Source organism: Mustela nivalis, assembly GCF_964662115.1.
Source record: "Mustela nivalis genome assembly, chromosome: 6".
NCBI classification, from domain to species: Eukaryota; Metazoa; Chordata; class Mammalia; order Carnivora; family Mustelidae; genus Mustela; species Mustela nivalis.
This window is the reverse complement of record NC_139025.1, coordinates 70226458-70298546: the sequence shown is the minus strand read 5'-3', so window position 1 is coordinate 70298546 and position 72089 is coordinate 70226458. Positions and strand designations below refer to the sequence as shown.

The 72089-nt window shown below is 38.2% G+C and overlaps 1 pseudogene across 1 annotated transcript; it reads left to right on the top strand.

Annotated features, from left to right (window-relative positions):
* The first annotated feature begins 37994 nt into the window (after positions 1–37994).
* LOC309866593 (small ribosomal subunit protein eS21 pseudogene) lies at positions 37995–43638 on the top strand (annotated as a pseudogene). Its single transcript has 2 exons — positions 37995–38001; positions 43343–43638. The product of its transcript is annotated as a small ribosomal subunit protein eS21 pseudogene (transcript).
* Positions 43639–72089: the final 28451 nt, after the last annotated feature.

The window sequence follows — 72089 nt, the reverse complement described above, 5'->3', positions numbered from 1 at the left end:
TTTAAAATCTAGTACAAATTTCTCAATAACCATAGAATCACTGGCCTAAAAACAACCATGTATGGGGGAACCTGAAGGGTTCAGTTGGTTAAGTATCTAACTTTGGCTCAGGTCATGACCTCAGTGTCCTGGAATGGAGCCCCAGATTGGGTTCTGCACTCAACAGAGAGTTGTCTTCTCTCCTTCCCTCTCCCTTTGCCCCTCTCCTCTGCTCATGTGCTCTCACTCTCTCTCAAATAAATAAATAAAATCTTAAAAAAAAGAATCATTTATGGTAATTCGGTAAAGCAAGTAAGGACAAAGTTAAGAGAATGTGGCAAGGGGACAATATAGTTATGCAGTACCATTATACTTTCATGTCATTACTTCAACCTCAATACTGCCTGGTAATTGATTGAAATCCTTCAGCATTGAAATTATTCTAGATTATTCATTTCTTGCTTCTTTTGATTCAATATTAAGGCTTCCTAAATGCCATCAACTTTCCAGTAATAGGAAATATTTGCTGTCATGAAAGCAAAAATTATTCACCTTCCTTTGGGTTAAATTTTTAACAAAATGAACATTTAAAAAAAAATCCCACACTGTAACTACAGAAATCCAATTATGTTGGGCTTTGTTTTGGTGAATATAGTGTGAGAGAAGTATTATCATTTAGGTCTTTGCATGATACGGGTATAATCTAACACTAAAAAATAAGCATTGGTGTTTATTGTGATTATTGTTTACTTCAAGGTTTTCTGACCTTGAAATAGCAGAGAATACTATTGACTTGGAAACATTACCGCTTACAATTCACCACTCTGAGAACTAGAAGGATTTACAAGGATAGGATGACAGGCATGTCATGTATTTGCATCATGTTTGAAATATTAGTAGCATATCACACTAAATGGTTGGCATATTCATTTTGCAATATTCATCTCCATTCTTCTGTCAAGCATGGAAATACAAGCAATATGATTTTCAGATATAGGTGGTAAAAGAGCTTTCCTTTCTAACCCCTCTGCTCAGTGACCATGAAGCCATGCCTCCTGAATCCATGCCTCTAAAACTTGCAGTGATTCAGTGTTATGTCTCAACATACTTTTTGCTTCTCCATTTATTGAAACCAGTGGTCACGTTCAAGGATGAACACAAGCATAAGTCCAATCTTTGGTCCCCTGTGTGGTTAACATTTGAAGGGTTCATACTTGAGCTTGTTTATTATTTCTTAAATTTCTTTACAACTAAACATTAGTTAAGAATATATTATATTTTTATAAACTAGCACCTAAATTCTTTAGGTTAGCTAATTTGGGTAATATGACTTAAGAGGGATCCAAAAAAACAAGGTATGGGTCAGGTAAATTCTTGATTTGGGGGAAAGGGAACATTCTGGAACATAAAATACAGTTCTGCAGTATCAATAACAGCAATCAAAAAAGAAGATGATGTGTTTTCCTTGTCCTAGATTAAGGAAAACAAAGAAATGGTATTACTCTTCCTCAGTGCTATGTGCAAAGTTGGCAGTCATCTGCATGGTGTCATGCAGGTAACAGCATGGTCTGTTACCTTCATGGTGTCATGCAGGTAACAGCATGGTCTGTTACCTTCAGACCCAAGACTACTAAAAAGTGGACTAAGAATTTCATTCAGCACCAGTCAAACTGACATGTCAAAATTAAGCACAACAAGCAGAAGCTCAGAGGCATTGACAAGAATGTGTAGAAGATTCAAGAGCCAGATCTTTATGCCCAGCATTAGTTATAGGAGCAACAAGAAAACAAAGCCCATGCTTCCCAGTGGCTTCTGGAAGTTCCTAGCCCACAGCATTAAGAAGGTTGAAGTTCTGCTGTTGAGCAACAAATCATATTGTGCAGAATTTGCTCCCAATTTCTCCCCTAAGAATCATAAAGCCAGTATAGCTGGCTTTATGATTGTGAGCAGTATAGCTGACCACCAGAGTTACCAGTCCCAATGACAGGCTATACAACAAAGAAAATTAGTAGACAGTCTATGTGCCCACCATATTTGTATTAACAAAACCATAAAACTACCATTTGACATAAGAAAGAAAGAAAGAAAGAAAGAAAGAAAGAAAGAAAGAAAGAAAGAAAAAGAAAGAAGAAATGGTACTAAAAATGGGTGAAGAAATCATGAAAAAAATTTTTCTTCTTTTACAATTTTGCAATTCTTTTCCAAGGACCACTCAATCAATGTCATTGCAAGAAGTCTTCAGGTTATTGTTTTTCTTTTGTTTTCATTTTTTATTTTTATTTTTTTTAAAGATTATTTATTTATTTATTTGACAGAGAGAGATCACAAGTAGGCAGAGAGGCAGGCAGAGAGAGGAGAGGAGGAAGCAGGCTCCCTGCTGAGCAGAGAGCCCGATGCGGGACTCGATCCCAGGACCCTGAGATCATGACCTGAGCCAAAGGCAGCGGCTTAACCCACTGAGCCACCCAGGCACCCCTGTTTTCATTTTTTAAACTTTAAAGTCAATTAATTAAGGTATAGCATATTCTTAGTTTCAGATGTAGAGTTGTGATTCATCAGTTGCATATAATACTCAGTGTTCATCACATCAAGCGCCCTCCTTCACCCAGATACTCCAACCTCCCACCCACCTCCACTCCAGTAACTCTTTGTTTCCTATAGTTTAGAGTCTCTAATGGTTTGTCTCCTCTCTGATTTCACCTGATTTTATTTTACTCTCCTTTCCACTATGATCCTCTGTCTTATTTCTTAAATTTAACACATAAGTGAAATCATATGATAATTGTCTTTCTTTGATTTACTTATTTTGCTTAGGATAATACCTCTAGTACCATCCATGTCATTCCAAGTGGTAAGATTTCATTTTTTTGCTGGCTGAGTAATATTCCATTATACACACACATACACACACACACACACATACCACTCTTTTTTATCCATTCATCTGTCAAAGGACATCTAGGCTTTTTCCATAGTTTGACTATTGTGGATATTATTGCTATAAATATCTGGGTACAGTTACCCTTCCAGATCACTACATTTGTATCTATGTACAATGGGTAAATACCTAGTAGTGCAATTGCTGGGTCATAGGGTAGTTCTATTTTCAACTTTTTGAGGAACCGCGATACTGTTTTCCAAATTGGCTGCACCAGCTTGCATTCCCACCAACAGTGTAAGAGGGTTCCCCATTCTCTGCATCCTAACCAACATTTGTTGTTTCCTTACTTGTTAATTTTAGCCATTCTGACTGGTATGAGGTGGTATCTCATTGTGGCTTTGATTTGTATTGATTTTCAAATGATTCTCAAAATCCTGAGTTCTTAAAATTAAATGGAAGAGTATTATATTCCTTCAGAATCATGGTACTCTGGGGAAGTGCCTTTTTTTTTTTTTTTAGAGAGGGAAAGAGAGGTGAGGAGAAGGAGAAGGGCAGAGGGAGAGAGAGAAAGAGAATCTACACTGGACATGGAGCATGACTTGGCGATTGATCTTAAGACCCTGAGATCATAATCTGAGTCAAAAATCAAGAGTCAGGAGAGGAGTCAAGATGGCAAAGAAGTAGCAGGCTGAGATGACATCAAGTAGCAGGAGATCAGCTAGATAGCTTATTAATCCATTGTGAACACCTACAAATCCAACAAAAGATCGAAGAGAAGAAGAGCAACAATTCTAGAAACAGAAAATCAACCACTTTCTGAAAGGTAGGACAGTGAAGAAGTGAATCAAAAGCGGCAGAGCTCACAGGTATTAGATCGGGGAAGCTGGCTACAGAGACAGAGCTGAGGAGTGAACTCTTAGCTCGGGATTACCTTGAACCGGTCACAGGCTGGGTGAGATCGGAGCGCAGCTGGAGGCCAGGGAGACAGGAGTGATTGAGCACTTTTCTCTGGGGGTGTGCTGAGGAGTGGGGCCCCGAACTCTTGGCTCCTCCAGGCCGGAGACCAGGAGGCCGCCATTTTCACTCCCATCATCCAGAACTCTACCGAAAGTGTTCAGGGAACAAAACCTCCTGAAAGCGAACCTGAGCAGATTACTTAACCCAGCCCCTGGTAAGGGCGATGCAATTCCACCTGGGGCAAAGACACTTGAGAATCACTGCAACAGGCCCCTCCCCCAGAAGATCAACAAGAAATCCAGCCAAGACCAAGTTCACTTACCAAAGAGAAGAGTGGAATTCCACAGGAGGAGAAAGCAAAGCATGGAATTCATGTTTCTCCCGATGATTCTTTAGTCTTGCAGTTAATTTAATTTTTAAAAAATTTTTTTTCTTCTTCTAAATTTTTTTTAACTTTTACCCTTTCATCTTTTAATGATTTTTAAACTAGTTTATCTTAACAAAACTTTCATTAAAAAATTAATAAAAATCTTTTTTGAACTCTCATTATGATAGTCATATTTTATCCTTCATTGTATCTAACTTTATTTTTTGTATACACATAGGGGTTTTTCTTCTAAAATATTTGGGATACAACTTCTTCTAATAGATCAAACTATACCCTAAATCTAGCTCCGGGCTTGTTCTAGTCTCCAGCCTGAGTAAAATCTCTCCACTTTCTTTTTCTTTATTCTCCTAACCAACTTACTTTATCAACTCCATTTTTAGAAATTAAAAAAATTCTTTCTTTTTCACCTTTATAGGCACATTCCATCCCTTCATTGTGTTACCCTTATATATGTTTTTCATTCCTTAAAATCTTGGGAGCTAGTTTCTTCTAAGAGACCAAAATACTCCCCAAATTAAGTGGGTGACCCTATTCTAGTCAGGGTCACCCACTTAATAATATATATATATTTTTTTCATATATATATATATATATATAAAATATATATATATATATTTTATATTTTTTCTTTATTTGTTTTTTTTTTTTTTTCTGAACCTCTTTTTATCCCCTTTCTCCCTACCATGATTTGGGGTCTCTTCTGATTTGGTTAAAGCGCATTTTCCTGGGGTCTTTGCCACCCTATTAGTATTTTAATTGCTCCATCATATATTCTTATCTGGACAAAATGACAAGGTGGAAAAACTCACCACAAAAAAAAGAACAAGAGGCAATACCAAAGGCTAGTGACCTAATCAATATAGACATTCTAGAGTTCAGAATGACGATTCTCAAGGTTCTAGCCAGGCTCCAAAAAGGCATGGAAAATATTAGAGAAACCCTCTCTGGAGAGATAAAAGGCCTTTCTGGAGAAATAAAAGAACTAAAATTAACCAAATTGAAATAAAAAAAGCTATTAATGGGGTGCAATAAAAATGGAGGCTCTTACTGCTAGGATAAATGAGGCAGAAGAAAGAATTAGTGATATAGAAGACCAAATGATAGAGAATAAAGAAGCTGAGCAAAAGAGAGACAAACAAATACTGGACCACGATGGGAGAATTCGAGAGATAAGTGACACCATAAGATGAAACAACATTAGAGTAATTGGGATTCCAGAAGTAGAAGAAAGAGAGAGGGGAGCAGAGGGTATATATGAGAATTACTGTAGAGAATTTCCCTAATATGGCAAAGGGAACAAGCATCAAAATCCAGGAGGTGCAGAGAACTCCCCTCAAAATCAATAAGAATAAGTCCACACCCCGTCACATAATAGTAAAATTTACAAGTCTTAGCAACAAAGAGAAAATCCTGGAAGCAGCCCAGGAAAAGAAGTCTGTAACATACAAGGGTAAAAATATTATATTGGCAGTGGACTTATCCACAGAGACCTGGCAGGCCAGAAAGAACTGGCATGATATATTCAGAGCACTAAACGAGAAAAACATGCAGCCAAGAATACTATATCCAGCTAGGCTATCATTGCAAATACAAGGAGAGATTAAAAGCTTCCAGGACAAACAAAAACTGAAAGAATTTGCAAACACCAAACCAGCTCTACAGGAAATATTGAAAGGGGTCCTCTAAGAAAAGAGAGACCCTAAATGTAGTAGATCAGAAAGGAACAGAGACAATATACAGTAACAGTCACCTTACAGGCAATACAATGGCACTAAACTCATATCTCTCAATTGTTACTCTCAAATGTTAATGGGCTAAATGCCCCAATCAAAAGACACAGGGTATCAGAATGGATAAAAAAACAAAACCCATCAATATGTTGCCTACAAGAAACTCATTTTAGACCTGAAGACACCTCCAGATTTAAAGTGAGGGGGTGGAAACAATGTACCATACTAATGGACATCAGAAGAAAGCTGGGGTGGCAATCCTTATATAAGATCAATTAAATTTTAAGCCAAAGACTATAATAAGAGATGAGGACTCTATCATACTCAAAGGATCTGTCCAACAAGAAGATATAACAGTTTTAAATATCTATGCCCCTAATATGGAAGCAGCCAACTATATAAACCAATTAATAACAAAATCAAAGAAACACATTGACAATAATACAATAATAGTAGGGGACTTTAACACTCCCCTCACTGAAATGGACAGATAATCCAAGCAAAAGATCAACAAGGAAATAAAGGTCATAAATGACACACTGGACCAGATGGACATCACAGATATATTCAGAATACACATTCCATCCCAAAGCAACAGAATACACATTCTTCTTTAGTGCACATGGAACATTCTCCAGAATAGATCACATCCTGGGTCATAAATCAGGTCTCAACCAGTATCAAAAGATTGGGATCATTCCCTGCATATTTTCAGACCACAGTGCTCTGAAGTTAGAACTCAATCACAAGAGGAAATTTAGAAAGAACCCAAATACATGGAGACTAAACAGCATCCTTCTAAAGAATGAATGGGTCAACCAGGAAATTAAAGAAGAATTGAAAAAATTCATGGAAACAAATGATAATGAAAACACAATGGTTCAAAATCTGTGGGACACAATAAAGGCAGTCCTGAGAGGAAAATATATAGCAGTACAAGCCTTTCTCAAGAAATAGGAAAGATGTCAAATATACAACCTAACCCTACACCTACAGGAGCCAGAGAAAGAACAACAAAGAAAGCCGAAACCCAGCAGGAGGAGAGAAATAATAAAGATCAGAGCAGAAATCAATGAAATAGAAACCAAAAGAACAATAGAGAAAATAAAAAAAACTAGGAGCTGGGTCTTTGAAAAAATTAATAAGATTGATAAACCCCTGGCCAGACTTATCTAAAAGAAAAGAGAAATTACCCAAATAAATAAAATCATGAAAGAAAGAGGAGAGATCACAACCAACACCAAAGAAATGCAAACAATTATAAGAACATATTATGAACAACTCTATTCCAACAAATTTGACAATCTGGAAGAAATGGATGCATTCCTAGAGACATATAAACTACCACAACTGAACCAGGGAGAAATAGAAAACCTGAACAGACCTATAACCAGTAAGGAAATTAAAAGTAGTCATCAAAAATCTCCAAACAAACAAAAGCCAGGGCCAGAAGGCTTCTCAGGGGAATTCTACCAAACATTTAAAGAAGAATTAATACCTATTCTCCTGAAACTGTTCCAAAAAATAGAAATGGAAGGAAAACTTCCATACTCATTTTATGAGGCCAGCATTACTTTGATCCAAAAACCAGACAAGGATTCCATCAAAAAAGAGAATTACAGACCAATATCCTTGATGAACACAGATGAGAAAATTCTCACCAAAATACTTGTCAATAGAATCCAACAGTACATTAAAAGGATCATTCATCATGACCAAGTGGGATCTATTCCTGGACTCAAAGGTGGTTCAACATCTGCAAATCAATCAATGTGATGCAATACATTAATAAAAGAAAGAACAAGAACCATATGATACTCTCAATAGACGCTGAGAAAGCATTTGATGAAGTACAGCAGCCCCTCCTGATTAAAACTCTTCAAAGTGTAGGAATAGAGGGCACATACCTCAATATTATCAAAGCCATCTATGAAAAACCCACAGCAAATATCACTCTCAATGGAAAAAAACTGAGAGAGCTTTTCCATTAAGGTCGGGAACACAGCAGGGATGTCGATTATCACCACTGCTATTCAACATAGTATTAGAAGTCCTAGCCTCAGCAATCAGACAACAAAAGAAATTAAAGGCATCCAAATCATCAAAGAAGAAGTCAAACTATCACTCTTTGCAGATGATATGATACGTTATGTGGAAAACCCAAAAGGCTACACTCCAAAACTGCTGGAACTTATACAGGAATTCAGTAAAGTGTCAGGATATAAAATCAATGCACAGAAATCAGTTGCATATCTCTACACCAACAATAAGACAGAAGAAAGAGAAATTAAGGAGTCAATCCCATTTACAGTTGCACCCAAAACCATAAGATACCTAGGAATAAACCTAACCAAAGAAGCAAAGAATCTGTACTCAAAAAACTATAAAGTACTCATGAAAGAAATTGAAGAAAACACAAAGAAATGGAAAAAATGTTCCATGCTCATGGATGGGAAGAACAAATACTGTGAAAATGTCTATGCTACCTAAAGCAATCTACACAGCTAATGCAATCCCTGTCAAAATCCCATCCATTTTTTTCAAAGAAATGGAACAAATAATCCTAAAATTTATATGGAACCAGAAAAGACCTCGAATAGCCAAAGGAATATTGCAAAAGAAAGCCAACATTGGTGGCATCACAATTCTAGACTTCAAGCTCTTTTACAAAGCTGTCATAATCAAGACAGTGTGGTACTGGCACAAAAGCAGACACATAGATCAATGGAACAGAATAGAGAGCTCAGAAATAGACCCTAAACTCTATGGTCAACTAATCTTTGACAAAGCAGGAAGGAATGTCCAATGGAAAAAAGAAAGTCTCTTCAACAAATGGTGTTGGAAAAACTGGACAGCCACATGCAGAAAAATGAAATGGACCATTTCCTTACACCACACATGAAAATAGACTCAAAATGGATGAAGGACCTCAATGTGAGAAAGGAATCCATCAAAATCCTTGAGAAGAACACAGGCAGCAACCTCTTCGACCTTAGCCACAGCAACTTCTTCCTGGCAACATCATCAAAGGCAAGGGAAGCAAGGGCAAAAATGAACTATTGGGACTTCATCAAGATCAAAAGCTTTTGCACAGCAAAGGAAACAGTTAACAAAAAACCAAAAGACAGCTGACAGAATGGAAGAAGATATTTGCAAATGTTGTATTAGATAAAGGGCTAGTATCCAAAATCTATAAAGAGCTTAGCAAACTCAACACCCAAAGAACAAATAATCCAATCAAGAAATGGGCAGAGGACATGAACAGACATTTCTTCAAAGAAGACATCCAGATGGCCAACAGACTCATGAAAAAGTGCTCCATATCACTCAGCATCAGGGAAATGCAAATCAAAACGACAATGAGATACTATCTCACACCAGTCAGAATCACTAAAATGAACGTCAGGAAATTACAGATGCTGGCGAGGATGCGGAGAAAGGGAAACCCTCCTACACTGTTGGTAGGAATGCAAGCTGGTGCAACCACTTTGCAAAACTGCATGGAGGTTCCTCAAAAAGTTGAAAACAGAGCTACCCTATGACCCAGCAATTGCACTACTGGGTATTTACCCTCAAGATACAAACATAGTGATCCAAAGGGGCACGTCAACCCGAATGTTTATAGTAGGAAAATACACAATAGCCAAACTATGGAAAGAACCTAGATGTCCATTAGCAGATGAGTGAATAAAGAAGATTTGAGATATAGATACACACACACACACACACACACACACAAACACACACAATGGAATACTATGCAGCCATCAAAAGAAATTAAATCTTGCCATTTGCGAGGACGTGGATGGAACTAGAGGGTATTATGCTTAGCGAAATAAGTCAATCAGAAAAAGACAATTATCATATGATCTCCCTGATATGAGGAAGTGGAGATGTAATGTGGAGGGTTTGGGGGGTAGGAAAAGAATAAATGAAACAAGATGGGATAGGGAGGGAGACAAATCACAAGTGACTCTTAATCTCACAAAACAAACTGAGGGTTGCTGGGGGTAGGGGAGTAGGGAGAGGGTGGTTGGGTTATGGACATTGGGGAGGGTATGTGCTATGGTGAGTGCTGTGAAGTGTGTAAACCTGGCGATTCATAGACCTGTACCCCTAGGGATAAAAATTCATTATATGTTTATAAAAAAATTTTTTTTAATTTAAAATGAATAAATAAATAAATAAAAATCAAGAGTCAGACACTTAACCAACTGAGACCCTCAGGCACCCTTCCATTAAAGTTTTTAAAAAACAGTAAGAAGTTAATTATTTATAAAGACCAATACTTAGCTGTTATTCCCCCTAATGAATAAAAAGTTATCAAGGCTCCTTTTCTCTATGGTAATCAGTCTGAATCACTCTCTTGGTTTTTGGATACTCTTACTATGGTCCCAAATTAGTTTTTCAACTGCCCCTCAATCCAAATCTTCCCTCCACATATATATGATCATCCCACTATGCTCAGAATATCCCCATTTCAGTACACCTTCCTTTTTCTATTTATCTACAGTTTTCAGGAACTTCTTCAAGACACACCTCTATAAAGTTTCCCTTACCTATTCATTCAGTTTTCTATAAATTCCTTTAGCATTTAATCTGATCAGTAATTTAGCTATATAATCATACTGTTCAGCAGTGTCGGTTCTACAAATATGGGCAATACTACAGTTAGTGAATTTAGATGATGGATATAAGGGTGATTATTGGGTTTTTCCTGATAATTTTCTGTAGACTTAAAATTTTTTCAGGGGCTCCTGGGTGGCTCAATGGGTTAAGCCTCTGCCTTTGGCTCAGGTCATGATCTCAGTCAGGGTCCTGGGATTGAGTCCCACATCGGGCTCTCTGCTCAGTGGGGAGCATGCTTCCGCCTCTCTCTCTGCCGGCCTCTCTGCCTACTTTTGATCTCTGTCAAATAAATAAATAAAATCTTTAAAAAAATTTTTTTTCAAAAGTTTGGGAAATAAATTTCTTAAGTCAGTCTGTTTTCAAATGCTAGTGCCAAAATCTATCAGTATGTGTCTTTGTATAAAAATCTGTCTGAGACTGTTTCCTTTTTAAAATGACAATAAATAATGGTGCCAACCCCATAGAATAATTAAATGGGATAATGGCTACCATATGCTGAGATCAATAATTTCAAAATAATTTTATTTAAGTTAATGGTTAATGTCAAAATTGTCACTGTGTACAATGCAGTATAGTGTAGTGGTTAAGACCACATTCTCTGCAATCATATTCCTAAACTCATGTCCTACTCTGCCACTCACTAGCTATACGAGAATACAAATGGTGAACTTCTCTGAGGCTTCGTTCCTCTTTTACTAATTTTTTTTTTTTTTTTTTGGTGAGGACTAAAAGAATAATATACAGAGGATTAATATGGTATCTGGCAGATAAGCAATCAAAAATTATTTCCATTTGGGGTGCCTGGACGGCTCAGTTGTAAGTGTCTGCTTTTGGCTCAGGTCATGATCCTAGGGTCCTGGGATCAAGTCCCGCATTGGGCTCCCTGCTTGGCAGGAAGCCTGCTTTTCCTTCACCCTCTGCATCTCCCCCTACTTGTGTTCCCTCTCTCACTGTGTCTCTGTCAAATAAATAAATGAAAATATTTTTAAAAAATTATTTCAATTTATTTTGTATAGTTCTTGACAGTAATATATGAACAATTTTTACCATAAAAAATGCTAAATTTCTTGAAATCAAAGATCTTTTCTTATACTTTTAAATATGTCACATCACCAAGCAAAAGACTGAGTATATAACAGTTATCTGATAAATATTACTTGCCCTGTAACCTGATCAACCTCATTTCTCTTGTCATAGATAGGAGACCTAAAATGCATGCAGTCAATAGTCACATGGAAAAAAGACAGAGATAGGTAAGGGAGGAAAATCCTGCTCATATTCTTAGTCAGCATGATGAGTAACTCACTCATGGGTCGTGTTCTTAAATATTTATTACAACAAATTGAACAATTTTGAAATGAATAAACTTACTAAGATTGAGAAGAAAATAATGGGGGAAAAAAAAAGTCAAAACAACACCCAATCTGGGGGAAGGATGATGCCAACAATATCCCTGTAGTGGGAATGGAAGTATTTTTATGGCGGGCAGTTGCCAACTATGAGGGGAGAGATTTGCCTGGCATTTAGGGTAGAAAGAGACTTGAACTCATTAAGAAATAAAACTAATACTAATTCTCGGGCATCTAGGTGGCTCAGTCAGTTAAGCAGTCTACCCTCAGCTCAGATCATGATTCTAGCATCCTGGGATTGAGTCTCCCTGCTCCCTGCCCCTCCTATGCTGCCCCCCAAACTTCTGCTTGTTCTTTCAAGCACATGCTCTCAAGCACACGTTCTCTCAAAAATAAATAAATAAAATTAAAAAAAAATACTCATGAGTACTTTAATTAAGATAATGTTATCTGCTATTACAGATACACTTCACATTTTCAGTGGCATGGCACAATTGAAGTTTGTTCATTGCCACTGTAAAGTCTTAAAAATGGGTGTTCCTAATTAACAGGGTGAGAAGGACAGGGCATTCTGTGCTCCATGAAGGACCTAGAGAGGTGGAGGTTTCTTCATCTTTGCTTCCCTGTATATCACCTTCATTCCAGCTCATAAGAAGGAGAAAAATACATGGAGGATCATATATAGATCATTTTATTGTGGTAGGAATGGAAGTAAAGTACATTGCCTCCATGTACATTCCATTAGTTCTAGAAGCCACATGGCATAATCAAGTACAAAGAAATCCAGGGAATGTTATCTAGCTGAGTCCAAGAAAGAAAGGGAAATAATTTTTGTGATCAGCTAGTCATAGTTGCCACAACATGGCTAATCAATGATGTCTGCATGGAACAAAGAACTCAGCTGTGATAATAGAGTATGCATTTCCTGATGCTGAATCACACAAAAGGACATGTAGTTCCTTTATGGAGACGTCACAGAATTCAGAGTTGGGTCCTTTGTGCTTGTAGTATGAGGATTATACTAGAAAATCTGGAGAAGGTGAGGGTATCTGACCTCTGAGGTTTTGAGTGAAGTGGATGGAGTTTGAGAAAATCACTGACAGAAGAGTATCTTTTGCCTCGCAAATATCTAACTCTTTAAAGTGGAGTTCCAGGGTAGAGTCTCAGTAGAAAGAGCAAAGAAATTAAAACAAAACAAAACAACAACAACAACAACAAAAACTTCTTAGGACTGGCTTTAGGACCAAGAAAATAAAGCAAAGTAGAAAGGTGAGGTTTCCTTCTAGGTTATAAAGCTCAGTGAAAAGTAAAATGAGTGAGATTGTGTACTGGTCTAGGACTCCATTTTTGCTTGTTTCTCTTAAGTGCCTTCATTGTAGTGGTTTGTGTAGAAGATTCTTTACCTTTTGTAGGAGGCTCATATACTAGCTTTAAATAAAGTTTTAAAATATCACTAACTCTGTAATACTTCTAGTCCCTCCATAAAACTCATATAACTTCACTAGAGGCTTCTTGTTAAAGAAATCATTTTCATCCTTTATTGGCACTGGCCCAAACAGGCTGAGACAGATATTTCCTGTTCTTGGAACTATTAAGAAACTAATTCCCATGCTTCCGTCCATCGAGTACACTTACTCCTCCCCAAGGAAAAGACATTGCTTATCTGACTGGAAAGATTAGGAAAAGAGTATACAAACACATGACCTTGGCTTCAGAATCTTGTATAGGACAATCCATTACTAAAATTTCCAACACTGGGGAACAAAATACTGGTAGGGATAGTAAGGCCTGTGCTTCTCACTATGGCTTGGAGAGCTATTTAGTTCTGAGAGAAATGTGTAAAGAAATCTTATTATGGTCATATTTTCAATCCTCCTTTTCTAATTCAACTCTATCATCAATAAAACTTGTAGTTTGATATTTATTTGTCTAATTCTTAAACACCCTGAAAAGGGGTACCATTTATTGGCGGCCTTCTCCAATAATTATCAATATTGCTGCTTCTTCTTCCAATTATTTCCACCTTATTGTATGGCTCCTGGCTCCTAATCATCCTAATCATCATCATCATCATCTAAACATTGTCAGCAATTTGGAAAGTCATCTCAGGTGTTCTCAGAGAAATGTATAGGGAATATAGTGAAAAGGAGAGTATTGAATATTTCATTTCTGTGAGATCTAGAAGCTTGATTTCCCTGTAGACCTAATTTCTTTCAAACACAGAATATTAGTGCTAGCAGAGTGGAGGTGAAAAGGAGATATATTCAAGTACAGAAAGCCATGATCCACTCAATGAACATTCCCAGGCAGTGCACATCTACCCTCCTCCTGCATAAACAAACAAAAGAGGATTTTGATGAAGTATGTATTTCCGACTTAAATCTTAGTCCCTAGAATGCCATTTGACTTTTGGGCCTACTTCATCAGGACTATCATCATGGCTAGAAAGCAAGAAATAGTAATAATCCATAAAGATGAATGAGATGTCTGCTCTAGATGCTCCAAGCTGTTTTATGGCTAAAGCAAACTGATTTCATTGATAAAACTACTTCGATGGAGAATCTTGCTGCTCAGATTGATTCCGGTTATTCGATCTTCTTTCATATGTGGTAAACATAGATCCAAGTTTGCAAATATGAGGGTTAACTGACAAACCTTTAAAGGGAAATTTGGAGGAAAAAGAATTCTTCCCACACTTTCTGTGTAAACTAGCATTTCCATGAACTGAGAACTTCTTTCATATCCTTGCTTTGCTTCTCTTCATTAAGCTGTAAATGATCTCATGTGACCTTGCAGGCAGAACAAATGGAACAATCGCAGAGTTTTCAGGTTATGTTGAAAACAAACCAAGTAAGCAAGCATAAATAAATCAGATATTTAAATTCTAATTGATTGTGAAATCCAGAGCCTGTCTCTTTCAGCTACAATTTCCCTCAAGGTGGTTATTGTATTCCAGTTTGACTTAAAAGAGAAAAGAAGTACCTGCCTGTGTGTGCTGGGGGAGGTGTGGATTTCTTCCACACGGGAGGTAGTCTTCCGCTCCACAGGAGGGAGGAGGGAAGAAAGAGGAGGGAAGAGATTTTCTCTGGGATCCGCCACACCCCATTCCATAGATTGTTTTAAACAAAGCCTGGGCTTCTGCAGCTATTGCTTTCCCCAATCCTCCAAAATTTATTTAAAAAATAATTAAACCTAATTAAAACTATCTGCTTTACTGCCACAGTGGTCCTCCAATGCCCTAGAAAGGCACAGAGCCTGCTCAGAAAGGGACTGGCGAGCAGAAGGCAACACAGAGCTCCGCAGCTCTTCATCTGCGAGAAAGAAGCAGGAAGAAAGGTTAATGTTATTGAAAAAAAACCCAGAGACTGAAGACAGGTGTTAGGACCCGAGGCAAGATTCGAGACTGTGGGAGATTATGTGCCTGGAATGAGGGTGTACGCTGGTCTCCAAAGAGCCAGCCAGCAGTCCTGACCTATTTGCTCCACAGGAGTGACCGTATTATTACCTGCAGTTTAGTGTGTCAGCCTCCATGCTTACTGGACCCTGGATGCTGAGGGATACGGGCTACGTGGCAAACCTGGCTCGCTTAGATTGGTGGTTTAATTTTCCTGCTGCTCTCCAGAGAGCCTATTTCTATACTAGAGCATATTTATTATGAATATTAAGTGATAAAACGAGCTGTATTTGAGAAAAGAGTCATGCCCACTGAAAACTCCATGTTAATTAGCTGCAAATAAAACTCAAAACGTCTCTAGGAAACCTCATGTTTTATATTTTAATTCTATCAGCTGTTACGTTTCTGTTTCCCCATCAGTACGGAACCACAAGGTGAAGAAATTTCTCTCTTAATATACGTAGTAATATTTTCAAACAGATTCTTTGTGCCACAACATTCCTCAACTTAAAAACATGTAGAAATATTCGAGCAATAATGAGGAAATAGGAGACACAGGAGCACGTGCACCATGAAATTTTATGGAGGCACCAAATTTCATTTTAAGCAACAACTTTGATATCCTTCCCCCCAACAACCGAAGCCTTGACATCGGCTTATTAATAAAAAGAAAAACCTTTCCTGACTTCAGCACAGTTACAAAAGCCCAAATGATCAAAAGGAAAGTAGCAAAGGACGTGATGTGTGCATGTATATATTTCTGGTGTGGGAGCAGGGAGTACAGAAGAGTCAATGGAAAGGGAGGGACATTGGAAGGAGAGTGAAAGAAATGTACTGGGAAACACACCACCCAGAAATCCTGCCTTTGAGTAATAGTGCCTACTATAAAAATACTGACAAAAGGATTTCACTAACAAGATTTTCCCCTTAAGATCATTTTTCTCTAGAATGTAACATCCTTAAATTAGAGAAGGTAAGAGTATTATAAAAGAGAATACCCAATTGGAAAGTGAAAACAGGGTAAAAAAAAAAAAAAAAAAAAAAAAAAAAAAAAAAAAAAAAACAGAAAAAATATGTAAATCAAAACTCTAAAAGAATTCTAATTTATGTGTCAGCCCTTTTAGAAATCCAGAAACACCGCTAAAACTTATTCACTCACAAAAAACTTTCAGCATAAAATGTTTAATAAGACTTACTTGAGAACCTTAGAAATCTGATCTCCCTGGCTATTATGTGCTAAGTTATAAAGGAATCCATTTTTCAGTTAGTCAACTGCGAGTTTGAAAACTCATTTACTGCACAAACTATACTGAGAGAAATTGCTAAAATGACTAGTCCCAGTTGCTAAGGTAGTGACGGTCTGACAGGTAAAGGCATAATCAAGTAATTCTCTTCTCATACTCTGGGTCATATTCTGGGTAGTCTGGATGCTTGGCTGGTTGGTTGGGTTAGGTTGCTCTTACCTCTTGCTATGCAAAAGGAAAATAAACATAATCTGAATATCTATGAGGCTTCCACTGTTATAAGTACAAGTTAATTTCCACTACTAGAAAAACCGAAGTTCTCTTAGTACCTAGCATGTGTGGGAAGGCCAGAGCACAAGTAGATTCTCTTTAACATTACTTCCCAATCTCAGAACTGCCTGTGTGTCCCTGCCTGGACCTCTCTACACTGTCCTTAGGGGTGGTAGGAAGACCCTTACTTCTGATCCCATCTCAAGCACCAGGCCAGTTCTCCCACTCTGGCAATAGCATCCTATGGATAGAGACTTTAAGAGCCCTTGGACCCAAGCTATAATGCCATGCTTTCCTCATGAGCCACTGTTCTTTATTAGGACACTGCCACCCCTGGCCCAGCCTAATCCTCCTGTTCCTCCTTTTACCCTTATGCATGAGGGACACTGTAACTTCTTACAACACCTGAGTGAAGGCCCAGATCTAGGGGAAGGGAAGAGCACACAGAGGTCGATTCAGAGCAGTTATTAGAGATGGCTGTTCCTAGAGCCCACTGGTTATAACAATTCCTTAAAGTCTACCTCCTTGCCTCTCCTTCTGAGGGAGATAAGTCTTCTCCCCTAATGTCTTAAAAAGACACTCTCCAAGACACTACAGGAGAAAGAGACAAAGTCTCAAAGACAAGACCCAAAGAAATCAATTCTAAGATGAAAATATCCCCACCTCTCCTCCAGACTAAGTATTCATTTTTGTGAATGATTGCTCCATCAATGTGTAAAGTTTCACAAATTCTGGGCTTTCAGTCTTGAATTTACCAAGTATATGAGTGATTTATGGTTCTTTCTCTAAGGTGAAGAGACAGTGATTCCTATATATCTTTTCCAAAGTCTCTGGGTTTCAGAGCCTGACCAACTCCAAGAAACTACTCAATGTAAGACTCGAGATATATTTCCACAAGAGCAAGAAGCAGTTTGTAGGCATCTAAGTCCATACTTAGAAAAGAAACTTTTTTTTTTTTTCAGAACAAGCAGCCTACAGAAACGATATTCTGCCTACCACATAGATGACCTTTTCCATGATCACCCAGAACAGTTTAGCTCCTCCTAGCTACAGCTTCTCAAACACCTCCTTTTCTAATTACGACCTGTGATTTAGATTTGCATAACTGAAAGGCTCAGGCAGTGGTTTTCTTCAAAATATAGAAATAGTCTGCATCAACACTGTATTCAAGTCCCAACTTTAGCAAAAAAGAAAAACTGCTTGCAAATTTAAAATGACCTTTTCTCCACCCCAAGTTCCGTCACTTCTTCCAATGTTTCCAATAGCATAGGACCAACTCTCCCCGGAGCTCAAGCTCAAAGCACCATGTGCTTTTCAACAATCCCTTGAGCAGCCTCTGCAGGAAGCTAGCCCAAGAAAGCCCAAGAAAGGTGATGGCAGTGGAATCACTTTCATATCTTTTTTCAGGAATTGCTTCTTGTTCTCTACATAGTCAGCAAGTGAGCTTTCTAGAAAGTACCCAATCTAATCTCAGTTGAGTAATAATAATAGCAAACACCTAATAACAGTTACTACGAGCCATGCACTATTCCAAATGTACATAGTTTGATCAGGTCTTGAAAACAACTCTATTACATATGTTCTATACACATGCACACACACATACCCAACTGCCCATCTTATGGGCTAGAGAGATTGAATGATTTGTCTAGATCATACAGGGTAAAAGTAGTGGAACAGACATTTGACAATTTGATTTCAGATTCATTTTATTTTCTTTTCCTTTTTTTTTTTTTTTTTTGTTAAGAATTTTACTAATTTATTTGACTGAGAGAGAGATGGAGATTGCCCATGTGCCTGAGCAGGGGAGAGGGGCAGAGGAGAGGAAGAAACAGATTTCCTGCTGAGCAAGGAACAAGATGCAGGACTCAATCCCCAAACCCTGGGATCATGACCTGAGCCAAAGGCGACTGAGCCACCCAGTCATCCCAGATTCATTTTCTTAACCACTCCACTCCACTGCCTCAATGAGACTGAATGTCATACTACTTTTCATAAATTCCTAATTTAACAAGTGACCAAACTGACTTGGAGTACTTCAGCCACAAACCCACTGTGTCCATTTACTACAGACAGCTTCAGAGACTCTAGCACACATCTGCAGCCCACACTTGTAGGAGGAACACAAATATTGCACACGTCTTCTTTGTTGGCATCATTAGTACCAGTCACCCATGAGGCAATTATTATTTGTGGAGCTTCTACTGGTCCTGGGTACCAGCTAACTTCATATGATGACGAGTATCATATAATGTTCACAAGCCCACAGGTACTATTATTGTTCTCCATTTTGCAGAATAAGAAACGAGTACCTGACAGGCTAAGTAACTTGCTGAGGGTTATGTAGCTATTGAGTTTGAGGACCAAAATTTGAACCAGGCAGGTAGATTGCAGACTCAGTGTTTTCTGACCCACATGCTATACTACCTCCTGGGTATCACTGTTATTCCAGAAGAATGGGATTTGTTGTGAATCATCACGGTGTCGTGAGGCCACTCAAATTACTTTTAAAAATGAAAATTCACTTCCTCTCATTCATGAGAGATGGCCCCAGATTTTTCCTTTATGATTTATTTTTATACCATTTAATACATCGTATCTAAAATGAAGAAGCTAGTTTTATAGAGAAGAAGAAGAAAGATACTTTGACTTACACTATCTGAAGTATAAGAACTCCGTTATTAGTTTTTCCATTTTTTGATTCATCTCATGAAACCTGAGATTGTATTCATTACCTCCTTGGCGCGAGCCCCAATTTACATGCATGCAGGCAGTCTGGTATGAAAACTGTTGTTCTTTGTTGTATAATTACTTTGACCTGGGATTCAATAAATAGAAACATGTTTATAAGATTGTGATGCTAATTTACATGAAACTGGAAAACCACCAGTGTTAAAAAATTAACAAAGGAAGTATGATATCAAGAATAGTTGGAGGAGTCAAAATAATATCAATACTGCTATTATGTCTATATATCTTTATTTCCTCCAGGTTTTCTTATCTAAAGAATTCAAAAGCCTTTTTTACATTCAAGAACATTCCAGTCTGAGGGACTATAACATAAGGTAATAGAGTTGTGTAGGAGAAAGTGCTGTGTACAGTGAAATAGCCCAGTAGAGTGAGAAGAGCATCGGCTTCAGAGGCAAGACATTTGGGTGACATTTACAGAAAGCAAGCATATCAAAATCTTACAGTTATTTTTGTCACAACAGGATTGCAGAGCTTGGTTTTGCTTGCCTAAATTGGCTGCAAGAAGGCAGTGAGAACAAACCAACAGTTTCAAAGAACCACTTCTTCCAAATGGTTTATTGACACACACATTTTCCACATCTGATGCTGCCTCCCTGGATCCATAGGTCAGGACAATTACTCATTAGGACATATTTTATTCACCTACTGACCGGGATGAGGGCGAAGGTAGGCCTATGTTCTTCCCTCTTCCTAACTAGCTCGGGAAGTTTTTAAGGGGTTTTAAGGTTGGGAAATACATACATCTACATATATATGTATATACATTTGTGTATGTATAAAACAGATGGACTGGATCTTTAAAAATAAATCAGCTTAGGCTCATATGTGACTAGTGGGAATGTAAGTTACGTGTGTGTGTGTGTGTGTGTGTGTGTGTGTATGAGTGAGTGTTGCACCTGGAAATGTAAACAGATATAACCCCCTTGGGAATCTGTTTAGCAATGTTGGCTAAGGCTGACATTTGTATACCCTAAGTCCAGCAGTTCCACTCCTAGGAATATGCTCTGAAAAATGTGTATATACTTCTACAACATTACATATATAATAACTTTAGAGCACTATTTTTAATAGGCAAAAACTAAAAACCATTCAGGTAAACTTGGACAGTTGAATGAATAAATGGAGTACTATACAGCAGTAAGAATGAACACACTGCTGCTACACAGTAACCGAGATGAACTGTAAAAATGCACGGTTGGAAAAAAGGCAGGAGACACAGGAGTTGCTCAGTCAGTTAAGCATCTGACCTGATAAGTGGGGAGTCTACTTGAGAGTTTCTCTCCCTCTTCCCCTCCTCCCCTCCCCTTGTCTCTCTCCCTTTCTTTATTCAAAAAAAAAAAAAAGAAGAAGAAGATGATGATGAAAGCACACACTAAAAGCTCATGCTCTATAATTCACATTCCACAAAATTAAAATAAAAAGGGGGGGGGAATCTAATCTGTGGTATTAGATGCCATAAGAGTGATTATCTATGATAAGAAGTGACTGGACCAGGTCACGAGAGGGCTTCTTCTTGGGTATTTGTGATGCTCTATTTCCTGAGCTGGCTACTGTCCCACAGATGTGTTAACTTTGTGATGTTATTAAGATTTGGACTTAAGACTTTCGCACTTCTCCGCTCAGGTACTATACTTCAATATAAGTTTATATTAAAATGATTCTATATATGTGAATTTAGACTTCTAAAATTCGATTTTCTTTAAAAAAGATTTTATTTATTTACATGACAGAGAGAGAGAAAACACAAACAGGGGCAACAGCAGGCAGAGGCAGAAAGAGAAGCAGGCTCCCCGCTAAGCAGGGAGCCTGACAAGTGGGGCTCTATCCCAGATCCTGGGATTGTGACCTGAGCAGAAGGCAGACACTTAATTGACTAAGCCACCCAAGTGCCCCATAAAATTCTATATATTCTTAATCACATTGCCTTATAGGACAATTTCCTCAATTTGAGCACTATTGAAATTTGGGGGCATGATAATACTTTGTTGTGGGAGGCTGTCCTGTATGCTACGGGATGTTTAGTAGCATCCTTGGCCATTACCTACTAGATGCCAGTAGCACACACCCTCCCCCAAAATCATAATAACCAAAAATGTTTCTAGATATTGTCAAATATCCCCTGGGAGGTAAAGTTGTCTCTAGTTGAGAATCATTGCCTTAAAGTAACTTAACTACAAGGCTGCATTTTACCAAGTGTACTGGTTGATTGTGCCACCTACATTTTTTTCCTGACCATCAGTTTAATACCAAGAAGAACTGTAGTCACTGCCACATGGTATCAGCCTGGAAACTAAGAGACAGAGTCATTCACACCCACAAACAGAATTATTCATGTTACATGCTGTGCAGATGAGATCAGAACAAAAGAAGATCCTAAAAACTACCTCAAAATTCCTCTCTGAGAAAACCGTGTGACACTCAGAAGACAACAGACTGTATCTTGACCTAACTCAAACTCTGGACCTTTCCGTAATTTGGAAAGATGAAAACTGGAGGGGATGGTGGACAGTAGAGCAGATGAGGAATGGTCCCCTTGGGATCTCTTTAGTTCACTACTAAGTGAAAGGAGGCAGAGAGGTTCAAGGGACCTCATTAAACAAAGTGTTATGGTAGGGACTCTCCCTAACACTGAGGATCACCCCTTACATGACAAAAGGCCAGAAATCAAAATTGTCACTCCAGCCTTAAGAAGCAATAATGCAAGGACATAGTTTTCCTGCCAAGAGTTGCTCCTGGCCCCAGTGTCTCTACTCCTCAGTAAACTGCTCTATCACTGATGAGGTTTTAACTTAAGATGCCAGAGAACAGTCTAAGAACAGCATTCTCCAGGAGAGAATACAAATCACATGTGATTTTATATATTCTAGTTGCCACACTAAAAAAAGTAAAAAATAATAGGTGAAATTAATTTTGAGAATGTATTTAAACCAACAAATCCAAGCAATCAATATGCAATAGAAAAATTACTAATGAGGTATTTTTCTTGTTTTCATGCTAAGACTTTAAATCTAATGTATGACAAGTATCATAGTTCAATTCAAACTAGACACAATTTCACACAAATTCAAGTGCTCACGAGTCACATTTGGCTACCATCTTGAACAGAGCAGATTTAGAACCAACAGCAACAAGGTGGACAATGAGGATATCTGGAGAGAATCTATCCAATTATTAGGAGATGTATGTTGGCCATAAATACTTTAACATAAGAAAAAAATCAATAAATAGAAAACAAGGTTGATATGTATTCCTCTCACAGTTTTCTGTTGTTACCCTTGTGATTTCCATTATAATTTCTTCTTTGATACGTGAATTATTTAGATGAGAATTTAAAATTTCTACACTTATTTGGAAGGGGAAGGGGAGAGGGTATTCTTGTTTTCTTAACAATTTTTAATTTTACTAAATGGCTGCTTTATATTAGACAAATTTTCACTTTTTTGAGTCTTCCTTCTGGGCCCTGGACGTGGGTTGTTACTATATCTATTCCATGCTATTATGTCCATGCTTTCAGTTCATGAAAGATCAAGACAATTAACTATATTGTCCAGCTCTGTAGTGCATACTTAGTAAATTTTGTTTTATATAAAGCGATTTGTTAATCTACTATAAATTCAGATTTATCCAGTTTTTGTAATTTTGTTAGTATTTTCTTCATGTATGGGCTGGGTTATATGAAATTGCAAGTAGGTGATCATTCTTTTAACCTAAAAAGCTGTAATTTTGTATAGTGCAACCTAATTATTTGAATTACTGCAGGCATCAAAATTTAGGATACTTTGAATCTTCCTGGTAATTTTTTCCGTTTAGAACATGTCGACCCATTTTATAATAATTTTTTTGCATAAAAATCCTTTGTTTGATAATATTGCAGCTATTAACTTTTTTGAATAACATTGATTTAGATATGATTTGGATTTCTAATTTCTAATGTACATGTAAATGATTTTATTCTGAAAGTTAAGACCTCTTAAAATTATGGCTGGTATGCTTCATGATATCTTTGAATTTTTGCAATATTCTATTGTCTTTCCCAGTCATCGTGGATTATTTAAGATTGCTTTTCACTCTTCTTGCCTTCTGTAACTATTTTTTCTTTATTCACTTCATACTACCAACTGAAAAATTGTATTTATTTCCATATATGTGGTGATAATTCTTCAACTGCTATCATTTGATTTCAGATATAAAGTTAATTAACAATTGTGGCTTCCTTTGTAGAATAAACACTCCCCAGATACTTTACCTCTAATTATAACCCTCCTATCTTAATTCTTTCTATTATTTTATTTTCTACCTAGTCTCAAGTTCATTATTATTATTATGGTGGTGGCTGTTTTAAATAGTAAAGGCTTTGCTGGTTTACTGATATTAAATGATTTACCAATTTTTTGCTCATCAGAGCTTATTGTATTCTACTTTTTCCACTGAAATTAATTTTCTTGTTTCTGAAGATCAGTCTTCAATAGGTCTTTCTGTGAAATATCAGTCTTCAATATCTTTATTTCACCTTTTATTATTATTTCTTTATTCCTGCATGTAATTCTACATTGACTGTTGTCCTTTGTTAGCACTTAGAAGACAAAATTTCTGTCAATTTTTTGCCCTCTACTGTATACTCTTGTTAGTCTGGTCCTTTTGTAAGAGATCTGCCTTTTCTCTCCAGTTGCTTTAAATGTTTTCCTCTCTGGCTTTAGCGTTCTGTAATTTTACCACCATGGGCCTGGGTATTGATTTGTCTTTATAATTTTGCCTATTTTTTAAATACCAATTCTGAGAAATTTATAGCTCTATTCTCTGGAAATGCTATCTTGCAATCATCTGTATATTCTCCTATGATGAAACTCCTCTAAATATATGTTTAGATTCATTTTATCCCCCATGTTTGCTTAATCTGTCTTCCCATCTTCTTACTCTCTTGCTGGGTAATTTAATCAATCATCAATTTACACATTCATTACTTAGTTGTGATTAATATTTAACTAATATATTAATTTTGTTTTTAATCTCAATTATTAAAATTTCCATTTTCTAAATCCATTCTTTGTTTCATTATTCTCATTGTATTTTAATTCTTTTTTTTTAAACTTTTTTTTTTTTAATTTTATTTATTTATTTGACAGAGAGAAATCACAAGTAGATGGAGAGGCAGGCAGAGAGAGAGAGAGAGGGAAGCAGGCTCCCTGCCAAGCAGAGAGCCCGATGCGGGACTCGATCCCAGGACCCCGAGATCATGACCCGAGCCGAAGGCAGCGGCTTAACCCACTGAGCCACCCAGGCGCCCTCATTGTATTTTAATTCTTAACTTAATGTCTTGATCATCACTAATATAATAATTTTATTTTTAAAAAATATTTATTTATTTTAGAGAGCATGAGTGGGAGAAGAAGAGGGAGAGAAAAACCCACTCTGGGCACAGTGCCCAATGCAGGGTTCAATCTCACAATCCTGAGATCACAACCTGAGCCTAAACCAAGAGTCAGACGCTTAACCAACTGAACCACCCAGATTCCCCAGTAATTTTATTTTTATTATCATTTACATTAGCTTCTTTGGGCTATAATCATTGTATTATCTATTCACTCATACAGAATTGGTCATTTAAAAAAATGTTTTGTAGCTTGTATTATAAAATTCTCTTTGCACAATTTCAGTTATTCATTGGAAATCCATGTAGCCTTTGTGATAGAAATGTCCATTCAGAATAGTCATATTTGTTTCAAGTATCTCACTAACATTACCAGCCAGGGACCAAGTTTCATATTACTACTTTGGTTTCTTGTTCATGGTCTATGTGGGTAAAATAAATTCAGTGGCATTTGCAAACCCCCACCAACACTGTCTTTTCCCTGTTCCACTGGCTAGATGTTATCTATTCTGAGGATGAAGTCATTCATGGGCCCCAGCTTTATGAAGGGCTCTCTCACTATCCGATATCTAGTTTAAAACATGCACACATACACACACGTGCACACACACACACACACCCCATGCTTTACCTCAATCCCTCAAGTGAGGTCAAACTGAAGCTACATTTTCTCTGATGACAATCCATTCAAAGGCCCCAACTCCATGCAGGGATTTCATTTCCAAATACCTAGCTTGAAAGGCGCTCAGGAGTTAGCTCTGTCCCTCTAGTGAAATGAAAGCTTAGCTGACTAGCCTGCAGCTGACAACTCCCTCTTGACCTCTTGCTCCAGCACAGCCACAGATTCAACATGTGCATACAATTCTGCTTTTCAGTTTCACCTATGTTCCTAAGCACCTGGAGATTTCTCTTCTTTTTTTGAAAGTTCAGCTATGCATTGAAGAAATGTTGTTTTTATATTTTATCCAAAAAATTCTAGTTGCCAGGCTATCTTGTCATGCCATCTTATTAGAATCCTAAAGGCTCTTTGAACCCTTTACCTACCTCAGCATTCGGGAGGCTAAAACAGGCTCCTATCCACCCTAGTTACAGATTTTGCAATGAATTGTGTTAATATAGGGAATATATATTTGCAAAGACTCCTACGATAATACCTCTCAATCTTTAATTGGCTCATAATTCATCTGTGGAGTCTCATTCAAATGCAAACTCTGATTCATTAGGTGAATCATGTGATGCCCGGGCTGCTAGATGCTCTATTTTGAGGAGCAAGGCCCAAGGAAATTCTGATACACACTCTCTATGGAGGTATCTTCCCACCAACTGCCTGCCTCTTCCAAGTTACTGTTTACAGCAAACTATTTGCAGATAGGTTTAGTGTTGATGACCTGATTAGACCACCAAAATATTACACCTTTTCTTATTATTTTATATCTTAAAATTCTCACTTCTAACTTAGCAACATTAGCTATTTCACTTAACTACTGTGTGCCTCAGTTTTTCAAAATTTGGGGGTTTAAATAAATTCTTTCATTTTAGAGGTAGTATCTAAACTTTTTGCATCCCCAATATTGCCTACATAGAGAGGACGACATAGAAGACACTGGATGCATGATTGCCAATTACCAAAAATGAGATAATGTACATTACCCAGTTATGGACTCACTGACCTTGGCTTTGTTCTACAATTTTATGAAAAGAGAACAGCTTACCACCAGAAAACTGTTGCCTGTCCATTACCTATGCTAAGCACTTTAAAAATGAGGCATAGTCTGGAAAGGAGAGACTGTGAGGAGTGAGTCTACTGTCCTCAAGGATTGTCTGTCTTAAATTCCTCAAGGTGAACATCACTGCCTGGAGGGGAACATAATAAATTGCTTCCCCAGCTGTGATGTTACTTGAGGACACAGTTTCTGAGTCTACTGGCTTCATTATTCTCTAACCTGGGGTGAAAAGAGACCTTAAAAGGGGTTTTAAGGGAACTCTCTTTGCCCTCTTCTGTAGCCCAATGTACATTACTGATTATCCCTACCAGAAGATAAAAAGAAATAAATAGATTTGGTATACACAGCTGAATGTGAATACCCAAGAATGATATCGATGTTTATCTCCAAGGTAGTATTTGAATAGTTTCTCTTACCCTTTCATCATTTCATCACTGAGTTCATCTTAGAGGGATGGAATATTTTTTAAAAGTGTGTGTGTGCACTCCTTCAATACAGAGAACACACACACACAGAGGGTTTTAAAGAGATTCAGATGCTTGACCCTCATTTCCTTTCTTCTTTCGTTTTAATTCTGGCTGATTTATACATATGAGAAAGTGTCTTAGATCATGCACACCCACAAAATCCTCCTAAAACTCCTTAGAAAAGCCCAACCATTTTAGCGCCACATGCTACAGACAGAACCTGGGATAGAATATAACTAACCAAGTATGCAGCCATCAGAAAAGCTGAAACTGGGTTCTCAGATTCTCAGTGGGCCATAGATGGAGCTCAGCCATCCAGGAGTACTCTAAGCAGAATACTTTACACCCAGTGTTTCCCCATACTGTGCTCCCCTAGCCCATATCTAACTCAATGGTATCTTAAAGCAACCATAACAAGAATAGGCCAGCTTATTTCTATAGGTCTTACTTCCCCAGGGAAGAAGTCTAAGAGGATTTTACTCACCACAGAGATGCTCTGAGCTATAACTGAACATGCATTATAGTGGTACAGAATACACTCAAAGATGTCCACTCTTTAGCCCATCTGGGAGTGCATTATAATGTATCATTATTGTCTCTTACTCCAGGAAGCATTGCAACTGTTTTTCCTGTTTGCCCACCACGCTGATCTATAAATGACTTCTCAAAAAAGAGACAGAAAAACAAGAGAAATCTCATTTGGTACACCATTTTTCAAATAGCTGTGTCTTGGCTAGAATTAACGAAAAATATTGGTTCTTTTAACCTAAGAATTAATTTGTTGACCTTTACGGCTTTATTTTCACAGACAGCCAATTCCATGTACCTGGAGACAAGAAGAAAATGGAGTTTGGTATAGAGACAATCCCCAAATCCAACCTTAGTCAAGAATTCCTACCAAAGCCTTTAACAGAAGAAAGCCAAAGTGACTGGGGAAATGTAATCTCTTCTCCTGTCTGACCATATGGCAGAAAATCTTGGGAGAGTAAAACTCCTGAGAGGTAGGCAGCCCCAAGAATAAGAGATCTGAAACTAGAGAAAGAATAAGTGACTGCCATATTGTCAAGAAGAGAAAGAACTTTGTATGTTGTAAAGTTTGAAGTCCTGGGAGCATTCAGCCTACAAGAGAACACACTTGGCAGAAAGTACCATAAGGAAAAATCCCTTGGGAACATGCATCCATAGGGCAGGATGTGTCTGTTTTTATTTTACCCCGGCTACCAAACACATTGTCTGACACATGCTCAGTATTCCATATACACTCAACAGAGTTCTACAGAAGAAAGGAAAGGAAGGAGAGAAAAAAGAAATGAGACGTATTTATCCAGTTTTACGTTAGATTTTGTTGCTTCTTATTGATGGAGCAGCATGGTGACCTCTATTTTTATTTTCAGAAAGCTCCTGGCATTTATTGAGCATTACAGTATACTCTTGACTGATCCTTTATCACCATATGCCCCAGTCACCCATTGAGGTCTGAATTGGCAGTTACTCAGTGTGCCCCAAGTATAACTTGGTGACCACAGGAGCCAGTGTTTTCTGTAATTATGCTCCTGGGCTGTGAAATCTGTTCCCTGTTGAGATTAAGAGAGGAACGTCTGTTGTAGAAATTAGGTTAAAGTAAAGGAGGTACATGTATTGCTGATCTTTTTAATCTTTACTATTGTTTTAATTTGATTTTCATTGGATTTCCTTTATTCTCTGCATCACCACTTGATAAAGTGGTAGTAATCATAATGACAACCAGCATTCATATTTTACCAAGTTCCAGATGTTATTTAATCCTCAAATAAGCTTTATTGGAAGTACCAAAATTGGCTTTATCCTACAGATAATAAAAAAAAACAAAAACAAAAAACCAAAACCTGAGGGACAGAGAGGTTAAGCAATGTAAGCAGCAGAGCCAGGGTTCAATCCAAACAGTTTATCTCTAACACTATGATACATATATTTTAACTACATACAGATATGTGCCCTACATATGTATATATGCATATGAATGTGTAATGCATGTAGATAACACTGTAAAGTAGCTAACACTATAGATAAAGTAGATAACACTATAAGTTTAAACAATGGATATTCTTGGAAATTGTGTATTTTAGCAACACATGAGTAATTACACCACCTCCATGTTCTAACCACTGTGCTATCTACTTTATACATTGTTTCTTAATACACACAAGTGAGATCCTATTGGGCAGAGTAGATCATTGGTTTGTATAATACCCTCCTCCCAAGGTATTTTTTAGTAAACAGTATTAGCATACACTAAACCCAAGCTGAATCCAAAGCTACATTCTTAAAAAACAGGTATATATAACAGATTTTGGCCATATAATATGTAAAACTTAAGACCAATTAATTAGGACTATGAGTTAAATGTTTACAGTTGGGATATGTTTTGGCAAACACATTACAAACTTGGGGTTTACTTTCAGATCCTTTTGCCTCCTTTTACTTTTCTACAAAGTCTACAGTTTTCTCCATATATGTGGTCGAAATACTGCACACACTACACACACACAGGTACACACACACTCACAGAATCAAGTACAACAAACCCCAGAGACTTACAGGATTAAAACTTCTAAAAGGAATGGGTGATGAGAGGCTTTGGAAAAGAGCACTGGGAGGGTCATCTCAACTAATGAGGCCTATCGGATATCTAGCTTTTCTTTTTTCAAAAACGTACCTAGTCTAAAGAAGGAATCCTTGATGGTATGAAGAAAGGAGCTCAGAGTGCTATACACATGAGCTAGGCTTTGTTCAGGACTTGCAAGGGTTTGCTCATGTTGAGTTTGGTTCAATAACAAGGAAAGCCCATCATTAATAAATATTCTTTTAAATATAGAGCCAAGGTTGTTAGTTCAAGTTCTATGGTAATACAGACTATGTATAAAGGATAGTGGTCAGAGATAACTGAACTTTGCACTATCAAGCCTGAAAAAGAGTACACGAGTTTCAAGAGCACTTGGGTGTTCTCAGTAAGACCTCTAGAAGGCAAAAGAAGGTATGCTGAGATATACAGATTCTGTGTCTGCTCAGGTCCCTCTCACTGTCAACTTCATATCCTTAAATTAAATTCTGGAACTACTAGTAAGTCAATATTCCAGAGGAAGTGTGTGTGTGTCTATTTCCATCGGACTAAAGAAACAAAAAGTTTAAGGGCTCTCTGAGGAATGGGAATATTTAGTTAGTTTGGAAAATACAAGGTTTTATGGCTACGGTAGTATGAGCAGCTAGGAGGATGTGACTGATGAGATTAGACAGGTTAAAACTAAACAAGAAGGCCCCAAAGATTTGCCAGCAGGGTTTGGCTTGTGGATACTAACTTTTTTTTTTTTTTTTTTTTCCTGAGAAAATGGAAATTGACTCTGTGATGCTCCTTTTCCATAGAGAGGAATCCCAGGTACCCAGGTCTCATCATGAACTAGGAGCTATATAAAGGATTACTGGTCTTGATGTATATCCTCCCTGCTTCTAGGCAGAAAAATAGCAAAAAGAAACACTAGCTGGCTTTTTCACCTGTGCAGGTGAAAGGACAGGCAACAGGTCAGTGGAAACGAGGAAGTAGCAGTGGAAAGGAATCCTGAAGGAATACTAGGATGAGTGTAAGTTTGTTCCTGCCCTCCAGGAGGTCCCAGATTCAGAAGAGAGACTAGCAGAGGCCCGGAGGCCCAAGTCCCAGGGAAGAGAAAGATTAGAAAGATTAGAAAGGAGTCAGAGGAGGGAGCCTGACAGCCTCTCCTGGCTGGGGCAGGTCTTCCAGGTCAAGGTGCTGTCTGAGCTGTAGCTCTGTTTCTGTTTTTTAATCTGTGTAGCATCTGCCATGACAGGGCGTGGTGCAGGGATCAGAGAGAAGTGGTCTAGACCTAAGCCTATTAAATTTAAAGGGATTGGGTTTGTTTTGTCTTAATTGCTTTATTGAGGTAAAATTGAGATAGGATAAACAGACCATGTTTAAAGTGTACAACTTGATATATTTGACATGTGTACACTGATAAAACACCACAATCAAGATGACAGACATATTTATCACCCTCGAAAATCTCATGTGCTCTTTGGTAATCCCTCACCCCTTACCCTTTCTATCCCCTCATTCCCCACTGCTAGTAAACTGCCCATCAGCATTCTGTCACTACAGATTAGCCATCTCCAACCACAATGTCATTTCCAAAGACTCTCCCAACTGCCCCTAAGTTCCAGCCATATTTTAAACCACTCAAGAATTCACTGTTCTTTCACAATTCTTGAGATTTTTTTTTTTTTACATGTTGAATGCTCTACCAGAAGAAATCCTCCCTCCCATCATTAATTTTGTGAGGTCTTAATGACTCTTCAAGACCCAGCTCAAATATATGAACCCCTCAAGCCGCTTGGATAATGCTACGCATTGTGTTATGGATTTATCTGGTATACATTTATATTAATGACTTATAGTCTTCATATTCATTTGTCTACTTCCTGTGCTCAACCATGAGTTCCTTGAAGGCAGATACTATAACTTATTAATCAGTGGTTCCTGAGCACATGGCATCTATTTGGTACTCACGAATGTTTGTTGAATAAATGAATGGATCAGTGAGTGAAACAGTGAATTAATGTGACTTTTTTCCTCTTCCCTTACTTAAATGTACTCCGTGTCCCATGCAATCTTTATGTAAATAGCAGAAGTTTCATCAGCAAATACATTGTCCTTCCAAATATCTTTCTACAGGTTTGCTCCTATACCGTGATAACTTAACCTTTTCTGCTTCTTTATTTTTCTTTACCTTCCAGCTCCTACTGGCCTTTAGAATACATATTTAAGTTAATAGACCAAGGAAATAGTTAACAGGCAAATTAGTAAGAATGAGGTCAAGAAGAGAAAAACTCCTCTTGTTAATGCCAGCTACATCACTGCAAATCTTAAATACCACCACACTTGTAAAATCAGTAAAGCAGACAAAAATGCATTTTCCAAATGCATTTCATCATCCAAGGATAACCACAATTTTCCCCTTCATACAGTTTCTTCTGGTCTATACATGCATGCACATTGATTTATTTTTACAAACTGTGGATCATATGATGCATAAAGTTCTATATCCTGCAATTTTATTTACCATTTTATCGTGACCATTTCCTCCTATCTTTCCAAACATGAATTTTAATGAATACATAATTTTCCTTTGTGGAGTTGATATAATCAACTCTTGATTTTCTAAGCTAATGGAGGCAAATTATTCTGGAAATGAGATGGCTATCTAATACCTACTAGGATAACCAGAGTTTGTCAAATTCTTCCCGCAATACAGAGAAGCTAAAGGGAAAGAGAAATGTTGAGTCTAAACAGATAGTTGTTGAGCTTTTTTCCTTTTACAGGATAAAACAAATATTGGTTAGTATTTCTTGGGTATTAAATAATGAAGAAGATTTTAGCAAGTTACCCTAAGGTCTTAAATTAAGGATTGATTGATTAATATTCTATATAACTTTCCCCATTTCATTTCATCAATATGGCACTTCAGGCCTTTTCTCTCTTGCATCATTATGCACTGACCTTTCCATTGTTAATGCTTCTATTCTATGCCTGAGTAGAGAGAATTTTTTCCCTCTTTTCAGAGATTAGCTGCAAAGAAAATTTATGTGACATTCAAAAGAATTATTTCCAACCTACCCTTTCAAATGCCTTTCTGACATCTAATGATGTAATTGAGCTACATTAATTTTAGGGAGCATCTATATTTGCATAATAAAAAATTTGATTTTAATGTACTTCAAAATATGCATTGCTTCAAAATTAATGCAGTATTTTTTGCAAAAGATACAAGCCACATTTAGTTTTGTTACTCTATTACAGCATACTTTGCATTTCATGGTTGTTATAAAACGAGTCAATTTCAATATTTTTAACGTTTATTCACTCTCTCCTATTACCAATATGCAAATTTTCTCACCAAGAACTATTTGTTGATGTCCAGAGCACCCCACAACACCAGCAATATTTTTGATACAGATTATATACATAATAACATTACTTAAGCCCAACCGTCTCTGCATCTGTTCTATGTAACTCTACCTCTTTAGGATGATAAAGGAACTCATGTAAAGTAGTGCTTTTTGACTATATGACTTAGGATAAAACTAGATTTAACAAATTCCGTGTTTCTTTATGAACAGTAGTTCTTGTGGCCATTAAAGGAATAGTAGAAGAAGAATTAAGAAGAATAAAACAAGATTTACTCTCAATCTCAAAAAGGATGTAATATTTCCTCCTTTCCAGCCAATTACCAGGGAGCTCTTATCCTTGCATCAAAGGACTGATTATTCTGGAATAGACTTATCTAAGTATATCTTCACTATTTCAAGGGACATTTCCATTTTTCCAGTTTTCTGTTTTAAGTTTGGGGGTTCCAGCCAATGTGGTAAGAATATCACGAGTTATAGGAGAGAGAAATGGACTGAGGACCACTCAGAGGGATGGTCGAGATGTGAACCAGGGAGGAGCTTTTGGACAAGAGTACACACAATGACCGGGTCTCTGTGCCTCTGTCCCACACCTCATTCAGCAGTTTTCTGCCCAGGCCTACTTTCAGACGTTTCCCAATGTAAAGCAGCTTAAGATCTGTTTTTCTCCTCTTTGAAGAGTTCACTTTCAAAATATATTCTGAATCTGATCATTTCTTGCTACCTTCATCACTGTAGTTCTAGGTCAAGCTACCATCATTCTCTGAAGCGCAACAACAATGATCTTATCATCAGGTTCTGGATTCCCACCTTTGTTCCCTAGCATCCTGACATGGTAGCCAGAGTTAATCTTTAAGATGTAAGTTATATTAAGGACTCTGTGGTAAAACCCAAATAGCTTTGTATTATCGCCAAAACATCTACCATGGCCTACAAATGCATGGAGGACCCAGCCTTTGCCCTCCCACCACCCGCGCCCCGCCACCACTGATCTCCACAAATGCACCTTCCTAGGCTCGCCTATTTACTTTTCTGCAAACACACCAATCGTGCTCCCATTTCTGTCTTTGAACTTGCAGACCTCCACCTGTGGTGTTCTCTCTCTGGGATATCTGCATTTTTTTGTTAATTTCCTTCTTCCAGAGAGTAAATGAACAAATGAAGAACTTTAAAAATTTATACAGTTATTATTTTCCACAAGGAAAGCTGACTTATGTGATAGAGTAGACCACATCAGCTTGCTTAATTCTGTAGGACTGTACACATTTAAATTATTTTTAAAAAGATGCTAATGTGAATATGAAAAATATTTAGGGAAACACAATTAGAGAGAAAAAATACTGAATTTCCTATTTTATATATTCTATATAATCCACTTAGGATTATATAGATCACAATAAACTGAGAGACAAAAGCAGATGTCCCTCTGTTTTTCTGTCTCCAGAATCAGCTGTGGCAGAGCTAGAAATGATTCTGGACTCCTTCTATAATAACCTCCCCATTTTCAAAGTGAAATGAGACAGACGATGAAGTGATTTCCCCCCCAATCCCATAGCTGCTTTTAGAAGAATCATAAGTTGGATGTGCATTCTTTCCCTCTCAAGCCCCTATGCTTCCACTATCCCAGGTGTTTTATACTTTGTGCTGTATAGTATGCTATCTAGAGGCATATGCATTGGCCATGGGGCCATAATTATATCTTCAGGGTAGAAATGAAAGAATTTGGCTGCATTTCTTTGTTTAGGGCTGAGAAGTAAAATCTGCTAAGCAGGGTATTTTTCCCTTCTTATAACTTAAAGAACTTCCAAAACGGCTTCCAGCTTTGCCTCACTGTCTGGGAAAAAAAAAAAAAAAAAAATTCAAACTGAAGTAGAAATGCATATGAAACTGCTGAAGAGGTTTACAGATGTACCCTTTCCCATATCAAAATTCTTTATGAAAGTTAAACAGTTTTAGTAAAAAGCCTATACATCCCTCTGGCAGAGAATACCCAAACCTTGAAGCCACCTTTTATGAATTACTTCTGAACATAAAACAGAATATTTTCACATGTGATATACTCCTTAAAGCAACAGACAGTTTTAAAGATCAGAAAGAAAAACATTTTGTTTCTGAGCAAATACGTGATTGTTATGGGCTCCTCCTCCCTATTTCCATCAACTTTTGGGGATTTGGTACTGTAGCTTTTAAGAAGACATTCTGACACATATTTATAAATGTTCCTGATTTTCTAAAGAAGGCAGAGTGTACCCAATCACCACAGTATATAAACCGTGCGTTCCTTTCTTCTCTCAGAATGCTATTACGTGCCATGGTCAAGTACATGGGCTACCTCACACCCTCCCACTAATGCTGGACAGAACAGTACCAGAAATGTGGACTTGAATAACTCTTGTCACAAGCATTTATAAATAAAAACAAACTTGAGGGTATAATACATTCTTATGAAAGAAACGGTGGTGAATTCTAAGAAGAGCTTAAGAGTAATTCTGTTTCTTTTGTGGGAGAATATTATTGGGCTTCCTTTCCTTGTTGTCAATTGCTTTCCACTCTCTTTCGATCTACTCTGCTGGATTACAATAAGATGGAATAAATTTTAAAGTAATTTCAGAAGAGGGGACGTGCTGTATACACAGCTCTCTGTACTGATCACCTTGCACATAAGCAGGCTAATTTCTATTTTCAGAGATCTTTATTAATATTGGTTTTTCTATAAAACTTTTATGAGCGTGGGAAGATATTCGGCATTATCAGCATTTCTATCCACACACCAAGTAAGCTAAAGTAGCTGCTTAAATGGAAAATCAGTTGCAGTTTGAACGAGGTTATACCCATATCCCTCATTGCCAGGTTGAGCTATTCCCTTCCTTACTATTTCTGTATTCCTTACACCTGCTGGCCATCTTGCAACTTCTTTTGCTCTCTTAAGCAGATCTGTTATAGTGTTATTCTTTTCTGTCATGTTTGTAAAATCCACTTAGCTCCACGATAAAACCATTGCTTTTTAAAATATTTATTTGTAATAAATGTAAAAGGAATAACTGCTTTGCCCCCAATAAACATCCAAAATTATTAGCAGGGAAACCAAATAAATCAAGATGATTATTTGTTTAGTTCTATTTGATTCTACCACACACAAATGCACACCCCCCCCAACACACAAATGTGTGTGTATGTATTATGACCTGGTCAAACCCACGGGAAGTTTCAAAGACATTAGGGGTGATAACATCCTTCTTAGAAGCCAGAAACCTAGAATGAGGCATGTACCACCCACTGGGGGTGATTTTATTTGTGACTGACTACAAATTCTATAGATTTCCATATTCACAATCTCAGCTGGGAGGCTAGCACTAAAATGAGAGATCGAGACAGAGGCCAAATCCTTTAATTTTCTTTCCCAATAATAATTTTGGCAAAAGATACAGCTTAGTATTAAAATTTCAAGAACAAAAGAAAGAGGATCAGCATCTGGGAAAGAGTGCTAGGAGGCAGAGTGAAACCTTTAGGGGTGTTCAATAAAGAGTGCACAAAATAAAAATTTGAGTATAAACGTGGTCTTTTTGGTATCTGTTCCCATTTTTTCTCATCTCTCTTCTTTCCTTTTCCCCCAGTTTCTTGGTCTGTTAATGAGAGTTTTCCACTTCTCTTGAATAAGAAAAAATGTGCTTGTGTCTTATTTTTCATTTCCAATTTAACCAGAAAGGTCACAGAGACATTTTAAAATAGTACTTCTTGGCAATATTTTAAGGCTGTTAAAATCTCTTAATTCTCAGAGGTTCTACCAGAATCACCACACTTTTTACTTGATGATTATCCCCAAGAAAAAGTATCAAATGCCATTTTCTTTTCTCCCGCATTTTGTATGCAAGGTGAAGAAAGTATCAGAGAGAAGAAATGGGTTCTAAAAAGTCTGGGTCAGCATTTCAGCCAAGACCATACACACCAACACCTGATAATCTGTTTCCGTTATCTGATCAAATTCAGAAAAAGGTCACACAGTTCAAAATAGCCCTTAAAATTATTTCAACCCTTTCTGAGAAGAATTATATTGTATCCCAGACACACATTGATCTGTCCTCTCTGTTGAAGCTGCTTGCTTTTCCCTCCAGAGGCTCCCACCTTCTAGGGAAATGGCCCAAAGAGGCTAGGTGTTTCTGACCCTTGAAATCCATTCTTTAGCTTCTGATCTGTAGCTGGACATACTTAGTATGGTAAGGTTAAGTGGAGTGAGGCTTTTCAACATCTTCCCCAGAGATCTTTAAATCCTCAAACTGTACAAATAGGTGATTAATTTCTGTTTTTGTGAGCTCACCATCTGGATGGCTTACAACTTTGGGCTCCACTGTGAGTTTAAAAAACAAAGTATCAACGTGTCATCTTTGTTTCTGTTTGGTTTTGGTTTTGCCTGTTTCCTCCATAAAAATTTGTGACTGCCTTCACTTCATGCTATCATCCTTGGCTCTATCCATTTCTAGTGACACGAATGCTGAAAAGTCTTGATAGCATGATGTAAGCAGGACCACAGCTGTACCACTTCCGACATCACTGGACTGACACTGAAGATGGCCATCATATACCAGTCAGCTGCATCCAGTCACTTTGGGGGCAAAGAGAGTGGAGGCAAAGAGAAAGGGGGGATTATCTGTTAAGTTCCTGCTGTGCTGGGCATTTTGATCCTTGTTTTATACCCAGTACAGTATTGGGTCATTTTACAACAATATTTTAAGTTCAATTCTCCTGATATTGTAGGTGATGGAACTGAAGACCAGACAGGTCAATGTGGTATCTGTAGCATGAAGCAATTATTTCAGGCTCAGAGAGAAGATTTTTGTGGAATGAATATTTGTGTCCTCCACCTCTCAAATTTATTTGTTGAAAACCTAACCCCCAGTGTGAAGGTATTTTGAGATGGCGAGTAAGGAAAGGGTTAAGGGATAGGTAGGGAGATAGGGAGCCCCCGACTAGGCTCTGGAACTATTCCTGGCAGGCAGATGCTGAGATAGAGTGGAACAAGAGATAAAGAAACAAACCAGACCACCCTGCCCTAGGTGGTTGTGGGTATTTTTTTTTTTTTTTTTAAACAGCAGTTACATTGTCACCATAGAAAATGGCCAGACCTCAAGGAAGAAGTAAACTGTGAAGGATGTTATCCATAGTCCTTGCTCAAACCAAAATGGCAGGAGAATTTCAAGGCCAGCTGCTTCCTAGTCAGTTCTCAATAAAAGACTGCCAATGAAAGGCCACAGTGGCAACCCATTCAGAACCCCTTTTATTCTAGAGAGCTTTTTTTTTTTCTTCTTTCTGTCCTCACCTTCACTTAATAAACTATCATCTCACCTCTCTGTGTATGTAAGATTCATTCTTTGACTCCTTGAGACGAGAAACCTGTAATTGGGGGAGTAATTAGGGTTAGATGAAACCCCTGGGCTGGAGCCCTCATGAAGGGAAGATTATACTCTCTCCACTCTCTCTTTCTCCTCCCACTCCTTGCCTCTCATGTTCCCACAAAGAGATCATGTGAGCGCACAGTGAGAAGGCACCATATGCATCTCAAAGGGAGAGATCTCATCAGAAGCCAACCATGTTGGTATCTTGATCTCAGACTTCTAACCTCCAGATCTGTAGGAAAATCATTTTCTGTTACTTAACCATCTAGCCTATGGTATTTTGTTATGGCAGCCTGAGCAGACTGAAACAGAAGATTTCCTTGGCATTTTATTTAGAAAGAGTTGGACTGGAATTCTATTCCCAAATATATGGAAAATTGTAGAGAGTAGCTAGAAAATGTGGAAGAAAAAAAAAATCTATAAAATGTTTTGAAATGCATTGATTTGATGCCAGAAAGTTAAGAGAAATGCTTAGATACCAGAAATCAGAGGAGAATCCACAGAGGAGTGAAAACACTGAAGCAGGCATCTGCCGATTCTTTTTTTTTTTTTTTTTAAAGATTTTATTTATTTATTTGACAGAGAGAGATCACAAGTAGTCAGAGAGGCAGGCAGAGAGAGAGAGAGGGAAGCAGGCTCCCTGCTGAGCAGAGAGCCCCATGTGGGACTCGGTCCCAGGACCCTGAGATCATGACCTGAGCCGAAGGCAGCGGCTTAACCCACTGAGCCACCCAGGCGCCCCGACCGATTCTTGATAGCCTAGAGAATTTTAACTGACTGAAAAAAGTGAGGAATAGACTAGGGTCCATCCAGAAGGAAGATCAGATCAGAGACTCAAAAATAAAGCCAAGGCCCTGGAAAGGTAGTAATTATAGAATCTAAACTTCATACACACACACATATGCATGCACATACACACACAGGAATGGAAACTATGAAGATAAATGCATGTCTTTCCCTTGGCTCTAGGCAAAATGGGAAAATAAAAATGTGTTTCCCCCGAGATTTCCTAACCACTATTGTGCAGGTGGAGGCTGGACACCACATGACCTGTGGATTCTTCACTTCTTCCCACTCAGCAAAACATACACTAGAAATTGACCTTATAGGGAGTCTGACTCAAGCTTTAGTTAACCTGTTCAGCTACCCATGGTTCAGCATGTCAGCCCTTGGCAAGCTAACATAAGGGCAAAGAAACACGCTGGGCACCTGAGAGAACAAGAGGGAAGAAAACGTGGAATGGAAGTAAAAATTAATGGTCTCAATCATGTGCCAGATGCTCCGCGCTCACTATTCTATTTGACTCTCACAGCCTGTGTTGTAGGCATTGCTCTTTCCATTTAAAGATTAGGTCATGGACATTCAGAGTGGAATGATAACTTGTTAAGGGACACACAGCAAGGGCATGGTGGAGCCACAGTACTAGCCCAGTTCTTTGGTCATCAAAGTCCTTTATTTATTTACAGTAAAATCATGTCCCACGGTAACAGCTATAATATATAAACTGAAGTTTGATGAATGAAGAGTGCAGACTTCACATGCGTGTCATTAAGATCTCAGTGGGCTTTTGTGTGTTTGTTTTACAGCCATATTGCCCCCAGGAAACACTGGAAAAATCTTTTAAAATTCCAGGTCCTCAGGAGGTCATTTTAGTGGTCCTGGAAATTGTAAAACAAATTGTTGTGAACAGGCTTTTTAAATTGTTTCTTGGCAGGAATGGAATAATCAAGTGCAATGATTTTAATTGATTACAGAAGAATGTTCCTTTGAGCTGATACAGCAAGTCTTTTTGGTCTGTTTGTGGCTTAAAATGTGAATTGATGCAATGACTACTCATGTTAGATTTTGTTATTGGAAAAGTCTTCAGTGGGAAAAATTAGAAATGCTCAAAGTAATGTGACTTGTTTCTTAAAAGATACCTTTCCAGCATCCTTTAAGAAACAGAAGTGATTGTTTCTCTGTAGTCTCGCTGCTTAAATCTTACTTTGATTATTCTTTTTTCTCAATCCCAGAATTTGAGTCTCTGAGTAGAGACATTATGAAGACCATACAGGTGAGGGATTCTCAACTCTGTCATGTCACTAATGAGCCAGTTGGGTTTGGCCAAATCCTCAAACCTGCTGGCCACCATGCTTTCCTTTCCAAAATGAAGCAAACAATGATGGCTACTACCTCATGCCTGTAATGTGATCATGGTTAAAGAAGTTAATATCTTAATATGTTACCTGAAACAAGACAGAAGGTCAATGAACCCCGGCTGATAGTAGCAGTAGTAAAAGTATTAGTAGAAAAAATAACTTTGACTATCTCTGGTTTTGAGAATAACATCAGATATTATTGAAAGTTTGTGAGTCTAATCCTTGGACTGGCAGTTGGTAATTCTTTGAGATTTCTAGAGAATGAAATAAATTATAAAAATGGAAGATAATGAAAAAGAGGGACACAGAAAACTATATTCTGGCAAGCAGAATGTGTATATGTAAAAAATGTCTATAGCAGTGACTAGGTCTTATATACCATTTGTCTGTTCCACGATCCAGTCCATGGATCATGGCTTGCCTGCCTATGTTAGTTTGCTCTAATGTGACTATAATAATATACTACAAATTATGTGGCTTAAACAACAGAAGTTTCTTGCCTCACAGACCTGAAGTCTTCACATGCAAAATAAAGATGTTGGAATGGTTGTTTCCTTCTGAGTGCTATGAGGAAAGGATCTGTTTCAGGCCTCTCTCCTTGGCTTATAGATATCTGTCTTCATGTTCACATGGTATTCTTTCTGTAGCTTCACATTGTCTGTCCCTGGGCAAGACTCTCTGTGCCCGAATTGTTCCTTTTAATAAGTACACTGCCATATTGGAGTAAGGCCAACCCTGGTGATCTTATTTTAGCTTGATTACTTCTATGAAGTCATTTATCTTCAAGTAAGGTCATGTTTGGAAGTCCTGGAGGTTAGGCCTTTAAAATAGTGATTTGAGGTGGTCATAGTTCAACTCATAACACTGCCCTTGACCTTCCATGTCCTTCTCATATCAAACTGTAATCACCCTACCCCAACAGCCCTTAAAATCTTAACCTATTCCTGCATCTATTCCAAATCCAAAATATCACTTGTTATCATCTAAGTCAGGTAAAGGTAAAATCCAAGGTATTCATTCAGAGGCAAAACTCCTCTCTGGCTCTGAACCTGTGAGGCAGATACCAAGGTATATCGCCAGGGGTCAGAGAGTATATGTACAGAGAGTCATAGGTGCCAGCACTGGCTCCTAATGAAGTCATGTGGTCTGATTTCTAGCTGCAGTTTGGGGGGCAGAGCATGAATATCTTACTTTTTGCCCCTCAAGACATTTATTAGAAGAACTGAAGATGGGAGAAAAACAGAGATGTAGGAGACTACACACACACTGAGAGCCTGATGTGTAGATCTAGAAAAATCCTCCTGCTGTGGAATGTGGAATCTTAAAGTGAAGTGACTTTCCAATCAAAGGCTGGGTGACAAAATTATGCAGGGTTGCAGATGCAGCATATATTTTTGCCTTGAATAGAGGTAGTGATCACGTAATTGTAAAGTACCTAAAACCCGAAACCTAACTCACAGCCCTTCTTTCTAAACAACACAATTTCTTATAAAAAGCACCAAAACTACCTAATATACAATTTTGCCCACATAATCACCCTGAAAGCATTTATGTAATCAAAAGCAACCTCTGGGAATGGAAACTGGAATCTGGAAGTGAAACTCAAGAAAGATTTCATCATTGCACAAACAATTTCAAATTAAGCACTAATCAGAGGGGAAAATTAGGTTTATTCACAGGGGCCACTCAAAATAACCCTCTTAATAATGTAGAAATTGGCTGTAGCTAAAGTCCCACAAGTCTAGACACAAATACATTTAAAATACAGCAAAGCCAGTCAATATAAAATGTAGCAAATACAAGAAGTCAATGTAAAATAGATTTCCCAGATATGAGGAACATGGTTCCAGGATTGTAAGCAAACTGCTCAAGAAAAAAAAAAAAAAAAAAAAAAAAAACCACAAAACTCTGATTAGCAGAATTTTAGGCTTATAAGAAATGTCTTTGCTTTTATTAGTGTCATAGTCTTAAAATGTCATTTCCTATTTCCCTTTTGCTAATCAGGACAGATACTGACCCAAACTGAAAGGGTCACTAGGCACTGAGGTCATATTTCTTAAGCTAAAAAATTTAAAAAAAATAATTTGAAATAAAAGGAGAAAGAGAAGAAAAAGAGGGACAGAAGATAGTAACCAATCTATGTTGGATGCCATTTTAAACCCACTTGGAGTAGAACTCAGAGAGACACTTAAGAGTGTACATAGAATCAACGGACTGCCCCCTACCCTTCCCAGTTGCCTCCAAGCCTATACCCCCCAAGCATCTGTGGCTGACTGAAGCACAGGTTTTCTGGTAAGAGGATCCTGGCTTCCTAGGAGCGGATGGCCAGAGGCAGAGTTATAACTAAGATTGCTGTAACAGTCTCATTCTTAACATACATCCTTTAATTGTTCTCTTCCTTCCTTCTTCTTCTCCACTACATCTTTTGTCTTCCCCCTGCCCTCCCCCACCACTCCTTCACCCTCTCTTAATCCTCCCTGGCTCAAGACCCTTGTATCAACATTATTTCTTCTGCAGATGGCCAAAGAGGTTGCTGACCTCTGCCTTCCCTCATGTAATTTTCAAACACACCTGCTTCCACGCCTTGCAAGTGGGCCCCATCTGAACCTGCAATCACATCAGAGTGCCCTACATCCCTTGCTGGAGAATATCTGATCTCCAGGCTCCAGGGAGGAGCATTCTGTCCTCAAAAAAGATACTAAGTGGTGGTGGTGGTGGGGGTTGTACACAGCACTTCCTTTCTGCACTTGCCCTTGGGGCGGTGGCAGCCACCACCTCATCCTCAAAGCTGGTGAGTTCGTAGACCTGTATGTGCCACAGAAATGCTCCACCAGCAACCAAACTGTCTGTGCCAAGGACCACACATCCATCCAGCTAAATGTGGCCAAGATTGACAAAGTGACAGTCAGGGGCAATGGCCAGTTTAAAACCTATGCTATCTGTGGGGCCATTTGTAGGATGGGTGAGTCCAATGACTTCATCCTCTGACTAGCCAAGACCTATGGTATTGTTTCTAAGAATTTCTGACTTAAGAGGATTATGGATGTAGGATATTTGTCATAAATAAATAGTGAACCTCCCCTCTCAGCCCCCCAGAAAAAAGATACTAAGTGCTTCCTTGCCCTGAAAGCCCTCTAAAGTTGAGAGGAAGAGTTTAGAAGAGATTCAATCCAAATTTTACAAGCTGGACCAGCTTTCCAGTGATGAGTAACTTTACAAAAAGAGAGTAGCCAAAGAGGTTTTCAACTCTTGTCATCAACAAACGAATAATACCGATAATGTCAGAGAGAAACAGCTGGTCTAAAGCTGCACTAAGCAGGGCACCTGGGTGGCTTAGTAATTAAGCATTTGCCTTCGGCTTGGGTCATGATCCTAGGGTCCTTCTCTCAGTGGGAAACCTGCTTCTCCCTCTCCTTCTGCTTCTCCCTGCTTTTGTTCCCTCTCTTGCTGTCTCTCTCTCTGTCAAATAAATAAATAAAATCTTTAAAAAAAAAAAAAAAAAGCTGCACTAACCAATTTAATGACCATTAGCCACAAATGGCTATTCAAGCTTAAATTAGTTTAAATTAATTAAAATTTCATTCCGCAATCATGACAGCTACATTTCAGGTTCTCAGGAGTCACAGATAGATGGTGGCTACTGCACTAGGCCATGTAAATATGGAACATTTCTAGCACCACAGAAAGCTCTCTTGGACAGCACTAGAAAGGCCTGCATTGGCAGAGAAAGTGAGAGAAAGAGAGAGACAAAGGGGAAAAGGAGAGAAAAGAAAAAGGGAGACAAAGAAAAACAAAGAGGAAAGGAAAAAATAATTAAAAGAGAGCAAAGCTGCAGCTCCGAGATTGGGATTTTCTCCTACAGTTCCCCACAAAATGTCATAGCAGTAATATGTTAAGAGGAGCCCACTTATGGTTTGTCTCCCTCCCAATCCCCTGGGGATAAAAATATATGTTTATAAAAAATAAAAAGTTAAAAAAATAAATAAATAAATAAATTACCTACAAAATGGGAAAAAAAAAAAAAAAAAAAAGAGGAGCCCACTTCCCTCAGCACTTGATTTTAGGGGCTGTCTTGGGTCTAAGCAAAACGAGTATAGAGACTCACCCAGAGGTTAAAGTTTGGAGCCAATTAGTTGTTTTGACCTGAATCTACCCATTTTCATTTAGACTTTTTTTTTTTTTCCCCTGCCTGCCAGTGAGCCTCCTACCTCACTCCCGCACCAGCTCCTCCCTCTAAATCTGGGAATGACTACAGCAATGAGACTGGAACCGCACATGTATTAGAAGTGAAGAGCATCACTGAGAATTTAGAGACTGTGTCTAGTTTGGAAGAACCCAAGGGAACTTCAAGAAAAGTAATCAGAGTGAGTAGGAAAGGATACATAATGCGAAGTGTTCCCTCCAGGAACTTTACTTCAACAAGAACAAGAGCATTTCCCTGAAGGACATGAGTAATGTCAAATGTAACTGTTCACCATGCTTCTCCAAGGCACCAAATGGGCTTTTAAGCTACACATTCCTGCGGGTTTAACAATAGATTCAAAATAGGAACTGTAAATTTGTTCTCTGCCTTTCTAAATTTGCAATGAGCAGCAGACAGTGTTGGGGTTGCTGTGTGGTCTGATTGAGATATCTACTTATAATTTAGTAAGAGGGCTAGAAAAAAATGGATCAGAGACACCTCAGAGATCTCAGTTTTTTTTACCCAGACTGACCCAGAGCAAAGCTCTAGCAGCTTCTGAAAGTATTTGCAAAAGACATTTGCAGAATGTAGGCTTACTGTGTGAATAAACAACAATAAAGATATAATTTTTACCTATGATCCCTTAGAATTAATGAGCCTACATCTTAGCCATTTCCTTGAAGGGGAGAACAGGTCAAAGCATGAACACTCTATGAGGACAGAGAAAACCACTGCTATCAGCCCCAGATCCTGCTGTAAGGAGATTGACATGAAAACTCTTCCACCCTTCACCTCTGAACTTAAACTTCCAAAACACCATTTTTGCATCAATCTGTCACTTCCCTGTAGCTTTCTTTTTTTTTTTTTTAAAGATTTTATTTATTTGACAGACAGAGATCACAAGTAGACAGAGAGGCAGGCAGAGAGAGAGAGAGAGAGAGAGAGAGAGAGAAGCAGGCTCCCTGCTGAGCAGAGAGGTCGATGCGGGACTCCATCCCAGGACTCTGAGATCATGACCTGAGCCGAAGGCAGAGGCTTTAACCCACTGAGCCACCCAGGCGCCCGTCCCTGTAGCTTTCTAAGGAGGAGTCTTATGACTCTCAATTGCCAGCAGAAACATCTTGCTACAGACATGCCTAGTATTTCTTTATTTTTTTTTAAAGATTTTATTTATTCATTTTACAGACAGAGATCACAAGTAGAGAGAGAGGAGGAAGCAGGCTCCCTGCTGAGCAGAAAGCCCGACGCGGGGCTCGATCCCAGGACCCTGAGACCATGACCCGAGCCGAAGGCAGAGGCTTTAACCCACTGAGCCACCCAGGTGCCCCATGCCTAGTATTTCTTATCAAAAAGATTTGTCCTCTTCACCACTATTTCCTAATCCTAATTGCTTAATGTCTTAAAGGAAGATTGCCCCAATCCTGAATGTCCAGTCCAGGATAGGGAGATTCGTTAGAGTAGGGACTTGGCAGCCACACTTTCTGGGTGAGAATTCTTTCCTCTGACTTTTCACATGTGTGATCTTGAGTAAATGACTTAATCTTAAAGGAAACTTCCGTTTCCTTCTCACATATGTAAATATACACAAAGAGATAGACAGGTAGATAATTGGGGTGTATAATCAAAGTCTGGCATTTATCTTTCATTCATTCATCACCTACATGAAAGGCACTAAGGATACAGAGATGGCTAAGACATAATCCATGCACTTAGGCGACTCAAAAGTTTAATGGGAGCTGGGCATTTATAACATATGGTAATGGCTGTGATAGAGTCCAATACTAATTGCTTTAGGAAGACAGAGAAAAAGTAATTAATTCCCCCTGAGGGTTTAGGGAGAGATTCATGGATGAACCTGTGCTGCCCTGCAGTTTCAATACACATCCAGAAGCCACTGAGAGTAAAGTCAAGGGCAAGGTGAGTGAGAACCAGTTTTTACAAACCTGCAGACAACCCTTCTCCTAGTATCACCCCCCTCCCCTCCGGATAAGGTTATTCATACACACATATGTTCCCCAGTCATTACAGCCACAATGAGCCAACTGCTGAGGTTTAGACACACATATGCATATATATAATATATATATATATATATATATATATATATATATATATATATATCCTTGTCCATAAAGAGTTCATAATAGAGTAAAAGATATGCCTATGCCAAACCATGGGCACTGCTTGCACAGAGGGGAAAAGAGTATTTGTAATACAGTCTTTAGCTCACACTACTACTAAGAAAACTGGGAAATATACTATAAGCTACCCCAGTATTCTCTACTTGCAAGCACTGTTTTCACCAAGCAGTAAATAAAAAGGCAAACAGAAAAAGAACAATTATTAGATATTGTGTGTTCATTATGTTCATCTTATAACCATCTGGAATCCACATTCTCTCAGTAATGTCTCACCAAAGGTCACCCTGTCTCCCTTAGCAACATCTTGTTCTAGGAGAGAATAGTTTCCCTTCTAGGATCCATAAGCATAGAAGAGGAGGAGTACTAGCTTGCAGATCAGAAAATCCACATTTTAATCCAGACACAGCTACAAAACTAGTTAAGTGCTTTTGACCACTTCATACCTTTTTTCCCCCCATCTAAAAATGGCCTAAATGATCAGTAAAATGACTTTCAATTCGGACATTATCTTAAAGACAGGCCAGCATTCCTGAGAGTGGCACCCAATTGCATTTTCTTCATTTTTTCCCTACTTTTTGCTCTTCTTTTTCCCCAGCTAAAGTACCTTCATTTCACTGCATAGTCCAAGAATTCAAACTACAAATCCCCTTGGAAATGCAGGGAATCATCTTGGACTTCTAAATGTTGACCAATTCAAAATATCTTTATGTGTTTATTTTCAAATGTATTTTGCCTGTAAGAAGGACATGAATTTGGGGGGTTCAGAGGACAGAGTGTTATGGACTGAATGATGTCCCTCCCAATTTCATATGTTGAAGCCCCAGAACCCAGTACTTCAGAAAATAACCATATTTGGAGGTAAGGTCTTTGAAGTGGTAATGAAGTCAAAATGAGGGTCACTAATCCAATATGACTGGTTGTCCCAAAGAGAAGAGGGAGATACACAGCATAAAATGTCCAAGCACAGAGCAAAGTGGAAACAGAGAGAAGGTGGCTATCTACAAGCCAAAGAAAGGGGCCTCCAGAGAAGTCAAACCTGCAGACACCTTGATTTTGGAATTCCAGCCTCCAGAATCCTAAGAAAATTTCTATCATTTAAGCCACCCAATCTGTGGTATTTTGTAATGGCAGCACTAGCAAACTGAAATAGTAGGAAGTCAAAGAATAAAAATGAATGATTGTCTTCTGAATCATAGATGAAACATCATGCTTCTGTCTATCTACAAATTTCACAAATTACCGAGAAGCCCAAGAAGTAGGAATCCCTAAATAAATGATTTTGGAACATAGAGTAGTCTATCAACCTACCATTTGTATCTGAAATTATTTCCTTGCCTTTATAGAAGGAGATACCACATCATAAATTCTCATATTCACTTCTGGGAAGGGGCAAAATATCTGAGTAAGTAGGTCTACCTAGACAACTCCCAAAGGTCTGAATTTTTCTAGACGTATGAACTGGTGACTCTGTAAGCTACTCAGAAATGAAGAAAAATACTGTATCAGAAGATAATCTGATTCAACGAGCTCTGAAATCTCCCACGAAAAGCTGTCCATCACAAGTACAGCTTTTTTTTTTTTAATTTTCCCCCTTTCTGGCAAACTTTGTTTTACCAAGTGTTATTCAGCCCATCTAAGTTAAAGCACAGTTGTGACTTGATTGATACTTACTTCCATGTGGAAAACACTGCAAAGTTTCTTTTGCATTGATTAGTGTTTTCCAGCTGCCTAAAAACCCACAGTGAATTCACAATGCATTAGGGATCACATCAGGGGGTTATTTATGGGTGAGGAGCATGCTTCTCTCCACCTCTACTGTGCTGTTTGCCAAAAGGGTCAGAGACTTATTACAGAGAACTTCTTGGGCATTGTTCCCACCCAGAGTGAATGGCAGTTTCAGATCTTAAATAGCTTACTTGCAATTTGTTTTTTACATAGGAAGTATTCATTAGCTTTCTCATAACCAAGAGTCTATACTTACCCATCACCATCTCTTGCCATAAATCTTAAAGGAATGGCTTGTGGGCCTGAGCTACAGTACAGTTTGATCACCAACACTAACAGGTCACCCAATATGCTTACCACCAAGGTGTGAACTCAGTCAGACTCTTAGCTGGTTCAACCACTGAAATAAACAAATAAGCCAATTGACAAAAATAAATGGAACCATATCTTATGCAAAATATTACCTGCATTGGCTGAGAAAGAATCCAAGGGAATCGGCTCTTACAGAGTTGGTCTGTGGTGTTAAAAATTGTAGGGCATGATGCCTGAGGACACAGAGCAAGACAGAACCAAGACTTCCAGTATCTGATTAGAATTCCCACAACGTGAAGTAAATGGTGAACTTCTGATACTTTGTGAGGCAACAGGCTTAGGTTTTACCATGGCCAAGGTGATTTTTAATGAACGGAAATGTATAGATGACAACGAAAGACAGGGAAAAACATGAAGTGGAGTTTATCTCTTTTCTGAAAGAAGTTATTCTATTTCCCCCAATCCAAGAAATGCAGCTTGGTCGAGGAGTGCTACGGAGTAGTCAATAATCAAAGGCAGAAATTCTTTCAATGTCCAAAACTTCTGAAATAAGCATGAGAGAAGAGGATGGATAGGAGAAAATAAGTGGAGAAATAGAGGGGCTAATTCTATTTTTAAATGATTCTTAAATGCAGCCTTATCTAACGGGGCCTGACTGCCACACCAAAAGAAAAATAAACAGAAGAAAGGTAACAATGGCAACAAAACATTAAAAAAAAAAAATTACTTTGAGTACATTTTCTAAAACATACAATGTCCCCAGCTACCTTCTCTTTGAAATAGCTATGGTAGAGTGTGTTTGAGCGTACACGTGCAGTACAGTGCTTGCATTTTAGTTATTCTGTGTCTTTTATTTCTCTTGGACTTGGGGCTGCACAGATATCCCTCTAGGTTAAATCTCATTGTCAAGGATGGTGCCCCATAGGGAAGTTCAGCCGTCTCCCTCAGAAGTTCTTTCAGATCCTACCCCTCACTGTCAAAAATTCTGGCATCTTCTATTGGTTTTTCATTCCCTTTTATGTATCTTCTTTTTATTATTTTTTTTCCTTCTTCTCTATGTTTTCCCTCTATCTCCTCCTGCTGTTCTTATTATCTCTAGTCCCACAGGTTCTCAGCTGTGGATTTTCTTTGTTTTCTGTGTTTGACTGGTAGCTTCTTTGACTCCATCTCAGTAACTTTAGGATTCTCTTTCAGCATTTGCTTTCCCTCTAATCAATGCCTTTCTTGTTTAAAACTACCGTCGTCTTTGGTTTGTCCCGTGGGCTATTTGCCTTATTGTGACAAGAAGGATGAATTGTCTTCTACTTTTCCAGCGGACCTAAAGTGCTGCCATCCATCAACCTGAAGATGATTTCATATATTGAGGAAGTCAGGGGCCAGAATGATACTAAATAAACAGTTCTTGACTGAAAATTATTCTCTGTGGAGCCCTAATCCCTGGCTAGCTGTATCTGCTGGCAGAGAAATCAGGTATTGATCAACATTATTGTCATTAATTTAAACTCTCAAGTAGTCATGGAGAATGTGGATCTGCCAATGTGTTTCAAAGTATCAACAGGAAAAATAAATATATACACTTTTTTCTAAACTAGTTGAACTATAATTTGTGTGTATGTGTGTAGTTGGTGAATATGGGAATTCTCTACATAGACATACGAGACATGAACTAACTTACTCTCAAAACTATGTAATACCATTATGACCCTTGAACATCCAAATTGCTAACATGTGATATTTGATTCATTTGGTCAATTCCCAAGTAAACACTCATCTAGGTTGTTAAAGAAAATTCAACTGAATAAATCTGAAGGTCTAATTTGCTTAATCAATGATTGGTGAATTGGGCAGCATGTCACCCAGCAAGTAAAAAGGATCTCCAAAGAGCTATGCAAAGTACAAGACTCTTATAGACAGAAACAGGGCAGGACAAGGACATTATTAGCTAAAGAAAGAATTGTTTCAGGCAAGGTCTCCTTCCTTCAGGGGAAGGGTGAGAGTGTCTACCATGCAGATTACCTCTCAGGCGTTGATCAGGAAATTCCAGACCCATTGGTTCAAAGTTCTATTCCTGGAATTAGGTTAGGTATTTAGGTCTGGTTTGCTTCCATGGGGCTTAGCACAAGAGACTACATTTTGGACTTGTTGTTTTTTTTTTTTTGAACAATGTTAATAAACTTCTGTTTGTTTGTTTTTATCTATTAATCTGTTTTTTGTTACTGGGATGTTAGCCAAGAACTGAGAAGGATAGAGGGAAACTTTTTTTTTCTCTCCTATAGTTGCCATCCACTATTGACATCTAAAGATAATAAACTCTTGCCCTTCTTGGCTTGGTCAGGGCCTAATGACCCTGCCATGCTGATTGAGCCTTTCCTATTGTCTTGTGGCCTCCACAAACCCCTCCGAGTCTCCTTTGTGTCACCTCTCTGGCACATGGCCTAGCCTGTCTACCTCACAGGCTCTGCCACAGAATCACTTCACTTTTCCACGTACACTCATCATGTTGGCCCCAAATAAGTCTCCTGACTCTTATCTTTAAATTCACACCACTCAGAAGCCATGTTTGACACAAGTATGTAAAAGAGACTGTTTTCTATCTTACTGCTGTACTCTTCTCTCCTTACTATACTGGGATGTGTGGGGTTGCCATACACAGTAGTCACATGCCCAAGTCCCAAAAAAGGTGTAAAACAAGAGACTCTCTTTTCTCTTCTCAGACCTAGAAAGGGAAAAATCAGAATATACATATGATTATGCCCTTTTTTTCTTCTACACCTATATCTATATCTAGTCCCTTCATCTTTGGATAGAAAACATGGTCTGCCTCCTTTCTTTTTCCTTTTGCTGTAGAGTGGAGATATTCCCTTGATTTCTTACTTCTTACTGAGATGGCATCTGCTTCTCCCTCACCCCTGAGACTATAATGGTAGCCAGGTAGTGTGGGGAGAATCTGGCTTACCAAATAACAAACAACCAACCAGGCATTTCAAAAATACCCAAAATAAAGACTATGCATTTTTAAAAGCAAATTTCATTAATTCACACCACCCAAGTTCAAAGAAAAATAGTCCATGATTTGAGATTCTCAGATGAACTTCAAGTTTAGGAGAAGATAAACTAATTTTTAACTGAGGATATTTAACAAAAGACCTAGAAGACAGTATGGGAGGGACTATTCTTAGAGCAAGTATTGGTAGAGCTCTTGGCGGGGCCCTGGCAGGGTGGGTAGAATGAGGGTGCTATCTGTGCAATCATCCGAAGTCCAGAACCCAGAAAAGATTTGGTTTAATACTCTGTGGTAGCTGTCCTGAAGTTCTTAATAATTTTTTTTTTTAACAAGATGTCCTGCATTTCCATTTTCCACTGACCTTCCAGTACTAAGCATATATTCTTGGAGTTTGGAGTGCTCAAACATAGAGAATAGTACTCGAAGGCTGGAGACTCACTCATATATTCCATGGAGCAGGACATGAAGAAGCCCTGAAGTTCTGTGCCTCCAAAAAAGAATGGAGGGAGATGTCTACTCCAGTTACCTCTTCGCTCTCAGAATTTATAGAAGAGGTCAGAAAAAAAAAAATCCCATGTCTGACTTACTGGAGTTTTCTCCTAAGATGTACACAAAACGGGGAGCTTGGGTGGCTCAGTCAGTTAGGGTTCTGACTCTTGATTGACTCAGGTCATGATCTCAGGGTCCTGGGATTGAGCCCTGCATCAGACTTCCTGCTCAGTGGGGAGTCTGCTTCTCTTTCTTCCTTCCACTCCCTCTACTCTTTTCCCCACTCATGCTCTCTCTCTAAAACAAACAAATAAATCTTAAAAAAAAAAAAAAATGTACACACAATGATGGGAATAGAGCATGGTTCACCTCCGAGATGTAACAGAGGTAATAGTCATGAAATGAAACCAGAACAAGACTGAGATGCCTCTCTACCAGCAATGAGCTGTTAGGCAGGAAATAGAGTATTTCCTCCCTGCTGCCCTTTCCTCTGGGGGGATGGGATCAAGTAAGACTCCTTGAGGATTTTAGTGTCAGACAGCAACAAGAAGGGAAATTTAAAAAGAGATAGTGACATGGACTGTTATCACTGACTGATGGGTGATTATAATTTCATTTGACTGAAAACTTACTGAGAAAAACAGATATTCAGAACTAAGTTGTCGTACAGATAATCATTGACCATATTAAAAAAAGCAAGAACAGGTCCTAAATGCAGTCACTTGTGCTAAGCCTCACAACAGCAAACCAGGACTTAATACCTAACTGTAGTTTCAGGCTTTTCCAGGAATGGAATTTTTAATCAATCAATCTGTAATTTCTTGATCAACATTATTGAGATAATCTGTGTGATAGACTTCTGCTCCTTCCCTCAAAGGAAAGGTAATCTTGCCTGAAACAATCCTTTCTTTTCCTTTGGTAATAACTTTCTTATCTCAACCTATTTTTGCCTATAAAGGTCTTCCATTTTGTACAGTTCCTTGGATCTTTTTTCTACTTGCTAGATCTACTTGCCTGATTCACGAACCATTGAATAAAAAGCTAATTAGATTTTCAAGATTGTTCAGTTGAATTTTTTTTTTTAACAATCTGTATACCTCATACATACATGAGAGAAACCCAGGAAAAAAACAAGTAACTCCCTGAAGTGGCCTCAACCCCTAGTTTAAATACCATCTTCAGCTCAAGACAGAAAGCTAAAACAAAGAAAGCTGTAGGGAGGCCAGTTTTGAGAAGTGCCCAGGAAAAGTACCATAACCAAGAGTTAAAAGTTTGTTATGCATATTTAAGTCTGAGCTTTCTTCATTGATAAGATTCTCTTGTGATTTAAAGTCATTCTTTTATTCTGGGTACTCCTTATAAATGGAGTTTTCTTTATAAATCTAAGTATTCCTTACAAGGGGGTAACTTCTATTCTCAGAGCTTCTCCAGTGTCTGCTATTTCTCAAAATAACCAGCTCAAAATAATCTCTCTGCCAAAAAAGTCATATTTGGGGTGGCATATTCTGTTATCCTTTATAACAGTGCCCATATACTGGATAAGGTTGTTCCTCTCCGTGGTCACAGCCAATACTGTATCCCAGAACCAGTACCAGGTCAGGGAATCAACTTCTGTTACTTCTATGAAGTTATATAATCCTCTTCCTCATGAACTCAGATGCTGTTTTTGCAAACAGAAGGAAGTCAGTATTTGAGAACTTCACTGTGCATTTTGCCTAAAGAGACTGTGTTATCCAAAGGACATACACTGGAGTAGCCCAGATACACAGTTAAACATTAAATAAGTTAAATACTGAAATGAATGGACACTTGTTTAGGAGATGCTGTTAATTAGCTTCAGTGACAAGGTACCTTTTGAGCAGAGAACTAAGCCAGTTGAGGGTCTGACATGAGAAAATATATGGGAGGGGTATTCCAAGGAAAGAAAAGAGCAAATACAAAGGGCCTGGGGTGGGGAAGTGACTGCCATGGTCAAGAAATAGCAAGGAGGTCAGAGTGAACAGAGTGGGTTAAGGGGAGGGAATAAATAATAAGAGATATGGTCATAGAAGTAATGGTGGAATCATATATTGAAAAGTCTCTGGAGCCATTATAAGACCATTGGCTTTTAATCTTTGTTATTTTTATAATTTTTTATTTTTTATTTTAATTTTTTATTTTTATTTCAAACAAAGAATATTAAATGGTTGGCCCATAGAAGTGATATGATCTGACTTCTATTTTAAGAGGATCACTTTAGACTCTAGGAGTTAAGAAAAGACACAAAGAGATTTCTTAAGATACTACGACAATCCAAATGAGAGATGGCTGTGGCTTAAACCAGGATAGTTATGATGGAAGAGTGACTTTAATTTGGGGCATTTGGAGCTCAGATACCAATAATGCATTAATGTAGTGATATAATTCTGGTAAAATCTGTATCAGGGAATCAGATCTGGAAGCCTTCAGCTTCTAGATGGTATTTGAAGCTGTACAACTGGATGAGATCATCAAGGGATGGGAAGTAGAGAGAAAATAAGATCAAAACATTAAGCCCTGAAGCAGTTCCTTAGAGTTTAGGGAGATGAGGAGGAACACAGGAAAGTGGAGAGAAAGCCAGGTAAGTTTTAGGGTCTTAGAAACCAAGTAAAGAAACACTTTCAAAGAGGAGAAAGATATTCTGATGTCATATGATACTGACAGGTCTAATGAAGACTAGGAATCGAGTGGATTTGATTAGGTAGAAGTCATTCGTGAGTTTACCAAGATCAATTTTGAAACAATGTTGGGTGCCTTATTGGAAGAAATTCAAGAGGAAATGGAGGAGAAGAATTGGAAATGGCAAATATATATTACTCAAAGTTTTTTGGTTTAGTTTGTTTGTTTGTTTGTTTGCTGTAAAGGGTAGTAATAGCTAGTTAGATATGTAGAGTCAGGAAGTGGTTTTATCTTCAAGATCAGAGAAATGATAGCATATTGTATGTGGATAAGAATGATCTAGTAGAGAAGGAAGATTTTATGATGTAGAAGACAGGGGGAAGGATTGCTGAACACCTTAAAAGGACATGGCACATATTGTACAAGCAGAGGAGTTAGCCATACAGAGATGCCCAGTCCGTGTAACACAGAGAAGGCAAGTCCTGACACGTTCATGATTTCCATTATCTCATGAGGTATCACACAGATTGCAAATACTGTCGTTTTAGTTATAAAGGTGAAGAAACTGACACATAGTGATTTTCAAAGGCCACGAAGGCAATGTGGCATAAGAGCTTAGGGTATAGACTCTGTCAAAGGGATGGATCCAGCTCTGCTATTCTAGTTTCTTACTCTTCAAAAACTGATTGTGAGAATTAAGTGAGGTATTGGGGGAGCTAATCACCGTGTGGTAGAGCTGAGCTGCAGCCACTCAGTGCTGTCTGTGTCCTCTTGTCCTTGTCACAGTGCTTTCCTGTACTTCCTAGCTGTGGTTACAGGTAGGTGGGGCTCTGTGACTGAATTCCGTCCATATAAATGTGAACAGGGCGGGGACCATCAGTTTCAGGCCCAGCCCACTCTCATTTCTACCACATTCTTCCTCTCTTCCCTTTCTCTCATCTTTCTGTCAGCAAGGGATGCACTGAAGAACTTTGAGGCTGGAGAAGACAGGCACTAATTGGAATGAGGGCAGGCCCTTCTGATTTGACTTGAGCAAGAAATAAACCTTTATTATATCAAACCACTAAGATTTTTGGCGTGTGTATTAGAGATGCAAGAATTAATTAACAAATACAGTGAATTGTTAATAAATGTTAAATATTGATATTACTGTGGTCAGCCCTAGCCCACATTAATTGATGATCGACATAAGCGAGCATCCACAGTTTTTCTTCACTACTTGTCTAATGTGCTTCTCCACTGTCTACTAAGTGATACATTCTTGTCCACTGTACAGAAGTCATTATCCCTTTCAGAGCATAAACCCTACTTGCTTGAAAAGGAAGAGCAGAGTTAGATCTTGTCAGAACCTCAATCTATAATCCATTTTACAATTACCTTAAGCAGCAAAACTGTTCCTTTGGCTCTCTTTAAGTTGAAATGTAACCAAAAATAAATAATTGAGGTTATGTATCACTGAATAAATCAGATTATGAGCATCTGATCAACTGATGCAGAATATCTGGTACTATAAGGTTTGTATCACAACTGGGTCACAAGAGAAACCATTTCCAGCTGCCATCTCTAAACTTTATGTGGACAGACAGCGGTTGACATTTTTCAATTAGCAATATGATAATTGCTAACCTAGAATTTGCTTAATTTCTCCAATTCAAAAAGAATCCAATTTTCTTTCTTCTACCTTCCCGTTTGTTTAATTGGAACATAACATTAGTAAAAACTATTTAATATTCAAGAAGTATATCTCAAATAGCATCATGTCATGAATATTCCCCACTGTAAAGTCATACTTCTGCTTTGACCTTGTTGTCATTGTTTTGTTACATAATTTATTCAGCCTGGTATGTCTTACAGATTAAATACTCTAGAAACAAATTAAAAAGCATCCCAGTGGCTTAGAAATGTCAAGTAAGACTCCTTTTCTCCGAATACCTCTTGTAAAATGGGATAGTGAAAAATAACCCCACAAAATTGGCCAGATGATTTGTTTAGAGATCAAATTTCCAAGTGAAATAAGCAATATCCCTTAAAAAAAAAAATCTTGTAACTCTCTTCTCATTGTTGGATTCAGACAGGCACAAACAACTTGCCCATTGACATGTGAAGGAGAGAAAGCAATCCTCTTTCTCCTGCCCAATACCACAGGCTTTTTATAATCAAAACATACAAGGCGTTAAAGACAATGCATTTTCCCCAGAAGGCAGCCTGCTCACGCTTACTCAGACCATTGGAGGGAGTTGCCAGGAAGACAACAGAGTTTCTGAGCGGAGCTTTCTGGCAATAAGGGGCAGCTATATTATGAGCGCTGGGCCCCTGAAGTCAGATGACCAATCACGGCAGAAAGTGCAAATCAGCTCCTTAATTGAATGGAAAACTCATTGGTTCATTACTTAAACAAAACAAAACAAACAAACAAAAAACCCTCTATTGAGAATTGGCACTGAGAATACAGGTATGAAAAGACTAATATCCCTTGAGAAGCTACTCACCCTCCTTCTGTGCCAGGAGCCGTTCTCACAAGTCTTAACCTTCCAGGTATGAATCCATCTAATTCTCACAATAGCCCTATGAAGTTGGTCTTATTATCATACTTATTTTACAGAAAACAAACATACTTATTTTACAGAAAGTTCCACTCAGGGAAATCAAGAAACTTGTCCAAGTCATACAGACAGCTAATGAGACAGGGCTTGAATGTCAGGCTCCCTGACTTCAGAGTTCACATTCCATCCCTGCCTCCACCTCCTCTGACTCTGAGGCCCAGCAGGCTGTGGGGTGACCAACTGAGAAACGATGATTATACTTTGATAAAGGCAAGAGTGAAGGCATGTGTGAAGTACAGAGATAGACCATATAGGTCAAGCAGGAATTTCTAGGTTAGTTTTAAATCTTGATTTTAAGGCCAAAGTGACTATAATAGGGAGACCACAAACAGAAAGGATTTTTGACTTCAGCAATTTGTCCTAGATTATAAGACAGTATTAGAGTAGGGCGCCTTACACAGAAGAAGGGTTTCTAGACTTCCCGCTTTGAATAGCACGCCCATACTTAGCAAAACCATAAAAGCAGGCTATGTTGCAAATATCTGCTATGAACACTGTTGCTGTGTCCAACCAGGTCTCTCTCCCCTGAGATCAGGAGAAATAGGCTCTTCAGGCATAACCTTAAGATTTAAAAAAAAAAAAAAAAAAAAAAGTAAAAAGTAGTTAAGTTCTGGGAGTCATTTTCACATAAAAATGAATTGACCTGAAGACCATTATGATCAGCCACATAGAAAATGACCTATTAGCTGCTCTAAGAAACTGATTCCCCTAAAATACAACTGATTATGGGGTTATTTATAACCTCGGCCCAATGTCAAAAGGCAGAAATTTTAAAGCTCACCCAGTAAATGCATCTTCTGTAAATATTCCTAATACATTCACATTCCACCTTCCTCTTTTGCAAGCCCATTACAGGCCCTGATAAAGATTGACCTGCGTTACTCAATTCTTCCAAAATTTCACTCCATTTTTGTTGTTGTTTTTTGTTGTGTTTTTTGTTTTGTTTTGTTTTTTGTTTTTGAAGTGCACTCCTCCTTAAAGATGGCTCTGGGTAGTACTGATTTAGAGATAGAGGCAACAAGTTTGTTGGTCTTTTTGCTTCACAAATAAACCTTTCCATTTAAGAATAATAATTACCATGGTAACCCTAACAGCTTAGGAATCGTTCAGGCATGCAGTTTCCAGGGAGAAAAAAAAATCTCAGCATTTCTGAAGCTTGTTTAACCCTTCAAGATTCAGTGTCCCTTTTTCTATGGCAGAGTCAATTTGGTTTAACCTTTTTGTCAAAATAGATAAGAAACCTTTTCCCTGGAGGCATCAAGAAGAGATGGGAACAAACAGAATGAGAAATAATAGATTTAATAGCAATCTAATCTCATTTAAAGAAGTACAAGCGAAATATGGCATTTGAAACAGCAATTGGCTCAGACGCAGGCCACAGTCTTGCACATCTCAGCTCTGAGATGACGGTCTAAGTCATGAATAGTCCAGTCCATATGCAGTCATTGAGGAGGCGGAACCTCGAGCCAGTCTGTCTCCACTCCTTTTCCAGGTGTAGCATGAAATTCAAACCACGTAGCAAACAAACAACCTCGACGCCATAATTGGCCCATAACTGCACCTCATCAACAGAAGTCAGAGTTTAGACCAGGTCTCATGGCTTCTGTCTACCTTTCCCTCTTACCTCACTTTGCCTGATGGCATTTTCCGGCAGTACCAAATGTTAGAGTCAAATCAAAGCTTGAAATGTTTCCTGCATATACTGTTCAATAGGAGCAAATACATACCTCCTAGAAAAATCTGGTTTTTACTGTACAAACACTGAATTGGGTGTGCCCATCCCTATTAAAATAATGAACTCCAAGTTAATCTAATGGACTATGCACCAAACCGTTAAAAATATTCGCTATTCTTGCTAGCATTGCTTATTTGTGGTTAAAAGAGGGAATTTTTCCTTTGAATCCCTCGCCAGTAAAAACGGCATTCTGTTGATGCATTCGAAAAAGCAGTTGGAGCAATAGCAAAGGGAGACATGGAAAATTATACCATCCACATTCAAACACATGTATCCTGACTCCCTGTAAATCTATGCTTGATTCATGAGCCTCCTTGGTTAATATCTCCAAATATATTTTTTTCATTTATTTCACTCCATTGTTTTCAATTTCATTATATGATTTAAATTGCATTGTCTGGGAACTGTATAGCTCATCTGGTGAATGTGTTCTGTCAGTACGATTACTTCTTTTTGCACGTCTATTAAAATGTTAATAAAAATTTCACTAGTAGGCAAGCCCACAGTACTTTCAGAAAATTCAGTACCTGTTCCTATTGATGAAGATGGAGAAAAGGAAGGTGTAAAGGATGGAGGGATCCAATTTGAGCACAGTATTCTAATGAACACTTAATGATGATGAACAATGTTACTACTACTATCACAATTACTATTTTATGAGCATTTCCTTCTTCCAGGTATTCTCTCCAGAAGAAAAAGAAAACCTAGGAGGAGGAACAGCCAGGCAATTTCCCCCCACACAACCCCTTTATCTTCCCATCAAATCTTGATGCACACACAGGGCAATGAGCCTCTGAAAATAATGGTTTGTGGCCTTGGTAACTGAAGGCAAGAAGCAATATAACCATTGCCCGATCTCATGATGGGAATGAAATAAACTTCTGTCACTACTTTTTATCTTTTTTCCGAATCCTTTCACATCTTCAAATCATTCTTCATTTCCCAGCCTTTAGCATTGTTCTTCATTACTTTTTTCCAAAAAGGTTGCACCTAGCTCTACAGCCAGAGGAAAAGCTTGCAGTGGACAAAACAAGATTCTTTTACACAGCTGTTTTAGGTGAGTTTTTTCATCCCACTTGTTTAGATCTGGGAAGCTTAAATGGCACTGAATTCATGACATCAACACTATTTTAATCGTTACATTGAGATAAAAATGGTTGGATAATAGCACCTTCCTTAGATGAGCTGAAAGTCCCTTTGTTCAAGCATCCTTCTTGCCACCTCCTAGCTGTCTCCCCCCAACCCCTTCATAACATCTTTTCTTTATTCCCAAATATTATTACCTCAGTTTTTTAGAATATAGTGAGCTGCAGATATTTTAGAGGAGGAGGAGAACTTGGATACTTTCCCACAGTGTCTTCAGCAGCCCTCAATTGGAGAAGTACCAGGAAAGGTTATACTTTCAGATCCCCTTTCCTTCTCCCTGCCATAGTGCATAAATTCCCAATGTTAGGGGTCCATTTTTGGTGATGATAGCATTTTTATTGTAAAGCTTCCTCTCTTAAAATGTAACTTACCCCAGGGAGGAAAAAAGGCATTAAGTTGGTTATCTGTAAGGGCCCCTGTGAATTCCTGCATCTGAACTCATTTTCTTCCCCTGACATGTAGCTTAAACAGAGTATCAAGGGAATAGTATTTGTCATTGGGGGGAAAAAAAAAATAGGAAGTCTACCATGGCTATTTTAGAGCATGGGATATTTTCGGTAAGGTGAAAAGCCTCCACAAGAAACATAGATTATGGAGATAATGTTTGCAAGCAAAAAGAAGAAAGACCCAGAAAAAAGATGAGATGGAAGATTAACTAAAGAGGTTCACTTCTTCATTCTATTACCTAAGGCCTTGGGGTATATTGGCACACACACAAAAAGACCCCCAGGGATATAAATTTAAAGTACAACTTGTATCCTGTGCCTTTTGTGTTTCTTTAGTTTTTGAGGGTTTTTTTGTTTTTTGTTTTTGTTTTTACACAGAGGGAGAGAGAGCTCGCACATGTGTGAGGGTTGTGGGGGACAGAAGGAGAGAGAGAATCTTAAGTAGTCTCCACACCCAGCACAAAATGGACATGGGACTTAATCACATGACTCTGAGATCATAACTGAGCCAAAATCAAGCATCAACACTTAACTGACTGAGCCACCCAGGGGGCCTTCCTGTGCCTTTTAAACTCTATAATCTAATCATCACATCTTTGAAGTGATCTTCAAATTTCTGGAATCATCAGATATATTGTTACATGTTAGGGTGCATATATAAATATGCATAAAATAGATTTATAAATACATAATATAAATATATATAACATCTCTGCCACCAGGTTGGCATGAGAGTTTGATCAGTTTTTTTTTCTTTTGCCTCCACCTGACTATCTTCGCCCAAGTTAGAGACAAGATCATTCCAAAGTTTTCTGCACCCAAAAAGAAAGTCAATAATCATACTCATTCCCAGATAATTTAATAGTATTCTGTTCAAGGGTAATCATTTGACTCTCATCAATTGTATATTGAAAGGATAAAGAAGGTACAATTGAAGGGAATGATGCAACACTGCACCAGAATACATTTTATTCCTTTTCAAGACAGCAGGGAACATGCATTCTAACACAATGAGTGAAGAAAAATGCATTTAAAAAAGGAAAGATGGGACATTAGATGAGGGGTGTACAGGAACTCTGTGTAATTTTCAACTTTTCTGTACATCTAAGATTACATCCAAATAAAAAATTCCTAAAATAACAGAAAAAAGGGAAAAGAAGAGAGAGAAGGAGAGAGGCCACAACATTAAGGCTAGGTGGCAAGTAAGGAAAGAAAAGTAAGTACTTTTAATGGGTTCCCACACCATGCCATCGCTGAACTAGGCACCTTACATTGTTTTGCTCATCATCATTCTTATTTTTAGATATTACAAGTCTCATCTTTTTTTTTTTTTTTTAAGATTTTATTTGTTTATTTGACAGAGATCACAAGTAGGCAGAGAGGCAGGCAGAGAGAGAGGGGGAAGCAGGCTTCCCGCTGAGCAGAGAACCCGATGTGGGGCTTGATCCCAGGACCCTGGGATCATGACCTGAGCCAAAGGCAGAGGCTTAACCCACTGAGCCACCCAGGCACCCCTATAAGTCTCATCTTAAGGTGAAGCACAATAGGGGCTGTCTGGGTGGTTCAGTTGGTTAAGTGGCTGCCTTAAGTTCAGGTCATGATCTCGGAGTCCTGGGATTGAGCCCCCACATTGGGCTCCCTGCTCAGGCTCAGTGAGGAGCCTGCTTCTGCCCCTCCCCTCTGCTCATATGCTCTCTCTCTGTCTTAAATAAATAAGATCTTTTAAAAAAAAAAAAAAAAGATGGGGGTGCCTGGGTGGCTCAGTGGGGTAAAGCCTCTGCCTTTAGCTCAAGTCATGGTCCCAGGGTCCGGGGATCAAGCCCCACATCGGGTTCTCTGCTCAGCGGGAAGCCTGCTTCCTCCTCCCTCTCTCTCTGCCTGCCTCTCTGCCTACTTGTGATCTCTATCTGTCAAATAAAAATAAATTTTAAAAAAATTAAAAATAAAAAAAGATTAATTACAATAGGATTCTAGAGGATTATATCAAGATTAAAAAAAAATGTATCAAGATCACATAGACAGGGAGAAGCCCTGGAAAATTTGACTCAATGTGTCCTACTTTTAGAATTTTCTTCTAGCACAATGCTGTATTGTCAATTATACCTCAATTAAAAATAATAATAAAGAATTCTCTGAGTTTTCCTCATCTTCACTTTCACCTCTTGATGCTTTCCATGGTCTGTCTTCTCCTTTGCCACATGACTATTTGATAGAAGGGTATCCAATCTAAACTTCATCCTATTCAGTTGATGTGGGCTTTGCTTTGGCATAAAATATGCTGTCCTTGTGAAACACCCAGGTCTGTGTTTAACTTTGTAAGGCAATAAGTTCAAGGCAAACCCAGCTGAGGTACCCAACCCTCAGTGCTGTGATAGTTGCATTTTATATCAAATAGTCCTCTAATATTCTCTTTGACAAGTAGAATCCACACTCCCTCATGTTAAATTGTTAATGGCTTCCCTTGTGGTTGGCTTCTGGTTCTGATTTCATCATAATTTAGACTCTTCATTTTATGTCAGTAAAACTGTCTAGAGTAACATCACAGCCCTTGGCTAGAAGCCCTTGATGTGCCTAAGAAACAAGGTGTGTGCTCACATAAGGTGACTGCTTTCACTCTTGCCCTTTCCTTCTTTTTCCCTCTCTACCTGGCTATTTTTTTTCTCTTTCTTTTGTTTTTCCATTCTGCTTATAATGCTTCTATTGTTTCTTAAAACACACTCCACACGAATCCATAAAATATCTATGTTATTTGTTGGTAGATATTCTAAAAGGATATGTCTGATCTGAGAGTCTTCAGCAGCAATTGAGTGATGTATTGAATTACAGATTTGTGCATTGTTTTTCTGTAAATGTTAGTGATCTCAATCTTTGGGAAGGGAGGAAAATATTCAACACAATATCTTTTCCTTCTAGTACTTTAGGCTTTCTCTCTCTCACCGTGTGTTTAATGCTTAAAAGATTACGTTTAGACAATGACCTTATTTCAATTTGAGTATACAAATTCTTCTAGTTTTCCTAACAAGCATCTGTACTTTGGAGTGACCTTCTATAAAATGCAGCCAGGAATTAATCGTTCCTCTCAACAGTCTCTCAAAGGCGGAAGGTGCTTAAAAGGAAAGATTTTATTTTTTCAGATGTCCTGGTAACTATTAGAGTCAATGCAGGATACTCTAAAAACCTGTTCTTTTAAAACACAGATTAACAGTGCTCTTCCCAAACCCATGATGTATAAACCCCTCATGCCATACTCGGAGACAAAACTAAACAAAACAAAAGACATAAAATGAAAGTAAAGTTTGCTCCAACTTCTTTCAGTCTGTTTGTGATGGTGATACATCTATGTCCCCATAAGACCCCTTATAACCATTTTCCCCAGAAAATTTAATGTGTTGGAATTCTCTTTGGTAGCAAACATAGAAAGTTATAGGATATAGCCACTATTGATTAGTCCTTACACAGCTGAGCCTCCAAACCAGGACATTTTGACAGTGAAACTGAACACTATTAGTAATCTATGTTAGAAATATATGTATAAACAGGTATTGTCCTAGGTAAACTAGGATGCAAGTTTACTTTGTTCTCTATAATTTTTAATAGCATCTGCTTTCATTCTCAAACTCTTCCCATTTTGGACAATAGATTACATTAGTAGTTCTCAAGTTTTTCAGTCTCAAGACTGCTTCACCCTCCTAAAAATTAATTCGGAACCAAACTAACATTTGTTTATGTGGATTATATCTCTCAGCCTATTTAGGGCCCAAACTAACATTTGTTTGTATCTCAGCCTTTCCATGTGATCCATTAAAAGTGAGACATTTTAAATATATTATTAATTCATCGAGAAATAAAAATACATTGCATGTTTACATAAATAACATTTCGGCAAACTCTTGTTTTCCAAAACCAGTCAGGGTGACGTTGTTCTACATTTTTGGAAATCTCTTTAATGTCTGGTCTAAGAGAAGACAGCCAGGTTTTCACGTTTGTTTCAAGATTCAATCAGTTGTGACATCACATATGATAACAGCATCTGAGAAAATGAGAGTGAAAAAATGCAAATGACATCCTACTATTATTAAGAGAGTCATTTTGAGCTTGTACAGACTGCCTGAGTACACTGTGAGAACTGCTGCATTATGCTGTCTCCTTATTTAAGGGCAAGAGGAGGTCTCTTCATGGAGCTTCCATGAAGAACTGGCCAAGCCACACAAGCCTTGTTTGTTGTTTTCTCTGCCCAGAACACACTTCCCTTCATCCCCAAGTGGCCACTTCCTTTGTGTGATCCCTGTTTTAACATTAAGGTAGCTTCCTACAGAAGCTCTCCACTGACCTCCAGGAGACAAGTCCAGAGCTTTTGTTGTGGGTTTTGAAGGAACACTGTGCTTTCTTCATCACTTAATATAATTCCACATCATTGCCCTCGGAAATGTCTGTCCACTTCACAGCCTGGAAGTCTCAGGTGGGTAAGGATTGGGTCTCTATCCCAAGTATGGCACCTTAGACCCCTCAGCCATCCTGACTTCCATATCTATTCTTCTGAATATTGTGTTCCTAGCACCAGAACGGTGCCTGACACAGCATAGAAGCCTAATAAATATTTCATATTCAAATTACGTATTGAATGAACCAAATAAGGGAATGCCTAAGCTTCATGTCCGAAAGCTGGGACATCTATTTGTGACTAGCCACAGAGGAGGCTACTGTCTGTGACAGAATAAAACAAGTGCTTGACATAAACCATAATTTGCATATGCATCATACTAAATACTGAGATACAGACCTAATTATAATAAGGACAAAGTGAAGGCAGACCAAGGATGGGAAAAGGGATAAGGCTGGGGCTCCTCCATAAGCTTTGTCTGAATGTAAAGTACCTTGGCTGCCATGTGATCACACAGGTATATTACATGGTTCTTCAGTACTCTGTACTCAGCGAACTCTCCCTCTTCTAGACTTCTGTACTGCTGAGTGCTTTATATTCTTAAGACTCTTTTCTTATATGGCCTATATACTGTCATTATTTTTCCTGAATGTTGTCATATCCTTTTACTCAATGACGAGTTTGAGATCTCACCCTCTGCACCTTGTAATTTTTTCCTCTCCCCATGATATCTAGATGGGCTAACATTCTGCACATAGTAGGCACTGACAAATAGCTCTGCATGGTGTGCTGATACACACTAGCAGAGCACAAGATTGCATCAAATTTACCTTATTGTAAAAAGAGCAAAAACAACAAAAATTGTTCTGCGTACTATGCAAAAGTTTGAAGACAAAAAAAAAAAAAAAAAATCTATCTTTGGAACCCTGCCATGTATCCTGACTGGGACCCTTTGTGATGAATGCCTAACCTTTAGCAACTTTGATGCCCATGGGTATTCATGAGGGAACAGAGCTCCAGCTCCACAGTACATTCTCAGCCTCGGGGTGTAGCCCATCTCATCCTTTTTGAGTTATGGGTCCCTGTTCTTTTACTCAGATTTATGAATTCAGACAGCATCATAGGAGGCAGGTACAGCACATAAATCAAATAACATAGGCACATGGGACAAGCTGCAAAATTATCATTGTCCCTTTGCACACTTTACAATGTCAGAGTGAGGATATGTCTAATAGTCTAGAAGCGTGAAACAGTTAACATCACACATTAAGTGCCTCGCTTTTTATGTGGGTTTCACTTAGGCACAAGAAAAGACTAGCTTCATATATTTCTGCGCTCAATAATAAATGTATAACCTAACTGCATAATATACATGTAATTCTCTATCAGAAAAATGCTAATGAGCTAGATTCTGTCCAAGTTTTCTTCTAAAATTCTATAATTCAAGGAGATAATATTTTAAATGTTCGTTAATGGTGGCCCTGAGAGCATTAAAAACAATTCCCCCATCAAAATAAATAACCTTCGGTGTTTTCCAATGGATCTCCACCATTCAGAGAATAGATAGTACTAAGTGCCAGTAAAGAAAAGCAGTATCTTTACATGAACAATTTTTTTCAATGGTCTATATCAAAATAACTTCATGTACTTGTGATGCAGAAAATTGGGTTTCCATCAAAGACGCCTGCTCCCATCTATGATTTTAGAGCTATTGCTGCGAACTAATTGCTCAAACAGTGTTTACAAGTCCAAATTCCCCCCTGCACCTCTGTGGTCAGCAGAGTATAACCACAATACCGTACCAATGGAATCTGACACAAGGATATATACCACTTCTAGGACCAGCCCATACAAAACTCGCATATATTTTTTCATGCTCTCTTTCTTGATGCTCAGAGCAATCTCAGAAACCACACAATGTACGTAAGAGAGCTTCTATCCACCTGGGGCCCTGAATGACTACATGGACCAGATCTTCCTTCCTACTCCCTGAACAACATCCCTCCATACCTCACCCTCAATCACTATTAGGGAAATTTATATGAGTGAGAAAAAGCTTCTATTCTGTAAGCCACTGATATTTGGGGGCTTATTGGTACACAGCAGCTACTATATTGTATCAGTACAATTGCACTCACACTATTTCTTTCAAAACAAAGCACAACAAAAAGTATTATTTTCTTTAGAATTTTAAAGAATGTTTTCTTTTCCTTCCCAGGCATCTTGACTTAAACACACAATTGTAGAACAAAGGATGTGTTTTGTTTCAAAGTGTTAAACTTTGTTTATTGTGAACTCCTTGATTCTTAAATATTAAATATTCTGAGAAAAATTTAATATTGACAGAGAATGAGGTCATGCAGGATTTCTACTACATTCATGATAATTAAAAAAAAAATTCCCTAGAAGGGTTGGACACCGAGTAAGTCTTACTCCCTTGAGAGTAACTAACTACCTTCTCCCCTGGGATCTTTCTGTCATTTCAATTAAAAACTCAAAGATTTTTCCAAGTTGGCAAAAATGAAATTTGGGGTAACAGTTTCCCTTGTCACTTCTTTTCTTCTGAAAGGGGGAAAATGACTTTCTGAACGCTCTACTTCTGATTAAACAGTTTTCACAGCTGTCCAGGGAGCCAGGGTCTCCCGCCATAACCTGGTCCAGTGGTCCCACCACCTTCTCTCACTCTCTGACCTGGCTGTCTTCAGCACACTTACACAGCCGTACCAGTTTTTGGTTTCTGGTCCCCTTCTCACTCAAAATGTTTCCAGATGCCGTTCGGCTTCTGGGTTGCACATCTCCCCACAGGGAAGTCTCTAAACACACAGCTTCTCTGCCTTTCTTCCTACATGCCTGAATCTTTGTGCTTTCATACCCACTTCTGCTTGAGTCACTTCTGTTACAGAATGGTAGCAAGTCTCAATTTTCCCTAAGCTGTCAGAGTCACTTCATTATTGAACAATCTCAAGTTCCCTTTCTTCACTGACTGTGCTTTGTGCTATAATTTATAGACATTAGAGTTATTACATATGGTTTTCAGTCCTTATTCCTGCTATTTTCTCTCATGATCACTTTGTGTGATTATGATACCACTATCACAGGATAGCAGTGAATTACACAGTTTCTTCGGGGAAATTCATGGAGATTTCAACAAACTGTTTGAAGAAAGCAATTACTCTACAGCATTTCTTTCATGGGAATATCAACCTACTAATGATCCCTTGAAGAGAAACTCTGGTTGTTTTAACTCATATTGCCAACTTTGAGATTCTTCTATTTTATCATAGATTATGTGTTTATTACTTTTCTGAAACCTATTTACTGCCCAACTGATACTAAACTTATGTGCCTGGGTTTCTACATTTCTGCTTTTTAGAGATTTGGATATTCATTTCCACACTTGTGACATCAATCTCATTTTTCATCTCTGTCCATGATTAATTCTAGTGGCTGTGAAATACCATGCAACTTCCTGGCATCAGTTCATGTGAATTTTGTGCTTTCTTCCTTCCGACACCATGTAGTCAAAACTTTGAAGGTCTTTTTTTTTGATGAAAGCAGGAGTTGAGTGAGTTCTGTGCCCCTTTCTGTCATCTTTTATTATCTTTCCCCAAAAGAAGCCTGTTCTTTCCTTAATTGACCTTCCTATTTGATACTAACTTTAAAAAACACTCTCGTTGGTTCCTGTGGATATACGTAGGAATCAAACTGGTCATTTGGGATTTTAGCTAAGTGGACATTATTTTGACAGTTCCAGGTTACTCATTTCATTTGTGCCCTTGGTCATGTGTAGTTTTTTTCCATCCATTCTTCATGATCTTTTAAAGTTTCCATTCATGTAAAAGGATGTTATTATCATGGTATTGATTTAATGAAGAAAATTTTGGAAGCCTAGAAGCTAAATAACAAATGAATGAAATAAAGGTGCATGTTTATAATGCCAAAGGGGGACATCTCATGACCCTCGCCTGGGTTTTACTTGTAGGTTTTTCCCGGCAATCCTGCTCCCTGATGTGTGTTCTCATAACAAGAGCACTCGATGTGGTTGTGCCCATAGCCGTGCCTCCCAGGGCATTTCAGGAGTAAAGGTCAGCGAACTTCAATTACACTTGTGCTCAATTAGCAGCTCCCTGCATTTCATTTTGCTTGCCTTTTTGTTCCAATGAAATTTCTGTCTCAAGAGGTTTACCTGATTTCAGATCAAAACTCTGAAATAGGTTGATGTTGTAAAGCTTCTGAGGAGAGCTTAGGGTCTTTAAATTTTATACCTTTCAAAGATTTTCCTGGGATCTAGAATTTCCCTTCAACGCAGAAGATATATTCCATAAACAGAGAGGTTTTCAACTTTATGGCTTGCAGTTTCTTTGGAACTCTATTACATTCAAAAGCACGTTTGGATTCTGGGTTTGGTTTTACATTTCAACCAGGATCACTGCTCCCTCTTAGACCACACGCTCTGCACAAGCGATTTCAGTGTCCGTGGAAAAGGAGAAAGCCTTTCAATGCTTCTTAAAAATTTTTAATTCGTAAGGGAAAATGAATACTGAAGCCTGTAGATACAATGACTAGGAGAAAAGTTTTTCCGCTATTGCCCCAGGCCATCATAAAATGCGACTGGCCTTTGTAATCTTAGCAATCTTGTTTTTCATTACTTCCCACCGCTGTTTACACACCTGTTCTCACTGTTTTTGTCATTCTGTTCGGAACAACAAAAACACATATTGCTTTTCTCATTTTACCCAATACGTTAAATGGAGGCTGTGTTTCAACAATTCATATGAAAACAAGGATGACTTTTTTACATTCCTTCCTGAACAGGATCCTAAAGAAGCTCTAAGCATTGTACTAATTTACTCAGTGATTACATATTAACTGAGAAAGCAATATTAAAAAATTCTTTTCATTTCTGAAAAACAGACTGCTTCTAGGCTTGTAATTTATTTTAATTGAATGCTGAGAGAATTGCTGGCTATAAAACAGAGGAAAGCAGTTCATTTGGGTCTAAAACATGGATGCAAACCCAAAGGCTCACAGGGGTCGGGCAGGGAATACAAATGAGTGGACTGGAGAAGACAGATCCAGCAGTAAGCTGGAGGGGCACAGGCCTTACCCAGGGGTGCTCCTGCTGCCAACAGCTGGGTAGCCCACAGGTGCCTTCAGGGATTTAGATTTCTCTTTCCAGAGCTTCTAATTCTTAAAAAGATGCCAGGAATCTGGATTTTGATGTGAAACATTCTGCTTTTCGAAGACTGGCCACCAGCTCAAAGTGTTTTAAAACCTTCTGCACACCTGAAATAAACAAATAAAGAGGAAAAGAAACATCCTGGAGGATGGACTGGGCTTGGGCATCACATTTCTCTACCTGCTTCAGGTTAGAAAATTAGTTTTTCTCCCAACAGAAATGATCTTTGGCTTTTTGTTATGACTTCATTCTTATATTGCTTTTTTTTTTTCCCAATTCTATTCCCTGGTGTGTCACTAGGGAAAAAGTTCAAGAGAGCATGAAATTGGGAGATTACCCATACATATAATTATTAATAATATTATGTATTAATAATACATAAGTATATGTATAGATACATGTATAATTCTAGGGGCAAAGAAGAGAGGAAAGCAAATACTTAGTTTTTTAGAAATCCCAAAGTAGGATAATTGGCTGAAGCTCTAAAAGACATTCCGGAGACACGTGAGCATAAAGTTCAGCACACTCCATCATCTTGAAGGAAGGCCATCAGATCTGAGTATGTGCAGATCTGCACGTTTATTTATATTAACCTTACAGCATTAGATATGCTGATTAGTTTGCATGGTACCATGGCAATTTATTCTTTGTAAAATTCAAAATAGCTTTCTGTATTTTTTTTCTCCTCTACCTTTTAAATCTCTATTTCAGATTTTCTAATTATGTGATGGTGGCATTATCTTAGGTGTGTGAACATTTTCACTAAGCCCAAATAGGATGATTCCAACTATTCACAACTTTAATTGATTTTCATTCCTTCTCCACTCTTATACGTCATATTTACTACATTCCTTTTGAATTTAGAAAAATGAATTAAATTAACATGCTAAAATTTTTGTATTCTTAAGTTACTTTTTTCTTTCCCCAAGACATAAGGGAGACTAAAACAAGAAGAAAAATATCAGCTGATTTGAGGTCGAAAACCATTAATTGGTTTTAGTTTAATTCATATTGCAAAGCAACTGGTCATTTTGGTCAACTGATTCCATAAAGAAATCTTCGGGAAAAAATAACCAGCCAAATCAGTTTTACTCAGTAGCTATCAATTTATTACATTCTTTTCCACCTAAATATTTTGGAGAGTATAAGCAGAGCTTTACACATCACATAACCAGCTGATAAAAAATATATATCAAATTTTTTTTGTATAGAGTAAGCAACTTTTAAAAGATAACTTATTAAAGACATTATCTCCTTTTCATGATATAGCCTTAATATGGTTACCTCTATTTTATGTCTATATTTTTTAAAGATTTAGTTATTTATTTTAGAGAGAGAGAGCATGAACAGGAGAGAAAGAGAAAAATCTCTGCTGAGTACAGAGTCTGACCCAGGGCTCAGTCCCATAATCCTGAAATCACAATCTGGGCTGAACTCAGGAGTCAGACCCTTAACCGACTAATTGTAAATATTAAATTTGACCCAACTTACAGAGGT